This window comes from Rhinichthys klamathensis, unplaced genomic scaffold, assembly GCF_029890125.1.
Source record: "Rhinichthys klamathensis goyatoka isolate OS25496 unplaced genomic scaffold, OSU_Roscu_1.1 h1tg000249l_1, whole genome shotgun sequence".
In the NCBI taxonomy this organism is placed as follows: domain Eukaryota; kingdom Metazoa; phylum Chordata; class Actinopteri; order Cypriniformes; family Leuciscidae; genus Rhinichthys; species Rhinichthys klamathensis.
This window is the reverse complement of record NW_026606771.1, coordinates 1654760-1726533: the sequence shown is the minus strand read 5'-3', so window position 1 is coordinate 1726533 and position 71774 is coordinate 1654760. Positions and strand designations below refer to the sequence as shown.

At 39.8% G+C, this 71774-nt stretch overlaps 5 protein-coding genes across 5 annotated transcripts in view; 3 read left to right on the top strand and 2 right to left on the bottom strand.

Annotated features, from left to right (window-relative positions):
- LOC130100862 (excitatory amino acid transporter 1-like) overlaps positions 1-12652 on the top strand; it is a 13917-nt gene extending 1265 nt beyond the window's left edge. The window contains exons 2-9 of the mRNA XM_056266498.1: positions 6084-6341; positions 6421-6558; positions 7331-7538; positions 7626-7668; positions 7768-8081; positions 9748-9981; positions 12157-12351; positions 12499-12652. Of these exons, the coding sequence (XP_056122473.1) occupies positions 6125-6341; positions 6421-6558; positions 7331-7538; positions 7626-7668; positions 7768-8081; positions 9748-9981; positions 12157-12351; positions 12499-12637 (1488 nt within the window). The 5' untranslated portion in view covers positions 6084-6124 and the 3' untranslated portion in view covers positions 12638-12652. The remainder of the gene's footprint in view (positions 1-6083; positions 6342-6420; positions 6559-7330; positions 7539-7625; positions 7669-7767; positions 8082-9747; positions 9982-12156; positions 12352-12498) is intronic.
- Positions 12653-15852: 3200 nt separating this feature from the next.
- slc1a6 (solute carrier family 1 member 6) lies at positions 15853-31560 on the top strand. The gene is made up of 10 exons (XM_056266495.1): positions 15853-15863; positions 23201-23458; positions 23538-23675; positions 24448-24655; positions 24743-24785; positions 24885-25198; positions 26865-27098; positions 29274-29468; positions 29616-29750; positions 30537-31560. Exons 2-10 carry the CDS (start codon positions 23242-23244, stop codon positions 30733-30735), a joined length of 1683 nt encoding a protein of 560 aa, XP_056122470.1. The 5' UTR covers positions 15853-15863; positions 23201-23241; the 3' UTR covers positions 30736-31560.
- A 3280-nt stretch (positions 31561-34840) lies between these two features.
- Positions 34841-38246, bottom strand: ccl44 (chemokine (C-C motif) ligand 44). The gene is made up of 5 exons (XM_056266505.1): positions 38089-38246; positions 37602-37731; positions 37138-37285; positions 37018-37050; positions 34841-35226 (listed from the first exon to the last, which is right to left on the bottom strand). The coding sequence occupies exons 1-5, from the start codon at positions 38147-38149 to the stop codon at positions 35218-35220; spliced, it is 381 nt and encodes a 126-aa protein (XP_056122480.1). The 5' UTR covers positions 38150-38246; the 3' UTR covers positions 34841-35217.
- Positions 38247-40928: 2682 nt separating this feature from the next.
- pole4 (polymerase (DNA-directed), epsilon 4, accessory subunit) lies at positions 40929-46624 on the bottom strand. The gene is made up of 4 exons (XM_056266507.1): positions 46271-46624; positions 44273-44357; positions 44129-44170; positions 40929-41181 (listed from the first exon to the last, which is right to left on the bottom strand). Exons 1-4 carry the CDS (start codon positions 46505-46507, stop codon positions 41168-41170), a joined length of 378 nt encoding a protein of 125 aa, XP_056122482.1. The 5' UTR covers positions 46508-46624; the 3' UTR covers positions 40929-41167.
- A 3617-nt stretch (positions 46625-50241) lies between these two features.
- Positions 50242-66928, top strand: LOC130100863 (serine/threonine-protein kinase NIM1). Its single transcript, XM_056266499.1, is given in 5 exon segments — positions 50242-50445; positions 52697-52894; positions 52897-52980; positions 64727-64995; positions 66012-66928. Coding segments are annotated over 5 exon segments (1326 nt in total). The 5' UTR covers positions 50242-50423; the 3' UTR covers positions 66765-66928.
- The last annotated feature ends 4846 nt before the right edge of the window (positions 66929-71774 follow it).

Genomic DNA, 71774 nt, shown 5'->3' with positions numbered 1-71774 from the left:
CCAATTAAAGATCCAACTCAAACTCAGACAAAACGTGACACTATGTTTCATTCCGCCTATTTTTGTGTGCATTTTGGGATATCGCCTAAAAACTGCTGGATGCAAACACTAAGATGTGCATAAAAATCTAATGCCGGCTACAGACTGTGATTTTGGCAATCCTATAAGATTATGACCAATTACACTGCACGACATGGATCTAATAAACTTGGGTACGACATGTATGTAGACTGTATGATGATGACACCTATTGAATTGTAGGCTCTGACGCAAGTTAGTAAAGAAGAATAAAATGGCATCAGCATGCGTTAGTGGTAAACACATAGAGCAAGATCAATCAGTAGACGTAGGTCGTAGCAGCAACACACTGGCCCTCATTTATCAAAAGTGCGTACACCAAATTTCCAGCGTACACCTGGCGTACACCCAAAACCACGGTGACTTTGAGATTTATCAATATGGACGTTGGTGTACGGCACGCTCAAATCCTACGCCAGCTCAGGAGGTGGTGTACGCACGTTGGTGCAGAAATGCGCAGAAATGCGCAGAAAAACAATTCCTAACACCACACTGACAAACTAAAAGATATGATATATTATGACCAACAACAACAACATAGTAATTATAAACTTCAGTGTTTATTTTTGTGCAACATGGACTTCAATGTTTAATTTATGTGACTTTACCAAAGCATTTGATTTGAAGCATTTGATATGTATTCCTTCAGTTGCGAGCGCGCTTTACCCTGACGTTTCATGGTTAGGCCCGGCAGGTGCGCACGGACTGGGTTCGGTAATGAAAGGCTTTCAATGACCAAAAAATAATTCAGACTGACAAAATAATAAAAAATACATTCTTCTTCTTTTAAATAATAATAATAATAATACAAATAAATAATAATAACGACGTTCTTCTTCTAAATAACAACAAGCGTCATTAATAATAAAAATCATAATAAGAAGAATATTACAAATTGTCATGCAATTATTAATGTGAATGAATGGTAGCCTACTCCACATCACATCATCATCATCACTATTGTACACCCCAATACATGTGACATGATTCGAAATTGAATGCTAATTGTTTCAAAAGACGTGCTGTAAAATAATGCATTGTGATAGGACATTTCGGCTCCACGTCGGAGAAGTTTCTCTTCTGTGCCGTCTTCCGTGTGTCCATGGCGTAAAATGAGGGCGTGGGGGAAGCGGAGACTTGAATATATAGGGGCGTGCTATTCTAATGACGATCGTTTTCAGCCGCGGGATTTATCAAGGGCAGGTATTGCGTACACCTGGATTTCAAAGGTACGCACAGCTTCATAAATCAGGCGGTGAGAGGAGTGTAAGCATAATCTAACGCCAACATATACGCCCGTTTCTACGCAAGAATGATAAATGAGGGCCACTGTGAGATGATCATACTATTTCTGACACTGTCATAAAATTATCTCAGGCTATCTTTGGTCGCAAGACCGTGACAACGTCCGTCTTTGAAACTCTCTTACTGCATGACGTAGGACCACCGTTTAGGGGCCACGACCATCTTTCGTCATCTTTCGTCTGGGACTGCCCAAAATCGTACAATCTGTACCGAGCATTATGCGCTTAATTGAGGCAGATTTTTTTTATCTGATAAGACATGGGCATAAACTATGATGGACATACATTTTCAAAAATAAGTGTTTTAGAAGTATAGAAGTATAATGTTAACAAGAATTTATTGTGAAAAAAAATCACTGACTAATCTTTTCAATCTAAAGTTATATCTAATTTTACAACTTTATTGCTGTGACAACAGAATGCAATAAGCTCTTAAACTCTAAAATTACTTAAAAAAAATTATGATTTAAACAGCTTTACAGCTAAAATAGTACATTTATTTTAACAGATTAATTAATGTTAGTGCTTTTTAAAAATTGTTTTACATTTCAGCTCAATTTTCAGCTCAATTTTTAAGTCCTTAAAAATTGTCCCCATTCACTTCCATTGTAAGTCTCACCATAACCAACATTGTCACATGTCTTGTGACTGTTCGTGATATAGGTTTAAAGAGGACCTATCGTGCTTTAAAAATATATATATTTTACCTTTCCTTTAGTGTGTAATATAGTTTTTTTTTTTTTACCTGCAATTTGATGCAGGTCAGTGTGTTAACAGAGAAATGTCACAGTTATAACATCACATCTGAAATATAAGAGAGGTATAATTTTAAAATTAAAGGTCGATTCAGGTCGATCAGTTTGTTCTTCTTGACTGTCATAATCGGATTGGGCTCAAACTGACAAAACTATTTTGCGTAGTTACAATATTTACATCACCTCAGGCAGCCTCAAGAGCTGATACCCATTTTGGTAAGTATGGGGAGTTCCTTTTATCCTTTAAACATAAAACAGAGCGTTCATACAGAGGATGAAAAATTTTTTTTTAAACATTAAATTATATAAACCTACTCTAGTATACTCCATAAACAAAAATATGAACCTGTAAGTGAGCATAATAGTAAAAAAGTAAGTGCGTAACAGCTATATGGTCACTATATGCTTTTGTTGCTTGGAAAAGAGCAAGTTCTTCTTTTGTTCCAAAAAACATAAAATCTTCACGTTTGGTAGCTAAAACACTGTAAGTTCATACCTTGTAATTGCCGATTCATATCTCGCCATTTAATCAATTCAAGATGTAGAGTAGCTTACACGTTGGTTGCATGAATATTACATCATGGTTTCATTAATTTAATTCCCTATCTGTCAGTCACTTAAATGTTGTGTCGATGTGATGACACTAGGGGTCGCACTTGGGAGCCCCAAACACCTCTGATACTTCAGAAAAGGCCAATGAGAATTGACGAGTGGAATTTGCATGCCATTGCCCATTGCCCCGGACTTATAGCTATAAAAGGAGGTGGCTTGCATCCATTCATTCAGATTTGTTCTTCGGAGCAAAGTGGTTGCAGGTGCAATCGCTCATTCCATTCACCTCTGTAAAAAGGAGGAAACCTTAATCTGCTGGTGTACATAGCGCATTACAGTGATCTCTCTTCCGAATGCACTGTTAAGTGCAGAGAGCTCCCCGGTCACGACTTTCTTTCTTTTTTTAGACAGGAAGTCACTTCAGTTGCTCAATGTCCTGGTTCTTCTGCTGTCAAGCAAGGCCTCGGCTGCAAGTACTGGCGATCTGGGGTTTCAATGGAAGCCCACGGGACTATCATTCCCCGGCACGCCCGTTTCCCCTGGTTGAGTTCATGAATGAGTTAATTTCTCATTCAGGGCTCGAGAAGAGCTTGTCGATGGCACAGGATAGAGTTGCCAATAGCAGTAGGGTGGGCTATTGCCTTAAGACGGCGAGGACTTGGCTGGCAGATGCCTAGTTAGTGGACATGCTTGCCTGGACCCACCATGAACATTGGGCTCCAGTGGAACCCTCCACCATGCCCTGAGCGTTCGTGGTTGGATGATTGGTTCTTGGGTTCGGAGTGCTGCTCACAGACACGCTCTGCCCTAGTTTATTTCTTCCCGGAAGTGCATGAGGAGCTCACAAAAGTCATGGAAGGCACCTTTCAATGCCATGTTGTGCTTCACAAGCTCTTCCGTCCTCACTACCCTTGATGGTGGGGCGGCCAGGGGGTACAGAGGTACACAAGTTGAATAGGCAATTGCGGTGCATTTATGCCCACAGAGCGCCACCACCTGGTGGAATCATCCTAGAATTCCGTCTAGGGCCTGTTAGTTCACTTCATCAATGAGAGTGAAGAGTGGGGACTCTAGGTGGTCCAGCTGATTTGAAGTCAATTAAGCAAAGCACAGGTAGATCTGATCGCTTCCTAGGAATACTCCCATTGCCCACAGCTGGCCCTGGGGCCTACGCAAGGTCTTCTGCTGTCAAGCAAGGCCTCGGCTGCAAGTGCTGGCGATCTGGGATTTCGCCATCAGGGAGGTGAAGTATTTCTCTTTCCCTGGAGAGCTGCTTATGAGGATGCTTCAAATGCTTGTTCTACCCCTCATCGTCTCCAGCCTTGTCACAGGTGCGCCTACAAAACACATCACTTCAATCTTTGCAGATAATTCGCTAACACTTTAAATTCCTTTACATTAGTTAATGCATTAGGTGTCATGAACTAACAATGAACAACAATTTTAAAGCATTTATTAATTTAGGTTAATTGTTCATTGTTTATTTATGTTCATTCATAATACATTAACTATAATATAGACTGCTGTTCACTATCACTCAAGCCAGGAGGCTGTTCTCCTCCACCTTAATGGTGGGCATTTATATAGTGCTATATATATTATATAGCTCCATGGCCACCAAAGCGCTTTACATATTGCCTTACATTCACCCATTCATACACCGACGGCGGTGTCAGCCATGCAAGGCGCCATCCAGCTCGTCGGGAGCAGCTGGGGTTGTCTTGCTCATGGACACCTCAGCACTTGGTCAGGTGGAACCGGGGATTGAACCACCAACCTTCCGGTTTGTAGACAACCTACATCAGGTTACTTAGAGGTCCCAGGAGGTTAAATCCTCCAAGGTCAACCCATGCAAGCATTCTCTGTGGGTCAGACATGCCTTGAGTTAGGTCCAGCATACTCTCATGTAATCCTGCGACCCCGGCCGAGCTATATGCCCAAAGTTCCCACTACTTCTTTCAGGGATCAGGTGGTGAACTTGCCAAGCGCTCCCTTGTGATGAGGCAGACCCAGCCTTATCATTGCTGTGTCCAGTGCGTGCTCTGCACATTTACCTGGACAGCATGGAGAGCTTCAGACACTCTGATCAGCTCTTTGTCTGTTTTGGGGGACAGCAGAAGGGGAAGGCTGTCCCCAAACAGAGGATTACCCACTGGATTGTGGATGCCATTTCTTTGGCATACCAAATCCAGGGCGTGTCGTGCTCTATGGGAGTGTGAGAACACTCCACAAGGAGTGTTGGATCCTCCTGGGCACTAGGGAATGGTGCCTCTTTAACAGACATCTGTAGAGCAGCAGGCTGGGCTACAGCCAAAACCTTTGCGATATTTTACAATCTCCGGGTTGAGTCAGTGTCTTCCCGAGTGTTATCAGGTACGAATAGGTAAATTTCGGGCAACTGGCAGTGTGTATTGCTTGCATAGAGTGATTTTCTCCTCCTTAAGGTGATAACTTGGGCTTTTTGTCCATGAGAGTTCCCTGTGTCTGGCGAACCCTGGAAGCCCTCCTATTCTCCAGTACTCATCAGTAGCTGAATACGGCCGAGGACTTCGCCGCCAGGCCCATTACTTGTGGTATGTCCCCTTTTAGGTGAGCCCTTGTACTTTGATTGGGTGCTCCATATATGCGCTGATTCCCTGTTGGTAATCCCATATGATGTATTTTCCACTGTTCAGTTTCCCTGTTGGCAAACTCTGTGTCTTCCATTGAGCCTCGTGCTGTCACCAGTCGCTATGGGTGTGAAGTTTCTCCCTTGCCAGGAAGAACCCACCATAGAGACTTCTTTCCACATGTGGTACTTCCTATTGGTAAGTCCATGTGATGTATTCTCTACATGTAAACCTCCCTTCAGGCAGGGTATGGTCTCTGCAGTGCCCTTTTTCCTGCATAGAAAAGTTACAACGTGGCCTGATGCACCTGATATTAGGCACACAGCAGCCTGCCTGCACCGCCAAACCTCATGACACAGTTCAGCTAGTTGCGCCGTTTCTTATAGGGACCCCTAGTGTCATCACATCGACACAACGTTGAAGTGACTGACAGTTAGGGAACATCTTGGTTACTATTTTAACCTTTGTTCCCTGATGAAGGGAACAAGATGTTGTGTCCCTCCTGCCACAACACTGAACTACTGCTTAAATGGCCGGGACACTATCTCGGCTCCTCAGCACACACCTGAATGAATGGATGCAAGACACCTCCTTTTATACCCAAATGTCTTGGGTGTTTGGGGCTCCCAAGTGCAACCCCTAGTGTCGTTAGATTGACCAAACGTCTCGTTCCCACCATCAGGGAACAGACACTCTTTGAGAAAAAGTGAACTTTAAGTCATGAAACATTGCAAGTCACAAAAAATGTTATCCTTGATATAATTCTCCTCAATGTTCTGCCACAGTTTCCCATGAAACACTCTTGGACCATGTATTAGAGCTGATTATGAATGAGAAGCCTCCAAACAGCACCAGCCTGTTTCTGAGTGAAGATTCTGAGAAGCCACAGCGTGCTGAGGAGGGGCTCCACCGTCTGTGTCGAGTATTACAGAAGCAGATGTCAGGAAGTAGGCGAAAGATGGGCTGCATCACACGAGACAGCGTCAAGACATTCCTGCGAAGGAATGCGTTTGTAATCTTCACAGTGGCTGCTGTGGCTTTAGGTAAAAGGTAAAAGGGAGGGAAGTGTGAAGTATGAAAGGGTTAACAGACGTTTCATTTTAAATTTCTAACTGTATGTAGGGGTGGTGCTGGGTTTTGCCTTGAGACCTCATAACCTGTCCATCAGGGAGGTGAAGTATTTCTCTTTCCCTGGAGAGCTGCTTATGAGGATGCTTCAAATGCTTGTTCTACCCCTCATCGTCTCCAGCCTTGTCACAGGTGCGCCTACAAAACACATCACTTCAATCTTTGCAGATAATTCGCTAACACTTTAAATTCCTTTACATTAGTTAATGCATTAGGTGTCATGAACTATCAATGAACAACAATTTTAAAGCATTTATTAATTTAGGTTAATTGTTCATTGTTTATTTGTTCATTCATAATACATTAACTACTGTTAATATATAGGCTACATCTTCAAATGTTTAAAAATATATAATATAGACTGCTGCTGTTCAAAAGTTTGAGATCAAAAAAAAAAAAAAAAAAAAAAAAATCAGAAGTGACAGTTAAGACAATTATAATGTTACTGAATTTTTCTATTTCAAATAAATGCTGTTGGTTGAACTTTCTATTCATCAAAGAATCCTAAATAAACGCTTTCCATAAAAATATTAAGCAGCACAACTGTTTTCAATATTGATAATAATAAGAAATGTTTCTTGAGCAGCAAATCAGCACATTAAAATATAAAACAGTTATTTTGTAATAATTTTTCACAATATTGCTGTTTTTACTGGATTTTTTTTATCAAATAAATACAGCCTTGGAGAGCATAAGAGACTTTTCTTTTTAAAACAAAACAAAACTTTTGAATGGTTAGTGTATATGAAAGCTATATATATTTAATTATCTATACTACATTAAGTATATTTAAAAATGAACATTGACCAGTTCTTGAGCAGAAACATTGGTCTTTTATTGTCATTTCAGTAGAAATGCTCAACTACAGATCCTTTGTGTCTTGGCTCATCATGTTTTTGTGCAGGAATTTCCTCTTTGGACAGCAAGGCTTCTGGGAAGATGGGAATCCGGGCCATTGTCTACTACATGGTGACTACGCTTATAGCAGTTTTCATCGGTATTGTCATGGTGATTATTATCAGGCCGGGTAAAGGCAGCAGGGATAGGCCAGTGGCCTCTAGTGGCAGCATTGAGCCAGTGCAGGCCGCTGATGCGTTTCTGGACCTGATAAGGTGGGGAGAAAGTTTCATTTGACTGTTGAAATCCTTGTTTATTTATTAGATGTTATGGGATCAGATTTTTTCTTGTTGTTTCTACAGAAATATGTTTCCACCAAATTTAGTTGAAGCCTGCTTTAAACAGGTTTGTAAATCCTCTCCTAATGCATTTCTATAAGATTAAAGTGCCTCTACTCATTTGGTACATGTAACAGATATTACTAATCACCCATTTTTCTTGCAGTACAAAACACTATACAAGAAAACTGTGCTGACAAAAAATGTCACCATCATGGTCAATGCGACAGACAGCATCAACTCTACAGATCTCAGCCAAGTATCCAACTTCAGCACAATCCTGCAGACCATCCAGGAGACGGTGGAAGAGGTGGTTCCTGTCTCAGGTTCCTCAAATGGGGTGAATGCCTTGGGGTTGGTGGTCTTCTCCATGTGCTTCGGATTAGTGATTGGAAACATGAAACAGCAGGGCCAGGCTCTCCGGGACTTCTTTGACTGCCTGAACGAAGCTATAATGCGCTTGGTGGCCATCATTATCTGGTTAGTGTCCTGATGTTCTGATAACCTATAACCTATATAAATTATGATGGCCCTGACAACAGAGTTAGTCATTTAAGATTCAATGACATGATGCTATCAATTTGTTTTTTAAACATTAAAAATGCAATTCATAGATATAATGACTGGAATACACCTCTTCAAAGGTTTTATTTTTGAATTTTTTGGGGACCATAAAGTAAAATTTCAGTATTCATTCACAACTATCTTAATATAATAATGAAGAAAAAGCACATAAAAGAATGAAATTCTTGAAAATAAAACCTTTAGGTTATTTGGTATAATCATTTATTATTATTAAAAAAATATATATTTTAACAAATGTTTCACTGCTTTGAGTCATGTGGTGTGACCAACAAAGTGATGTGGCCCAATCAACAAGCAGAAACATAAAAGAGAGGACCCCTGCAGACCCTCATGACTGTGTCAATTTCAATATGTCTTTTAAATTATCAGAGAATTTTACCCTTTTGTGGCATGGCAAGGTGTGTTCAGGTTGTAAAATGTCATGTGGTGTGAACTGATGATTCATAATATTTGTAAAAACAATTTTTTTTTTCAACTTCAAAAATATATTTTGCTTGCAGATAATGATTAAGATGTGTACACTGACACAGTTGTGGCCAAAAGTGATTTTCTGAGGTTATATTTGTTTTGAATGTACCTACAAGTTTGATGAAACTATCAAAATATGAGGAAATTATTTCATATTTTTATAATATATTTTAAATATGAGGTAAGAACTAAACACTTAACTTGGTTAAGGTATTTCTCTGACAAAATTATTTGTCAGGAATACAAAGCATACATTGACTACATATTTAGTTATTAATGTTTATTTTTTGGTTAATGTTTCATTTCTTTATCACAAATTAAACAATTGACTCCAAGCACAACTATGCAATATAATAAGATTTGCATAAGTGAAGATGTCAATTTTCCTAGGCCGGACATCACTTTTGGCCACTACTGTATATTTAAGGAACTTAAAATGGTATACATTTAAAAAAAAAAACCTGACACCTGAATTAAACTTTCTTAGAACTTGGTACAGTATATATATATTTTTTTTTCCAGTTTTTTTCCAGTTTTTCTTTTACTGCCACAGTTAAGTAATTCTGTAAATTAAACAATCTCTCTTCTCATTATTACACACAAGTTATTATTATTATAATGTTTCATTTTATATTGAGAAACTATATCCTTATGAGATTTTTTCTAAATATTATGATGACATATTAACTGATAATAATGTTTATTTTGAAGGTTCATATGAAGTGTCATTTCATAATGAGAAAGGTTCTCATTATTATTAACTTTGTCATTATTATGAGAAATTTCTTCTCAATGTAACAAGATGCTAAGTCATAATTTTGGGACACTTTATTTGTGGCTTACAGATTACTTTTTTTATTATGATTTATAGATTCATATTTTTTACTCAACTGTGGTGGAAATCGGCTTTCAGATAGCGTATTTGTCATTGGCTGGAGTAAGAGCAATTGTTTTAATATAGAAATGAAAATCTTTAATATATTTTTTATTTAAATTTCATCTCAATATCTTGAATTTAAAGGCTCTATTTATGTATGCAGAATTTACTATTATTGCTGTAAAATGTCTGTCACATCTGACCTCTGTTGAGCAGGTACGCTCCGGTGGGTATCCTCTTCCTGATTGCAGGGAAGATTGTAGAGATGAAAGACCTTGCTCAGGTGGGCGGACAATTAGGGATGTACACGGTATCTGTCATTGTCGGGCTACTCATCCACGGCCTGTTCGTTCTGCCTCTGCTCTTCTTTGTGGTGACCAAGAAGAACCCTTTCACCTTTATTGCTGGGCTGCTACAGGCTCTGATCACCGCTCTAGGCACCTCATCCAGGTAATCACCTGTGTAAATAAAATATTTGCTATATCTAATGGTAATCAGATGTTGGTAGTATTTAGGATTTTCTATAGATATAGATAGCATTTTTTTTGTATAGTGCAAGATGTGCCATATTTTCAATATTTTATTATAATAAAATTTGATAATATATACAATATAATTTTAGTTGAGTTAGTATGTGGAAAATACATCCTATAGACTCACCAGTGGGGAGGACTACATAGAGAAGAGTCCCTGTGGTGGGCTCCACCTGACGAGGGGGAGACTAGCTGCTTCACAGCGACTGGTGACAGAGCTAGCTCCGTCCAGGGGAAGACACTGGATTCACCGAAGGGGAAATTGAACAGTGAAAGAATACATCGTATAGGGTCACCATTAGGGAACAACTACATACGGTGCACTAGCCAGATTACAAGGGCTCATCTGAAAAGGGGTTCAGGGTTCACCATTTAAGGGAAACTCAGACTGGACCTAAAAAGTGCACGTTATCACCTCAGGGAGGAGAGAGGTGCTAATGCAAGCACTTCATCCAACCAGTTTGTCCGATTTTTACCTGTTATTACTTAAGACTCAAGACAAAACTGTTTCCATGCGTAGATTATAAAATCTCGCAATAGTGTTGGGTGTAGCCCCGCACAGAGCTCTATATATGACTGCTAATGAAGAACTGTTTGCCAGAGCAGATGTGGTTGCGAGGGAGTGTGCCCTCACTCCTGTACAAATCCTGAGCCTGATAAGCCCAGAGAATGGCATCCACAATCCAGTGGGCCTTTCATTGCTTGAAGACAGCCTTCCCCTTATGATGACTCACGGGGACTGACCCGGCAGCAGCTCTCTCATCGCAGCCCTCAGATCGCCTTCAGGACCAAGACGGGAATCAGCTGAGGATTCGCTGAGTACGACCGCAAAGTCTCAATGGGCATGCTCTCGCAGAGAGGAAGGCCAGAAGAGCACGGTCGGAACGGCATCTTTAAAAAAACACGATCTGCCTAAAGAAATTGCCTCTTTCAGAACGCCGCTGATGCACCCAGGGAAACTCTCTTCACTTATATGTTTATCCCCTTATTCATAGTCGGTGGCCGAACGCTGTTCCTTGCATTACCTCTGGGTCAGGACTACCCTCGTGGATTACCTCTGGGTCAGGACTACCCTGCCCTCCGAACCCAGGAACCAATCATCCACCCGTGTGCACTCAGGACAGGGTGGTGGAGACCACTCAAGCCCGATGCTCACGCCTGCCTGGGAAAGCATGGCTGCCAACTCTGCATTAGCCAGCTGAGTCATCTGCGTCGGAAGGTATAAGCCCGCCCTCAGATGCTGTGATCCTCTCGAGCTCCGAATGAGAAATGAAGCTTTCCTGAGGGTGAGCCACCAAACTCATCCAGAAATTTGACTGAGGAGAATGAGCATGAGATGCTCGCGGGGACTGACCTGGCAGCAGCTCTCTTATTGTAGCCCTCAGATCGCCTTCAGGACCAAGACGGGAATCAGCTGAGGATCTCTGCTTTTTGTTAAAGAACAAGATTCACGACCACAATGTCCCAATGAGCATGATCTAGCAGTGAGAGCATGAAGCATTCACGAAGGACACGGAAGAGAGAAATCACCCGCAACCAGAAGAGCACGGCCGGAACGGCATCTTTAAAAAGACGTGATCCGTCGTGCAGCTCTTTTGAAAGGAATTTGCACTTTTAATAAGGAATTTTTTTTCCGAACAATGCTGATGCATCCAGGGAAGCTCTTTGCACTTATATGTGCACACTGGAGTCCGCTGTTCTATGCTGATGATCCAGCTGGAACCGTTTCTTGCAGAGGTGAATGGAAATTGCTTCTCTTTAGTATCAAGAGTCGCTTAGGTGCCGAAGAACAAAGCTGAAGTGTATGTGCAAGCTGGCCCGCCTTATTTGGCGTGGCCTGGCATGCAAATTCCACACGTCAATTCCATTGGCCTTTTCTGAATATGTCTCTTAAGGGCGACCCCTAGTGTCGGTATTTCGACACAATGTGACATTGTGACAGACAAAAAGGGAAATAAATTTACAATGTTAGCTGTGGAAACGTGTCATCATAGTCTGTGATAACTATACACACCTGAATAGATTTGAATTGACACCTTTAGTTTTAACAGCACATGCCACTATGGTTTTATTATTTTCTTGTCTTTCTCAGCTCTGCCACCCTGCCCATCACTTTCCGTTGTCTTGAAGAAAACAACCATGTGGACAAACGAGTGACACGTTTTGTGCTACCAGTTGGAGCCACAATCAATATGGATGGCACAGCTCTGTATGAGGCAGTGGCGGCCATTTTTATTGCACAGGTCAATGACATGGACCTGAACTTTGGCCAGATCCTCACCATCAGGTTAGTACTGGCAGTGTTTATCTCTCATCCATTTAGCAAAACATTCGTACTTTGCCAATTTTTTTCCTTGCCAACAACTTCTCCTATGAGCTGTTTTCCAAAAAACTCAACTTTTTCCAAATTGAAAAGCTCTCATGTTTCTCTCAGTATTACGGCGACTGCCGCTAGCATCGGAGCAGCAGGCATCCCTCAGGCTGGGCTGGTTACTATGGTGATAGTATTGACATCGGTGGGACTGCCCACAGAGGACATTACACTGATCATCGCAGTGGACTGGTTCCTGTGAGTCTCTCTCAAATGTCACGTTGAAGCATGCGGCTCCAGTAGAGAGCACTCTTTCAAAGGTTATTGATACATAATGCAGAATGCTAATCTGAAGGAGTGTTAGCAGCATTGACACATTCCACTTTCAGATTGTGCTTCCATAATACTTAACACTGAATTGAAAACATTGAATGCTTCTCTTCAGCGACTGATTCGAGTATTAAACTTTGTCGCATAACTAGTCAGGCTCCTGTGCTACAGACATAAATGATGCCACAAATCATGCGGTTTGTTGAAAAGAGGTGTGATTTTACTTTTTTTTTAAGCATTCGATGATTTACAGTTACAAAAAACGAAAAAACAGGCTAAAAAATGCTATGTACTTGCTTTGACAAAGGGACCCAAGACAACTCTGAATGTCCAGAGATTCATAGAGATGTGGACCCGTTTGACTTGAAGCACTACCCTTAATTTCCTTTGTTTTCTCAGAGTAGCCCTCTTCTTTCACCCTAACCCTGTTATTGTTTATTCATGTATGCCGCTTTTTGTGTTTTCCATGTTTTGTTGGTTTTTGTCAGTTTTTGTCAATGTCTCGTTCCGTCTTGTCTTGTGCTTAGTGTCCCTTTGAGGAGCGTCTGGTAGCCGCTCCTTAAAGTGGGGGTTCTGTCATGAGTCTGCCATCATGTTATTGATTATTCCTAGTCTTGTGGCAGGATCACGACAGAACCAATGTTTTGTGTACAAGCGCATGGCCAATTGTTTGGCCATGTGCTTGTGTTGTCTCGTCTCTTAACCCCGCCCCCTTGTTATCCTGATTCAGTCTTTATTGCTTCACCCGTGTCACCTGTTATGTCTTGATTAGTCTCCTTATTTAATCACCTTGTGTTTGCTGTCTTGTGTCGGTTCATTGCCAAACGTTACTTGTGAGTATCTTGTGAAAGTCTTGTCATGGAAAGTCATTGTAGGTCTAGTCATTGTTAGTATCTCTCGAAGTGTTTGTTTTCTAGTATTTTGTCAGTGTCGTTGTCTAGTTAGTCACCAGAGTCCTGTCTTGTTTTGCCCCCTCGTGGGCTTTGTTTTCCCCTTTTTGTCTTCAATAAATTGTGTGAAGAGCATTCAGTCTGCTTTTGGGTTCATCAATCTGCATCCATCGTAACGCCTACAGAATAATTTCAAAAGATGACATCTTAAAAATATTTTCTATTCAATCTGAAAAAAAGAAGCTTGCTCCAACTGTTTGAAAATGATTTTCTTTGGCAAATAAATTACACATTCAACCAAATGTATTTATTTATGGTGACTAAAGTTAAAAATACTTTGTGGGAATTATTAGCACAATTTTCAACGTGAATCAATTTTTCAAATGTTTTCAGTGTACTGTATATGGTATAAGTTGAGACTGCCATACACTCAAAAAAATGAACTAGGAAGGTTGTGCACTTTACATAATATATTTATATTTAGTTTACTTATAATAATTGTGTTTTTTGACTTGAAATGTTTTTTTCTAGTAAGGTCCACGTAATTATGTCTCAACTTAACAGTACAAAATCCTAATGCGTTGCCTAAACACAAACCATTTATGTTAAGTGAAAAATTCTTACATCCAGAGGGTGGCAGTATAGTGCGAGCCAACTGCCATTTTGCCCGAACTTAATTTGATTGTGTTCAATCTGCTTAAATATATGTAACATTTAAGTTTACTTAATCCACTTGTGTTGGATTACATGATTGATTTGTGTTGCATTAACTAAAACTGGGCGGTGCTTGTTAGTGCCCAGCATGCTTTGCATATGGTTGAATTAAGAGAGAATAAATGTTAAAATTAAGTGTTAATGTTTTTTTGTTGAGAAAATGACAAAAGGGGAAGACTTGATAGTGTGTAATTGTGTTTAATGTTCAATTACATTTGAATTATTAGCACCATTTAAATTACAGTGGGTTACCATTGTGGAGAAGAGTGGAGCATTTTGTTTGTCTGTGGACTGATTTATTTATTTCAACTGTTTGGTTGAGCATGTTAATCTTAGCATTTAAGATGCTAATATGTGCTCCTGCTAGCAAATAGCTAGCTATAGTCTAACAATTTAATTATGTGTTACTAAAATAAATGAAATATTAATGAATGAATGAATATAAAAAATACCCGAATCATGTCAGGAAGCCTTTAAAAAATCACTTTGAGACTACTTTAATAGGGTTGCTTAAAATGACTTAATTCCATGATGTTGAAGTTACATGAACAAATTATGTTGAAGTTAAATGAACAAATTATGTTGAAGTTACATAACAAATTATGTTTGTTTAACATAACCTAGTTATGTGGAACCTGTTGACGAAATAAAATTAAGTAAAGCCAACATATCATTTTTTTGAGTGTACATTTCCATGGTGTCTTTAGTTTGTGCTTAGCTCCTAAAAATGTGTATTCTGTACGCAAACAAGTTTTCACAGAATTAAAACAAAATGCCTTTTATCTGACATTCCTGGACAACTGGGTTTCACTCTGTGCCATATCACAAAATAATTTATCATGAAAGTATACGGATGCAAAAATACAACAATAAAGTTAATATAACCCCTATTAATGCGTGTGCTGTATGAAATGGCAGATTCCTTAGAGGTTCCTTGGGGAAAGCAAGGAAAAGAGCGAGATGAGTTTATACAGTACAACAGACCTAAGACGCTGTGTAGGTGGTGAGTGGGTAGTCGGAGCAGAAGGTCACACACACAGATCTGAAGGCTGGACCTGAACAAGCGCGAGCAATCACGTTGTCATGGCAATGAGATACGCTGAATATTTGTCTCTTTCTCATACAGTACTACTGTACAACAAAACATTGTCATTTAAAATACAACTTTATTTATCATTTAATGAAGATTATATTTCGCATACAATACCTTTAGATACTATTATTGACAAAGTCTCACTGAAAAGTCACAGCCATTAAACGAATCTATCAGTATAAACACACAGTGGGTGTTGTCGCTGCATACACTCAGTAGTAAACGCCTCCCCCAATGAGACTTTATTAACGTGTTGATTCTTCGCGCTATCGGGCAGTGGGTCGATTTTTTTTTTCTCACAGGAAAAAATCGCAACTTCTCTTCCCACGCAAAAATCTCAAGGCGTTTTCAATTCTTTAAACAGTTGTGAGGGCAGAATATCACCGAGTCTCCAGCTTCTGCTGCACGCGACGTAACCACGGGCTACAGAGATAACACTCGGGAAGAGCTACAGAGAAATGGTAAGTCGTGTTGTTTTAAAATGCAATGTGTCTAAATATAGGCTAATACAAAATGCAAACATTTAATTTAGCTGAGCTAGGATGAGGCATCAAATAGTATCTTTCTTTCTTTTTTTTTTTTTTTTGTTATAAAAAAAACCTATCATAAGTTCACAAATAGCCTACAACATCAGTTCTCTGTTTTCTCCTGAGTTTGTGGTGTTCTGGTGTGATCACCAGTTGCTGATCTGTTAGTTTACTATTGGACGGTGGAAAGGACAGGAGCGAGATTATGGTGTGGGTCAGCTTTGTAGTGCTCACCTGGGGTGTTTGGATTTATGCTGATTTAAGATCAGTGATCAGACCACCAAGTAGGGATCAATGGAGTAAAAACTGGCCCTAGATCAGGCCAAAAGGTATGTTTTGTACCTCTAGTGTCTCTCAGTATGGGGTCACAAAGAGGGTGAGAGAGTCAGGCTGTATTATAAGCTGTTTCATGTGTGTTTGGCACAAGTTGAGCTTTACCTGTGGCCACTTCAGTCCAGTATCTCCAGCACTAGCCCACTGCAGAGCAACCATGAGTGGTGAGTGAACCCATCTCAAGGTTTTATACTGTAGATTAGTTAGGAAAATATTCTTAAGTAATTGAAGTGGAATTGCTGGGTGATTGTTTACTTACTAAATCAATTTACTAAAAATTTAAAATGGATCTTGTTCTAAAGTTTTTCTTCTTGATGTGCTATGAGGTGTTCTTATTTTTCTTGATGTGCTATGAGGTGTTCTTTTGACATTAGACAAGCAGTCATTTGGTCAGTTGTCTGTATGATGCTTGATTTCTTTTTGTTAGCCAGTCCATAATTTCTGGATATTTTTCTAGTTTTAAAGCAATAATGCACTGCCAAAATGAAAATTCTTTCATTGTTTACTCATTGTTCTTTCATTTATTTTTCCCTTGGAACAAAAAGGATTTTCAGATTTAGAAGTCTTGGAATATAGAGCACAAGTCATATTACTTTTATTATACTTTTTTTTTTTTTTTTTTTTTTTTTTTTGGAGCTTGACAGCCACAATATCCATGCATTGTATGGAAAAGAGCAACATGGACATTCTTATAAATGATAATCTTAAATAAATATTACAAAAAAAAAAAACTGTTACACTGTTAACAAAGGGAAGAAACGAGAAACAGGTGGATCACATTAATCAAACAATGAATAACCATAGTAACTATGCAAACAAAAGGGAAAGAACAGGAAACAATAATACAATGAAAAACCAATTAAAGATCCAACTCAAACTCAGACAAAACGTGACACTATGTTTCATTCCGCCTATTTTTGTGTGCATTTTGGGATATCGCCTAAAAACTGCTGGATGCAAACACTAAGATGTGCATAAAAATCTAATGCCGGCTACAGACTGTGATTTTGGCAATCCTATAAGATTATGACCAATTACACTGCACGACATGGATCTAATAAACTTGGGTACGACATGTATGTAGACTGTATGATGATGACACCTATTGAATTGTAGGCTCTGACGCAAGTTAGTAAAGAAGAATAAAATGGCATCAGCATGCGTTAGTGGTAAACACATAGAGCAAGATCAATCAGTAGACGTAGGTCGTAGCAGCAACACACTGGCCCTCATTTATCAAAAGTGCGTACACCAAATTTCCAGCGTACACCTGGCGTACACCCAAAACCACGGTGACTTTGAGATTTATCAATATGGACGTTGGTGTACGGCACGCTCAAATCCTACGCCAGCTCAGGAGGTGGTGTACGCACGTTGGTGCAGAAATGCGCAGAAATGCGCAGAAAAACAATTCCTAACACCACACTGACAAACTAAAAGATATGATATATTATGACCAACAACAACAACATAGTAATTATAAACTTCAGTGTTTATTTTTGTGCAACATGGACTTCAATGTTTAATTTATGTGACTTTACCAAAGCATTTGATTTGAAGCATTTGATATGTATTCCTTCAGTTGCGAGCGCGCTTTACCCTGACGTTTCATGGTTAGGCCCGGCAGGTGCGCACGGACTGGGTTCGGTAATGAAAGGCTTTCAATGACCAAAAAATAATTCAGACTGACAAAATAATAAAAAATACATTCTTCTTCTTTTAAATAATAATAATAATAATACAAATAAATAATAATAACGACGTTCTTCTTCTAAATAACAACAAGCGTCATTAATAATAAAAATCATAATAAGAAGAATATTACAAATTGTCATGCAATTATTAATGTGAATGAATGGTAGCCTACTCCACATCACATCATCATCATCACTATTGTACACCCCAATACATGTGACATGATTCGAAATTGAATGCTAATTGTTTCAAAAGACGTGCTGTAAAATAATGCATTGTGATAGGACATTTCGGCTCCACGTCGGAGAAGTTTCTCTTCTGTGCCGTCTTCCGTGTGTCCATGGCGTAAAATGAGGGCGTGGGGGAAGCGGAGACTTGAATATATAGGGGCGTGCTATTCTAATGACGATCGTTTTCAGCCGCGGGATTTATCAAGGGCAGGTATTGCGTACACCTGGATTTCAAAGGTACGCACAGCTTCATAAATCAGGCGGTGAGAGGAGTGTAAGCATAATCTAACGCCAACATATACGCCCGTTTCTACGCAAGAATGATAAATGAGGGCCACTGTGAGATGATCATACTATTTCTGACACTGTCATAAAATTATCTCAGGCTATCTTTGGTCGCAAGACCGTGACAACGTCCGTCTTTGAAACTCTCTTACTGCATGACGTAGGACCACCGTTTAGGGGCCACGACCATCTTTCGTCATCTTTCGTCTGGGACTGCCCAAAATCGTACAATCTGTACCGAGCATTATGCGCTTAATTGAGGCAGATTTTTTTTATCTGATAAGACATGGGCATAAACTATGATGGACATACATTTTCAAAAATAAGTGTTTTAGAAGTATAGAAGTATAATGTTAACAAGAATTTATTGTGAAAAAAAATCACTGACTAATCTTTTCAATCTAAAGTTATATCTAATTTTACAACTTTATTGCTGTGACAACAGAATGCAATAAGCTCTTAAACTCTAAAATTACTTAAAAAAAATTATGATTTAAACAGCTTTACAGCTAAAATAGTACATTTATTTTAACAGATTAATTAATGTTAGTGCTTTTTAAAAATTGTTTTACATTTCAGCTCAATTTTCAGCTCAATTTTTAAGTCCTTAAAAATTGTCCCCATTCACTTCCATTGTAAGTCTCACCATAACCAACATTGTCACATGTCTTGTGACTGTTCGTGATATAGGTTTAAAGAGGACCTATCGTGCTTTAAAAATATATATATTTTACCTTTCCTTTAGTGTGTAATATAGTTTTTTTTTTTTTACCTGCAATTTGATGCAGGTCAGTGTGTTAACAGAGAAATGTCACAGTTATAACATCACATCTGAAATATAAGAGAGGTATAATTTTAAAATTAAAGGTCGATTCAGGTCGATCAGTTTGTTCTTCTTGACTGTCATAATCGGATTGGGCTCAAACTGACAAAACTATTTTGCGTAGTTACAATATTTACATCACCTCAGGCAGCCTCAAGAGCTGATACCCATTTTGGTAAGTATGGGGAGTTCCTTTTATCCTTTAAACATAAAACAGAGCGTTCATACAGAGGATGAAAAATTTTTTTTTAAACATTAAATTATATAAACCTACTCTAGTATACTCCATAAACAAAAATATGAACCTGTAAGTGAGCATAATAGTAAAAAAGTAAGTGCGTAACAGCTATATGGTCACTATATGCTTTTGTTGCTTGGAAAAGAGCAAGTTCTTCTTTTGTTCCAAAAAACATAAAATCTTCACGTTTGGTAGCTAAAACACTGTAAGTTCATACCTTGTAATTGCCGATTCATATCTCGCCATTTAATCAATTCAAGATGTAGAGTAGCTTACACGTTGGTTGCATGAATATTACATCATGGTTTCATTAATTTAATTCCCTATCTGTCAGTCACTTAAATGTTGTGTCGATGTGATGACACTAGGGGTCGCACTTGGGAGCCCCAAACACCTCTGATACTTCAGAAAAGGCCAATGAGAATTGACGAGTGGAATTTGCATGCCATTGCCCATTGCCCCGGACTTATAGCTATAAAAGGAGGTGGCTTGCATCCATTCATTCAGATTTGTTCTTCGGAGCAAAGTGGTTGCAGGTGCAATCGCTCATTCCATTCACCTCTGTAAAAAGGAGGAAACCTTAATCTGCTGGTGTACATAGCGCATTACAGTGATCTCTCTTCCGAATGCACTGTTAAGTGCAGAGAGCTCCCCGGTCACGACTTTCTTTCTTTTTTTAGACAGGAAGTCACTTCAGTTGCTCAATGTCCTGGTTCTTCTGCTGTCAAGCAAGGCCTCGGCTGCAAGTACTGGCGATCTGGGGTTTCAATGGAAGCCCACGGGACTATCATTCCCCGGCACGCCCGTTTCCCCTGGTTGAGTTCATGAATGAGTTAATTTCTCATTCAGGGCTCGAGAAGAGCTTGTCGATGGCACAGGATAGAGTTGCCAATAGCAGTAGGGTGGGCTATTGCCTTAAGACGGCGAGGACTTGGCTGGCAGATGCCTAGTTAGTGGACATGCTTGCCTGGACCCACCATGAACATTGGGCTCCAGTGGAACCCTCCACCATGCCCTGAGCGTTCGTGGTTGGATGATTGGTTCTTGGGTTCGGAGTGCTGCTCACAGACACGCTCTGCCCTAGTTTATTTCTTCCCGGAAGTGCATGAGGAGCTCACAAAAGTCATGGAAGGCACCTTTCAATGCCATGTTGTGCTTCACAAGCTCTTCCGTCCTCACTACCCTTGATGGTGGGGCGGCCAGGGGGTACAGAGGTACACAAGTTGAATAGGCAATTGCGGTGCATTTATGCCCACAGAGCGCCACCACCTGGTGGAATCATCCTAGAATTCCGTCTAGGGCCTGTTAGTTCACTTCATCAATGAGAGTGAAGAGTGGGGACTCTAGGTGGTCCAGCTGATTTGAAGTCAATTAAGCAAAGCACAGGTAGATCTGATCGCTTCCTAGGAATACTCCCATTGCCCACAGCTGGCCCTGGGGCCTACGCAAGGTCTTCTGCTGTCAAGCAAGGCCTCGGCTGCAAGTGCTGGCGATCTGGGATTTCGCCATCAGGGAGGTGAAGTATTTCTCTTTCCCTGGAGAGCTGCTTATGAGGATGCTTCAAATGCTTGTTCTACCCCTCATCGTCTCCAGCCTTGTCACAGGTGCGCCTACAAAACACATCACTTCAATCTTTGCAGATAATTCGCTAACACTTTAAATTCCTTTACATTAGTTAATGCATTAGGTGTCATGAACTAACAATGAACAACAATTTTAAAGCATTTATTAATTTAGGTTAATTGTTCATTGTTTATTTATGTTCATTCATAATACATTAACTATAATATAGACTGCTGTTCACTATCACTCAAGCCAGGAGGCTGTTCTCCTCCACCTTAATGGTGGGCATTTATATAGTGCTATATATATTATATAGCTCCATGGCCACCAAAGCGCTTTACATATTGCCTTACATTCACCCATTCATACACCGACGGCGGTGTCAGCCATGCAAGGCGCCATCCAGCTCGTCGGGAGCAGCTGGGGTTGTCTTGCTCATGGACACCTCAGCACTTGGTCAGGTGGAACCGGGGATTGAACCACCAACCTTCCGGTTTGTAGACAACCTACATCAGGTTACTTAGAGGTCCCAGGAGGTTAAATCCTCCAAGGTCAACCCATGCAAGCATTCTCTGTGGGTCAGACATGCCTTGAGTTAGGTCCAGCATACTCTCATGTAATCCTGCGACCCCGGCCGAGCTATATGCCCAAAGTTCCCACTACTTCTTTCAGGGATCAGGTGGTGAACTTGCCAAGCGCTCCCTTGTGATGAGGCAGACCCAGCCTTATCATTGCTGTGTCCAGTGCGTGCTCTGCACATTTACCTGGACAGCATGGAGAGCTTCAGACACTCTGATCAGCTCTTTGTCTGTTTTGGGGGACAGCAGAAGGGGAAGGCTGTCCCCAAACAGAGGATTACCCACTGGATTGTGGATGCCATTTCTTTGGCATACCAAATCCAGGGCGTGTCGTGCTCTATGGGAGTGTGAGAACACTCCACAAGGAGTGTTGGATCCTCCTGGGCACTAGGGAATGGTGCCTCTTTAACAGACATCTGTAGAGCAGCAGGCTGGGCTACAGCCAAAACCTTTGCGATATTTTACAATCTCCGGGTTGAGTCAGTGTCTTCCCGAGTGTTATCAGGTACGAATAGGTAAATTTCGGGCAACTGGCAGTGTGTATTGCTTGCATAGAGTGATTTTCTCCTCCTTAAGGTGATAACTTGGGCTTTTTGTCCATGAGAGTTCCCTGTGTCTGGCGAACCCTGGAAGCCCTCCTATTCTCCAGTACTCATCAGTAGCTGAATACGGCCGAGGACTTCGCCGCCAGGCCCATTACTTGTGGTATGTCCCCTTTTAGGTGAGCCCTTGTACTTTGATTGGGTGCTCCATATATGCGCTGATTCCCTGTTGGTAATCCCATATGATGTATTTTCCACTGTTCAGTTTCCCTGTTGGCAAACTCTGTGTCTTCCATTGAGCCTCGTGCTGTCACCAGTCGCTATGGGTGTGAAGTTTCTCCCTTGCCAGGAAGAACCCACCATAGAGACTTCTTTCCACATGTGGTACTTCCTATTGGTAAGTCCATGTGATGTATTCTCTACATGTAAACCTCCCTTCAGGCAGGGTATGGTCTCTGCAGTGCCCTTTTTCCTGCATAGAAAAGTTACAACGTGGCCTGATGCACCTGATATTAGGCACACAGCAGCCTGCCTGCACCGCCAAACCTCATGACACAGTTCAGCTAGTTGCGCCGTTTCTTATAGGGACCCCTAGTGTCATCACATCGACACAACGTTGAAGTGACTGACAGTTAGGGAACATCTTGGTTACTATTTTAACCTTTGTTCCCTGATGAAGGGAACAAGATGTTGTGTCCCTCCTGCCACAACACTGAACTACTGCTTAAATGGCCGGGACACTATCTCGGCTCCTCAGCACACACCTGAATGAATGGATGCAAGACACCTCCTTTTATACCCAAATGTCTTGGGTGTTTGGGGCTCCCAAGTGCAACCCCTAGTGTCGTTAGATTGACCAAACGTCTCGTTCCCACCATCAGGGAACAGACACTCTTTGAGAAAAAGTGAACTTTAAGTCATGAAACATTGCAAGTCACAAAAAATGTTATCCTTGATATAATTCTCCTCAATGTTCTGCCACAGTTTCCCATGAAACACTCTTGGACCATGTATTAGAGCTGATTATGAATGAGAAGCCTCCAAACAGCACCAGCCTGTTTCTGAGTGAAGATTCTGAGAAGCCACAGCGTGCTGAGGAGGGGCTCCACCGTCTGTGTCGAGTATTACAGAAGCAGATGTCAGGAAGTAGGCGAAAGATGGGCTGCATCACACGAGACAGCGTCAAGACATTCCTGCGAAGGAATGCGTTTGTAATCTTCACAGTGGCTGCTGTGGCTTTAGGTAAAAGGTAAAAGGGAGGGAAGTGTGAAGTATGAAAGGGTTAACAGACGTTTCATTTTAAATTTCTAACTGTATGTAGGGGTGGTGCTGGGTTTTGCCTTGAGACCTCATAACCTGTCCATCAGGGAGGTGAAGTATTTCTCTTTCCCTGGAGAGCTGCTTATGAGGATGCTTCAAATGCTTGTTCTACCCCTCATCGTCTCCAGCCTTGTCACAGGTGCGCCTACAAAACACATCACTTCAATCTTTGCAGATAATTCGCTAACACTTTAAATTCCTTTACATTAGTTAATGCATTAGGTGTCATGAACTATCAATGAACAACAATTTTAAAGCATTTATTAATTTAGGTTAATTGTTCATTGTTTATTTGTTCATTCATAATACATTAACTACTGTTAATATATAGGCTACATCTTCAAATGTTTAAAAATATATAATATAGACTGCTGCTGTTCAAAAGTTTGAGATCAAAAAAAAAAAAAAAAAAAAAAAAATCAGAAGTGACAGTTAAGACAATTATAATGTTACTGAATTTTTCTATTTCAAATAAATGCTGTTGGTTGAACTTTCTATTCATCAAAGAATCCTAAATAAACGCTTTCCATAAAAATATTAAGCAGCACAACTGTTTTCAATATTGATAATAATAAGAAATGTTTCTTGAGCAGCAAATCAGCACATTAAAATATAAAACAGTTATTTTGTAATAATTTTTCACAATATTGCTGTTTTTACTGGATTTTTTTTATCAAATAAATACAGCCTTGGAGAGCATAAGAGACTTTTCTTTTTAAAACAAAACAAAACTTTTGAATGGTTAGTGTATATGAAAGCTATATATATTTAATTATCTATACTACATTAAGTATATTTAAAAATGAACATTGACCAGTTCTTGAGCAGAAACATTGGTCTTTTATTGTCATTTCAGTAGAAATGCTCAACTACAGATCCTTTGTGTCTTGGCTCATCATGTTTTTGTGCAGGAATTTCCTCTTTGGACAGCAAGGCTTCTGGGAAGATGGGAATCCGGGCCATTGTCTACTACATGGTGACTACGCTTATAGCAGTTTTCATCGGTATTGTCATGGTGATTATTATCAGGCCGGGTAAAGGCAGCAGGGATAGGCCAGTGGCCTCTAGTGGCAGCATTGAGCCAGTGCAGGCCGCTGATGCGTTTCTGGACCTGATAAGGTGGGGAGAAAGTTTCATTTGACTGTTGAAATCCTTGTTTATTTATTAGATGTTATGGGATCAGATTTTTTCTTGTTGTTTCTACAGAAATATGTTTCCACCAAATTTAGTTGAAGCCTGCTTTAAACAGGTTTGTAAATCCTCTCCTAATGCATTTCTATAAGATTAAAGTGCCTCTACTCATTTGGTACATGTAACAGATATTACTAATCACCCATTTTTCTTGCAGTACAAAACACTATACAAGAAAACTGTGCTGACAAAAAATGTCACCATCATGGTCAATGCGACAGACAGCATCAACTCTACAGATCTCAGCCAAGTATCCAACTTCAGCACAATCCTGCAGACCATCCAGGAGACGGTGGAAGAGGTGGTTCCTGTCTCAGGTTCCTCAAATGGGGTGAATGCCTTGGGGTTGGTGGTCTTCTCCATGTGCTTCGGATTAGTGATTGGAAACATGAAACAGCAGGGCCAGGCTCTCCGGGACTTCTTTGACTGCCTGAACGAAGCTATAATGCGCTTGGTGGCCATCATTATCTGGTTAGTGTCCTGATGTTCTGATAACCTATAACCTATATAAATTATGATGGCCCTGACAACAGAGTTAGTCATTTAAGATTCAATGACATGATGCTATCAATTTGTTTTTTAAACATTAAAAATGCAATTCATAGATATAATGACTGGAATACACCTCTTCAAAGGTTTTATTTTTGAATTTTTTGGGGACCATAAAGTAAAATTTCAGTATTCATTCACAACTATCTTAATATAATAATGAAGAAAAAGCACATAAAAGAATGAAATTCTTGAAAATAAAACCTTTAGGTTATTTGGTATAATCATTTATTATTATTAAAAAAATATATATTTTAACAAATGTTTCACTGCTTTGAGTCATGTGGTGTGACCAACAAAGTGATGTGGCCCAATCAACAAGCAGAAACATAAAAGAGAGGACCCCTGCAGACCCTCATGACTGTGTCAATTTCAATATGTCTTTTAAATTATCAGAGAATTTTACCCTTTTGTGGCATGGCAAGGTGTGTTCAGGTTGTAAAATGTCATGTGGTGTGAACTGATGATTCATAATATTTGTAAAAACAATTTTTTTTTTCAACTTCAAAAATATATTTTGCTTGCAGATAATGATTAAGATGTGTACACTGACACAGTTGTGGCCAAAAGTGATTTTCTGAGGTTATATTTGTTTTGAATGTACCTACAAGTTTGATGAAACTATCAAAATATGAGGAAATTATTTCATATTTTTATAATATATTTTAAATATGAGGTAAGAACTAAACACTTAACTTGGTTAAGGTATTTCTCTGACAAAATTATTTGTCAGGAATACAAAGCATACATTGACTACATATTTAGTTATTAATGTTTATTTTTTGGTTAATGTTTCATTTCTTTATCACAAATTAAACAATTGACTCCAAGCACAACTATGCAATATAATAAGATTTGCATAAGTGAAGATGTCAATTTTCCTAGGCCGGACATCACTTTTGGCCACTACTGTATATTTAAGGAACTTAAAATGGTATACATTTAAAAAAAAAAACCTGACACCTGAATTAAACTTTCTTAGAACTTGGTACAGTATATATATATTTTTTTTTCCAGTTTTTTTCCAGTTTTTCTTTTACTGCCACAGTTAAGTAATTCTGTAAATTAAACAATCTCTCTTCTCATTATTACACACAAGTTATTATTATTATAATGTTTCATTTTATATTGAGAAACTATATCCTTATGAGATTTTTTCTAAATATTATGATGACATATTAACTGATAATAATGTTTATTTTGAAGGTTCATATGAAGTGTCATTTCATAATGAGAAAGGTTCTCATTATTATTAACTTTGTCATTATTATGAGAAATTTCTTCTCAATGTAACAAGATGCTAAGTCATAATTTTGGGACACTTTATTTGTGGCTTACAGATTACTTTTTTTATTATGATTTATAGATTCATATTTTTTACTCAACTGTGGTGGAAATCGGCTTTCAGATAGCGTATTTGTCATTGGCTGGAGTAAGAGCAATTGTTTTAATATAGAAATGAAAATCTTTAATATATTTTTTATTTAAATTTCATCTCAATATCTTGAATTTAAAGGCTCTATTTATGTATGCAGAATTTACTATTATTGCTGTAAAATGTCTGTCACATCTGACCTCTGTTGAGCAGGTACGCTCCGGTGGGTATCCTCTTCCTGATTGCAGGGAAGATTGTAGAGATGAAAGACCTTGCTCAGGTGGGCGGACAATTAGGGATGTACACGGTATCTGTCATTGTCGGGCTACTCATCCACGGCCTGTTCGTTCTGCCTCTGCTCTTCTTTGTGGTGACCAAGAAGAACCCTTTCACCTTTATTGCTGGGCTGCTACAGGCTCTGATCACCGCTCTAGGCACCTCATCCAGGTAATCACCTGTGTAAATAAAATATTTGCTATATCTAATGGTAATCAGATGTTGGTAGTATTTAGGATTTTCTATAGATATAGATAGCATTTTTTTTGTATAGTGCAAGATGTGCCATATTTTCAATATTTTATTATAATAAAATTTGATAATATATACAATATAATTTTAGTTGAGTTAGTATGTGGAAAATACATCCTATAGACTCACCAGTGGGGAGGACTACATAGAGAAGAGTCCCTGTGGTGGGCTCCACCTGACGAGGGGGAGACTAGCTGCTTCACAGCGACTGGTGACAGAGCTAGCTCCGTCCAGGGGAAGACACTGGATTCACCGAAGGGGAAATTGAACAGTGAAAGAATACATCGTATAGGGTCACCATTAGGGAACAACTACATACGGTGCACTAGCCAGATTACAAGGGCTCATCTGAAAAGGGGTTCAGGGTTCACCATTTAAGGGAAACTCAGACTGGACCTAAAAAGTGCACGTTATCACCTCAGGGAGGAGAGAGGTGCTAATGCAAGCACTTCATCCAACCAGTTTGTCCGATTTTTACCTGTTATTACTTAAGACTCAAGACAAAACTGTTTCCATGCGTAGATTATAAAATCTCGCAATAGTGTTGGGTGTAGCCCCGCACAGAGCTCTATATATGACTGCTAATGAAGAACTGTTTGCCAGAGCAGATGTGGTTGCGAGGGAGTGTGCCCTCACTCCTGTACAAATCCTGAGCCTGATAAGCCCAGAGAATGGCATCCACAATCCAGTGGGCCTTTCATTGCTTGAAGACAGCCTTCCCCTTATGATGACTCACGGGGACTGACCCGGCAGCAGCTCTCTCATCGCAGCCCTCAGATCGCCTTCAGGACCAAGACGGGAATCAGCTGAGGATTCGCTGAGTACGACCGCAAAGTCTCAATGGGCATGCTCTCGCAGAGAGGAAGGCCAGAAGAGCACGGTCGGAACGGCATCTTTAAAAAAACACGATCTGCCTAAAGAAATTGCCTCTTTCAGAACGCCGCTGATGCACCCAGGGAAACTCTCTTCACTTATATGTTTATCCCCTTATTCATAGTCGGTGGCCGAACGCTGTTCCTTGCATTACCTCTGGGTCAGGACTACCCTCGTGGATTACCTCTGGGTCAGGACTACCCTGCCCTCCGAACCCAGGAACCAATCATCCACCCGTGTGCACTCAGGACAGGGTGGTGGAGACCACTCAAGCCCGATGCTCACGCCTGCCTGGGAAAGCATGGCTGCCAACTCTGCATTAGCCAGCTGAGTCATCTGCGTCGGAAGGTATAAGCCCGCCCTCAGATGCTGTGATCCTCTCGAGCTCCGAATGAGAAATGAAGCTTTCCTGAGGGTGAGCCACCAAACTCATCCAGAAATTTGACTGAGGAGAATGAGCATGAGATGCTCGCGGGGACTGACCTGGCAGCAGCTCTCTTATTGTAGCCCTCAGATCGCCTTCAGGACCAAGACGGGAATCAGCTGAGGATCTCTGCTTTTTGTTAAAGAACAAGATTCACGACCACAATGTCCCAATGAGCATGATCTAGCAGTGAGAGCATGAAGCATTCACGAAGGACACGGAAGAGAGAAATCACCCGCAACCAGAAGAGCACGGCCGGAACGGCATCTTTAAAAAGACGTGATCCGTCGTGCAGCTCTTTTGAAAGGAATTTGCACTTTTAATAAGGAATTTTTTTTCCGAACAATGCTGATGCATCCAGGGAAGCTCTTTGCACTTATATGTGCACACTGGAGTCCGCTGTTCTATGCTGATGATCCAGCTGGAACCGTTTCTTGCAGAGGTGAATGGAAATTGCTTCTCTTTAGTATCAAGAGTCGCTTAGGTGCCGAAGAACAAAGCTGAAGTGTATGTGCAAGCTGGCCCGCCTTATTTGGCGTGGCCTGGCATGCAAATTCCACACGTCAATTCCATTGGCCTTTTCTGAATATGTCTCTTAAGGGCGACCCCTAGTGTCGGTATTTCGACACAATGTGACATTGTGACAGACAAAAAGGGAAATAAATTTACAATGTTAGCTGTGGAAACGTGTCATCATAGTCTGTGATAACTATACACACCTGAATAGATTTGAATTGACACCTTTAGTTTTAACAGCACATGCCACTATGGTTTTATTATTTTCTTGTCTTTCTCAGCTCTGCCACCCTGCCCATCACTTTCCGTTGTCTTGAAGAAAACAACCATGTGGACAAACGAGTGACACGTTTTGTGCTACCAGTTGGAGCCACAATCAATATGGATGGCACAGCTCTGTATGAGGCAGTGGCGGCCATTTTTATTGCACAGGTCAATGACATGGACCTGAACTTTGGCCAGATCCTCACCATCAGGTTAGTACTGGCAGTGTTTATCTCTCATCCATTTAGCAAAACATTCGTACTTTGCCAATTTTTTTCCTTGCCAACAACTTCTCCTATGAGCTGTTTTCCAAAAAACTCAACTTTTTCCAAATTGAAAAGCTCTCATGTTTCTCTCAGTATTACGGCGACTGCCGCTAGCATCGGAGCAGCAGGCATCCCTCAGGCTGGGCTGGTTACTATGGTGATAGTATTGACATCGGTGGGACTGCCCACAGAGGACATTACACTGATCATCGCAGTGGACTGGTTCCTGTGAGTCTCTCTCAAATGTCACGTTGAAGCATGCGGCTCCAGTAGAGAGCACTCTTTCAAAGGTTATTGATACATAATGCAGAATGCTAATCTGAAGGAGTGTTAGCAGCATTGACACATTCCACTTTCAGATTGTGCTTCCATAATACTTAACACTGAATTGAAAACATTGAATGCTTCTCTTCAGCGACTGATTCGAGTATTAAACTTTGTCGCATAACTAGTCAGGCTCCTGTGCTACAGACATAAATGATGCCACAAATCATGCGGTTTGTTGAAAAGAGGTGTGATTTTACTTTTTTTTTAAGCATTCGATGATTTACAGTTACAAAAAACGAAAAAACAGGCTAAAAAATGCTATGTACTTGCTTTGACAAAGGGACCCAAGACAACTCTGAATGTCCAGAGATTCATAGAGATGTGGACCCGTTTGACTTGAAGCACTACCCTTAATTTCCTTTGTTTTCTCAGAGTAGCCCTCTCTTCCAGTTCCAGTTTCTCCAGTCTTACACCACCTAGTAACGCCTTAGCAATCACCCACTACACCCTAGGAACTGCATTATGAAACATTATGAAACACAACAACATTATGAAAATCACTCAGAACACTTGCATTGCAGCACCCTAAAAATAACATGGGTACACCCTAGCAACACTGTGACAACCATTGCAACACTCCAGCATTGTGTTGACGAGTTTTACACAGCAAGCACCACTCACGGTTTTTAGAAAATATAAAAAGGTGTAAAAAAGGGTTTAATATAAATATTTGGTGTGGTTTTTCAGGGATCGACTCAGGACCACCACCAATGTGCTGGGAGATTCATTTGGTGCTGGGATTGTTGAGCATCTGTCACGACAGGAACTTCAGAACCAAGATGTAGAAATCAACAACTCTGTGATCGAGGAGAATGAAAAGCCATATCAGCTGATTTGTCAAGAGAACGACTCTCTCAAGCATCGCAACAGTGAAACCCCCATGTAATCATTCTCATATGGTTAAAGGTCACAACCTAAGCACTGTTATAGAGAACATTTTCTTCTGAAAATCAGAACTGGCAGAAAAAAATGTTGGAAAGAAGACAGCCATATAAGTATGTGGAGAATGTAACATGCCAATCCAACGTTTTATCCCTCAGTACTTTTATTTATTTTGAAAAAAATTACATCCCAAGGCAAAGTAGCACCCGATTAAAGAACACTATGCTAGTTTTATGATGCTAATTTGAGACTGTTGTTTTAGAGTTGATGTCATTAAACCAGCATGATTCACAATGTCTTTCAGACGTTTAAGCTATATTACCTCATATACACAAACACAATGCCAAACTCATAGATGTATGTAGAGACAAAGGGGACCTTTTTGAGTTACTTTGTTGTTATTACTGTTATCTAACTTATAAATGATGTCATTTTTGTAGATGTTTATATGGTATTGTAATCAATTATTTATATAATGTAATGTTTCTTTAATGGATTTAGCATTTGCTTTCCTCACTGTGACGTGATAAACTGTGAAGTAAATAATTTCCCCCTTAAGAATGGCTTTTAGTAACATCAGTTCTTGATAGCTTAAGCAGGTGAATGATGGATGGTTTATAAAGAATTAGATTTTAGTTTTGTGGTGGAATGTGGCTGTTAATCTATGATTATTTAGTGTGTTCTGGTTCTTTAGCCAGTTTGTGTTGAGCTGCGCCGTTTGTTTTATTTATATTTGAAGTCTGTTTGCCTGCTTTATAAAAATGCCCAGATTGTGCTGCCCATATTGCAGCTGTGTCTGTGTGAAATAATTGAATCTTTACCACAGTCCCCAAAGGTTTCATAGTTTACTATAGGTCAGTATTGGTATTACGGATTCACTTCAAAATCCTCACTGGGTTTTGATAAACAGTATATTTATACTTTTAGTAGTGTTACGTCCAAAGACGTATATTTTTGTGAGGACTGCATGGTGTGGTATGTGATTGCTTTCTTTTGTGGTTGTATTGTGTCTCCTGCTCTCCTTTGGCTCCTCCCACTCCTTCACTCTGGCAGGTACTGTCGCTGATTGCGTGTCCAGCTGCACCTGCTTGCCGACCAGGAGGGAAGCAGCATAAAGCAAGCAGAACTCTCAATCGTGGAGAACCTTTCTCCAGAGCATGATCTGTGTCCTGGCTGGTCCATTTTTTGGGAGCTGTTGTGCTCCTTTTTGTGGATCTGGGTGACTCTTTTTGCATTTTCTTTTGTTTTGGCTTAGAGTATTGTTGCTGCTTCATTGTGAGACGTCCCTGCAGTCTAACCTTTGCTTTACCATTTAAGCTGTTATTCTCCTGATTTTGTTTTTATTTGATTTTTATTGCTTGGGAACTGTAGGGAGGTGGGTGCCATTTGTATTTTGCAATCCCCTGTTTTCTCCTGGTTTGTGGTCAGGTAGGGAGTGAGTGTACATTTCTGTTATGCGTTTGTTATATTCTTTGAGAGGCTTAGTCCACCCCCCCCCCAGGTAGACTAAACTTTAGTTTATTTTGGCATTGTCCCCTTCTGAAGTCTTTGTTTCCTCCCCAAGCTTTACTCTTAAGTAAATTGTGATATGTTAAGAACTTTTGAATAAAACTGTTAAAAAGAGTCCTGTCGTTGTGGTGCTGTGGCAGGGCCCAGACAAATGCTCTTTAAAATCTTAGTTTTATTACGTTCTGAACCCTAGACACTCATAGGACGTAACAGTAGAGATTATTAAATGCAAACTACATGTGAAAATGGTGTTATGTTGTTAATATTTCTTAAGTATTTATATAACAATATGGTACAATTTTGTTTGTATTTATTAAGTTATTTTGAGGTAATGGTACAATGTGGGCATATTTTTGGCTTTTTTTTTTTTTTTTGGTATTTTGAATTCTGGAAAGTGTTAAGATGAATAAATGTCTCAGGAATAAAAATTCTCGTTTTACAGCGGTTGTCTTGTCACAACAAACCACACACATTTGCTAACTCTAGTTAGCAAATACCATAGACTGTAAAAAATACCAGTGTATATAACACTCTCAAAACAGCATCCTCTAGTGGTGTGTAATAGTAGGATTCAGGAATTTTGAAAACTTCTTTCACATTTATATCATGTTAATAGAAATGAATAAATAGTCACTTTGAGAATAGAGGGCCGGTTGCATAAACCTAGCCATTGTGGAAGACAGTGTCTTAAGTTCTAGTATGACCCACTCGCAGTCAGTCTGTCTTTTCGGTATAAAATTAGGCTAATCTACAGGTAAAAAAAGCTATGGTAAGTCTTTAAGAAAACAATTTGTCTAATTAAAAGTCTAACTTGTAAGACTAGTCTTAGCGGTTTATGCAACCGAACAGGTGTCTTCTATAGTCTGAGAATGATGTGTGACTTCTCCCCTTCCTTGATGTTTTTTTTTTACCCTTTTGATCACATTGTTCAAACAGAAGTTCCCTTAAATTCACAATATGTAAGATTTTTGGATTAAAATATCCAAAAACCACTAGAACAATGTTATATATTTTGTTAACTTGTGTACTTCCATGATCCCAAATGATTCCGACAATGCTTAAATCCAGAGAAATCAGCTATTTTAATCAGTGTAACGCCCCGTGTCATTGCGTCGCCTGACAATGACGTCTTATCCGCGTTACCCTCGATTTCCGGTTTTACTTCCGTAGAAACCATGGAAACACCAAAGACGCTTTAATATACGTGTTTTATTAGACAGATTAGCAACTGTTTGGATAGCAGCCGACTGCAGCATATAAGCTTTTTTTTTTCTTCATTTATAGCGCTTTTAACAATATAGATTGTTTCAAAGCAGCTTTACAGTGATAATAGGAAATTAAAGTAACAGAGATTGTTTGGCTTTACAGCAGCTCTCTAGAATAAAGTTAATGTCCAGCTAAAGTTAGTTTTGATTGATTCACTTCCGTTGCAAAGATCATCAGTTATTAACTTAGGGCCCGCTAACACGACACCGTTCTAACAGAAAACCCTTAACGCGCTCCGGCCCGCTCATCCGGACAACAACAGTGCCTGGTGGCTCGAGAACGCAAACCTTGAAATAGGTTCCAAGGTGCAAGTCTTAAAAAAAAAAAAAAAAAAGGTTATCTCTGCGCAAACTTCAAAAATGCAAACCTGTGAAAACGCTGACGGCGTGCACATGCGTATTACGTGTTTAGTCTATAGGCATGCGTATTTGAATATATATGCGCAGACGTGTAGTCTTTCTTTACAAATTGACCTCAACAAATTACTTGTCTGGCCTTAAAAATGTATAATACAGAATTATTTATCGCTTCCGCATAGCCATGTGAACTGGAATTATTTTGACAAAGTTTTATCTGTACAGAGGTAAAGGGAAGGAGAAGGGGACCTTCACATGGGAGAGACTAGTTGACACTTCAGGACTGCGGCCTGGATCCAGCGGACTGCGGTAAACCTCGGGATAAACAGAGAGACTAATATTAGCGTAGACGCCATCCTTCTTATGATGTAACGAGTACATCAGGATGTACAAGTACATGTGTCTGCTTCCCGGACAATGTTAGGAAGACTGTTCCAAAGTTTTGGTGCTAAATAGGAAAAGGATCTACCTAAAGGATCTCATTAAAACATAATCGTAAAATGTCCCAGCCCTGCTTCATTCAACAGTAACGTTAATAAAATTTGAACACATTAGCCTATCCATGAACATGAGTTCTGTCAGATTTCTTTCCATCGGCTGTGGACGACAACTTCCATGATTCCACCATCATTCATGGCATCATCATCATGCTACGCCTTTGTAATGGTTTTGAATAAGCGACCTCGAGCAGCGAAACTTACATACTGTGCCTTAAAAAGACACAATTATTTAGATCTTTTTTAAAATTTCTTGTTGATAGTGTAATCCATCCATCAATTTTCCAAGCTTCTTGTCCTTTGTAAAGTCCCAGGGATGCTGGAGCCTATCCCAGTTACGCCACGCAGAGATAATAGCATAATATCTTTTCTATATCAAAATGTAAAATGTGTGAAAATGTATAAAAGTGTAGATTTCCAGAAAGAACAAAGACATCCAAAAGGCAAAAATGGTGCAGACCTATATCCAATAAAAACAAAATGATTTTCAATATTTTTCATTTATTTTTATATATAAAAATCAGTTGTGTTTAACATACACAAGATATTCTGTAATTGCACTATAAATTGTTCGAGAACAGTCATACCAGCTTAATGGACTCTATAGAAGAGCTTGTATAAGTTATAGAGACTATACATAGCTGCAGAGATTATAAACAACCTTCAACAAGTCTCAGAGAAGAATACTTTGGCATATAGATTAACAGTCATTTGAGAGGACATCTAAATATCACAATATATCTGGATAACATACTGTTTGGTAGTGAATGTTATGAGTCTACATATATTTTCTTATACATATATAAGAAAACAGTGAGAAGGCTGGATTTTCATCAATCACCTGTCTTCCCTCAAATTTCACTTGGTCTGAAAGAAAACAACAACAACAACAACTCTGATTACTTTAATATTAGAGTTTACCAAGGTAAGTATCTTTAAATTGAAGACTAATGCAAACAACACCAACAACAACAACAACAATAGCGATATTTTCCCCATTTATTTTCTCCATTGCCATTTAAAAAAAAAAATCTTCAAAGAAAATTCTTAGCCATGAATCAAACCGGATAGCATCTAGATTAATCATACATTTTAAAATAAAAAAAGAACAGTGGTACAGAAAAAAACTATTAATTTTTTTGAATGAGTGAACAATTTATCTCATGAAGCTTTATAAATTGCGTAATTGAATCAGAAACTATGATGATGGAAATTAATGGATGTATAACTATTGACTAGTCATTAATTATTATTATGAAATACCATATATTTGAGGTTTATAGCAAAGTATATGAAATTTATACAAATATATGTTATTTAAAAGTGTAGACTCGATTAAGTCATTCACTACAATATGCACAACAATACCAAATTGGTTATCTTCCGATAGTAGAGTTTATTTTATTTTATTTTAACAGTATCGGATGATATGGAAAATTATGAAAGCTTGTTTCCACCACCGAATAAAAAATAACAAAGGTAATTGTGACTTTTTATCTCACAATTCTGACATTTTTTCTCAGAATTGTGCGATATAAACTTGTTAAAGTTATAAAGTCAGAATTGTGTGATATAAAGACACAACCGCAAGTTATAAAGTCAGAATTGTTAGATATAAACTTGCAATTCTGAGGAAAAAAAGTATTTTTCCCCTCAGAATTGGACGATAATCACAATGCTGACTTTTTTTCTCAGAATTGCGAGAAATAAACTCACATTTGCAAGTTATAAAGTCAGAATTCCGGAATAAATGTGACCTTTTTGTAATTGTGACCTTTTTTCTTGCAATTGCGAGTTTATATTCCGGAATTCTGTCTTTATAACTTGCAAATGTGATTTTATTTCTGCAATTCTAAGAAAAAAGTCAGCATTGTGAGATAAAAAGTCGCAATAATCTTTAAAAAATGTTATTCCGTGGCGGAAACAAGCTTCCATAGAAAATACATATTGGCCATAACCAACGCATTCTCATCCCAAAGCGTAATATATTGACTCTTTTGACAAAGCGTCTATCCAACGCACATGGCACCCTTTAGCGTCAATATAACACGCTTCGGTTTTGGGTAGGTTTAGGTCTGGGGTAGTGTTAGGGTTAGACCACTAGGAGGCGCCATATATCTGCGTCTCATATGACGCTAAAGGGTGCCATGTGCGTTGGATATAGACGCTTTGTCAAAAGAGTCAATATATTACGCTTTGGGATGAGAACGGGCTGCCATAACATGAAAATAATGATTGGCTTATTGATATCGTCCAGAACTTTCAATATATCTGTGCATTCTTATTCACATCGTCCAGAACTTTCAATATATCTGTGCATTCTTATTCACAACTCTTCATGGGAGTAGTCGGTCGCTGCTGAACCTTTATGCACCAATTTCCATTTCCATGGTAACAGCAACATCTCTAATTGGTGGATCTCTCTTCAGGGTTATTGGTAATGTAGTTCTTTTGCTGGGAATTTACCAATGAAATGCAGTTTTGTTTCAGATAAAGCTGAAATAACACTGACTTGTGCCTTCTACAAAATCATATACCACCCCTATACCTCTGAGCTCATGGTAGGTCCATCATGAAAGGTTGATATCAGAAATCAATATATTGATGCAAAAAATGAATGGGATTTTTTACTTCTTGCACTCCAGATCTTTTTTTTACCTTGTTCATCTTTTGGGAGTTAACAACAGCGACCTGTCAATAAAGAGAAAATGGTTCTTCAATACTCAATTAAGTTTTATTTGGACAGCAATACTGCCATTACTTCCATGGAGGTGTTACCTCCGACATGACGGGCAGATTCATATGCCGATGTGGCCACAAGGTCCTGTGGGCTTTGGCTCCCTGCCTCTGGTTCAGTTTCCGTAGTAACCTCTTCACCTTCCTGTCCCTTGGATCAGCGCACTTCACCGCCTTTTTGGTGTACAATCTGTCATGATTCAAACAATCGAGAACATGAGTGCCAAGATTTCAAGAGCTCCCTCCAAAACCTCTCTCTTTACATACAGCAAATCCCAAATCTCTTAATCTGCTACGCTTCAAGTTAGCGCAGGCCAAATTGGCCCCGGTGAAGAAACAGTTTGGGTATTGTCCACCCAGCCTGAGTGCATTCTTTTGCTCTACTTGCCTGACAATTACTGCTCTCAGTAATAAAAATCTGACCTGCTTAGACGGCAATGCCTGTGAGCTTTAATAGGGCATATTTTCCATGTCTGTGATTGTTCCAGGATGCCTGGAATACTTGCATGATGGCTCTTATGCTGCAATCCGGCCCCTCCGTCTGCCTCTCATACCTCAGGACGTCTTTGGTCCGGACTTTGCCGTGAGAGTACTGCATGCAGCACTGAACATCTCGCTGCATTTGCACACCTTTCCCTGGCATAGAGAGAAGTCACAAACCAGCAGCAGAATTCAAGAAAGATTCACACCTGGAACCCATCGTCAAGTATCATAACTGATGAAATTATGCATTGAAACTGGCATGTTCAACAGTTTGCAGAGGAAATCGAGTGTCATCATCCTTTTCGTTCTTTTTGGAGCTTCCTGTGGCAGGCACAGCCTCCCATCATGCTTTAACCTCCTATTCTCAGACATGCGTGAAACTCCAGCATCCGAAGCTTCTGAACCAGTCTGGCTATCATAGCATTATGCCTCTTTCCCTCCCACCGAGATCTGGTCCCAACCGCCCCATTCCGACATCACAATCAGATGCGAGAGAGAGTTTCACCTTACCTTCCAGGCAGCCGAAGAGGACGGCCGAGAGGAAGAGGATGGAGACAGTCTGCAGGAACATGGTGGAACCTCAGAGGGATTTTTTCCTCCGTTCTGTCTGCTGTCCTCTTGTGCTGTTTTTATTTCTCTCCTCTCTCCCTCCCTTCCCCTATTTTTTCTCTCACGCGCTAACACACCCACAATCTCCCTCGCTCCCCCCCTCGTGTGCTGTTTTCACAGTCGTAGCATCTCCCCTCACTGTTGAGAAACGCACAACTCTCTTCAATTAACACATTGAGCTGTGCAAGCGATGGTGCAATGCATGGCATTATTACTGCAGTTTTAAGCCCATCATCCCTGTTTGCTATAGAATACAATAAATCAATAAAAAAGTCTTCCAAACATTTGAAGAAACACGATTAAAAACAGCCGTCTTCAATGAAATATGGGCCTGAAGTTGAATGATGAAGGGAAGGAAACACCTTACAAATGCCTAACTTTTTTTTGGAAACTTATGATTTATTGCAGTCAAAAATGTTAGAGCTAGAAAAAATACAGTCCTGGGGTCTGCAGGGAGGAGTGTGAGAAAACACTCGAATAAACAAAACATCAGGAATCAATATGGATACTCGCAGACATTTAGAGCCTGTCCTCATGTCAGGTTCTTGAGTCATGTGGAGAAACTGTTTTGGGACTTTATGGTCTTGGCATACCTGGGATCATTAGATTAAAAATATGCCCTCTGCGTGTCCAAGGTGGGTGTGGAAGGCATGCGAAAACATACCCTGCCCATGACCTCATGGAGTCCATGGGCCAATCGTCTTTCCCGCATATCTCTTTGGCAATTAAAGTATCGCTGTACAGCATTCTGAACAAAACATGCCAGCCTCTGCTCAAAGAAACCTCTGTTCTTCTGTGAATGAAGAACAACTTCATGGGCCTTTGACAAATGAGCACAGCTTTTACATTACTAAAAAACTGCATCATCTGCTTGAGTATCTGGAAAAACAAAACAAACAAAATGATTTGTTTCGTTTACTTGAGTAGTGGAAAAAATCGAGGATAGTCACTGAGAGGTGGCACGTTTGAACCCAATACCCATTGTGACTTGAGCCTGATTAGCAGTCCTTGTCAGTTAACAAACCAACTGCATCATCCCAGGGAATGGAGTTACAAAAGATACAAATTCTATTAATTACTTAACATGTCAAAGTCATCTTCAAAATCAATTGTGAGTGGCCTTTGCTCATGCTTAACTCATGACAATGCCTATGCAAAGTGTTTCATCATGTTTCTGTGTGGATACAAAGGTGTTCCGGCCCTAAAAAAAAAACAGCATTCCTACTTTAAAAGTAAATATTTTTTTGAGTAAATCCCCCCTAATTGTAGAAATGATAGCACACCATTTTTCAAAAGCGGCACAATTTGAGATGTAGATTTTGTTGGTGATGGGTTCAGTCCATTGCAGTAAGACATCTTAGGCATCTTCTGTTAACTTGTCATTGAAGCATGTTACAATAGCCCATCCACATGAAGACAACTATGCGAAGAATTCTCAGCATGCATTCTTCATCATGGTCTTAAATTGCTCATGTAATGACTCACATACTTGCGTGCCTTCATCTAAACTTAATTAATTTTATGTCCTGGATCAAGATATAAAGCCAACTTAACTAACGTAAAATATTGGTTTTCAATTTTTTTGGCAATGTTTTTATTTCTGCTGGATCGACAGCATCGCTCACACTGCGAGACCACTAGGACTGTCCATTCAAGGCAGACTGCTTTTCCCTCGGGACACGCTTTAGTTAAATCTCTGGAAAGACGCATTCTATGGTGAGATGAAAATGCACATTCTGCTCAGTTCCTCCTGATCTGGTGATTCATAAAAATCTTGGGATTGGTTGCCATGTAAAATTTGGTCTTTAAGCTCTGTGCCTGAAGACAAAGTCCCAGATATTAAGAGAGTAACAGTAATGCCTATCTCATCCTGGATATTGAGGTAGACAGGTAGTCTGATTATGCAGATGGGACACTGCTCATAGTTCTCTCACTGACCTTCTGACGCATTTTGAACAATAAAACGGGAAAGCACTTTTGAAAAGTCGCAAGCTTCAATCAGATTTGATTTTACACAATTACTGGAACCACTGCACAGGCCAAAAAGAAACATTGTTTCTAAAGGCCTGTTCATTGTTTCTTTTTTCTCGATGGTCTGTCCACAAGACTGTAGGGGGCCCATGTGTCATTTTAGGTTTCAGAAGGTGACCCACAAGCACCCCCTTGATGAGTGCACCCTTTGACCCCTGAGGCTAACTCCACAGTGGACTCCCTCAAAACAGCGAAGCTCTTGAAACCAGTAGTTTTTGCAGTAAGGGCCTTTGAGCACTTTCAAGGAAGAACTGATCGCTGCCAAAATTTGCCATATTAGTGCCATTAAATCTTAATCTAAAGCACAGCAGTATTTTTTGGTATATTTTCTGCCTGTGAAATAATCAGTACCTATTCATTTTGGCCCATCATAAATTCATGTCTACATGCATTTTCTTGCATGTACTTTTTATACAATTATTCACAGAAATGCCATAATTTGAGTTTTTCCATTTCTAGTCACTGTAATACATTTCAGATTTATGGCATATAAAAACAAAAACTGTTGCTGGTTCCTCACAGGTTGGTAATAAGGCCTCTTCTGGTTTTAATGAGCAGAATAACTCATGGCCAGAATAATCTGCAGACCAGACTTTCTACTGATAATCCAAAGTCTAGCAATACAAGAAAAAAAGAAAGAAAAAAAAGCATAAATTCACGCATATAATTGTATCCCACTTGCACAAGAAACACACAACACCCAGAACAGATAAAAGAGCTTCACTTTATTTAAACACTATACATGGTTATAAGAATTGGACAACAGAGAAAAATACAATTGGCATTTTACAACTTTGACAACTATACAATATTTTCAAACTGCCCAAGCATACCAACATCACAATAATAATAAAAAACATGTTCAGCCAGTTTGCCTCTCTTTTGATTTCTCGAATATGAGAGGGAACTTGTTGACAGTCTTTATATTCATATGTATGCACCTTTTCAGTCAGTCCAGGGTACCTACACAAGAGTGATACAGAAAACAGAGTTGAGTTTAAAGTTTAAATTCAATTTCCCTCCACAGGTCTTTTGTTCCGAACCATAGTAAGTTTGCATCATTGACCTAAGTGTCTCTGTAAGTACTAGGTGCAACTGTTTACCATTTGGGGCTTAGTTCTAGGAACTAGCCACCTGGGAGGTCCTCCAAGAACAAAATTTTCTCTTAGGGCCATTTTCCAGGTTGCAATCGCACCGCCAGTAGGAACTCTGAAATTACGCAAGCCAGCCAACAGCAAAGTCTTTTAATTGCAGCATTCAACAACTGGAGGATGGAGAATGCCGCGATCAGAGCTGCGTTTTAGTTGTGTGCTGTGGGTTCAGTGAAAATGGAGATGGAATGTAGACACACAAGTAATGCGAAAGTAATGAAAGACCAAGTTGGAGATTTCTCTTAGCCCTCCTATTTGCTAAGACTGGAAAACTGGTTATAGGGAACGACCACTTCTTGAGAAGACAAAGAACCCACTGCATAGTAGCATTTGGGCTCGCTCTTGTGAAGGCCCCATCCGAGACTAGAGGTCTCAGCTCTGAATCATCCTAATCTACATTTCTTCCCCTCATCCCCCACTCCATCCCCTTCATGCAGATCACCTGAAACTCACATAAGAATATATGTATGGTTTGATATGAATGATTATCATTGAGTATTATGTTTGGTATCATTTGAAATGTCTCAAGAATGAGTGGTACAAATGTCTCATTCCCAAACTATAAAACAAAAGGAAATAAGGTTTTTAAGAGTTTAGGAATAACTGGCACACAAAGGAATGTGGTCTCTAGGCACTCCCAAAGGTGTAAATTCATGAATGCTAATTTCCACTGTTCTTCGCAGATGGTCAAACTTCTACCCCCAGTAATGGTGGGGGAATACAGTAAATTTCCACTAAACTCTAGTTTTACATATCAAATATGTAAAACTACATCGAGAGCTCAGGGCTCTTTCTGTATCTCAGATCAGCCCGTGGATACTGAGTCACCGAGACTCAGCATTCATGTATTTCATGTCGGGTAAAAGATTTTCCTCTTTGTTCTAGAACATTTGATGATTTGCATTGATTATCTTTCAATTGACTATGGAATTGTTATAATACATTTACCTGACATAATAAATTGTTATATTTGATTATTCTAACAGACTTTGACTTTATTTTCATTGGAGTTAAAAGGAATAGTCAAACATTAACGTATACTTAATGATGCACAGATATCATTGAAAAACACTTTCATTTTATGGAGTCAGATGAAACGAGTTAATACATAAGATAAAATGTATTCTATTTAATTAAAAATCCCTTTGCCATCATGGGAAAAGACGGAACACGCGTTGAGACCTTCACCGCTAATTTGAATGCCGCCATTGGATCAAATTAGACGGACTTAGTGCTACATATCGAGGCTGAGAAAAGGTCCCAAAACCGCAGACAAAGGCAACATACAAATGACATCAATATTAGCTTTCTGTATGTTATGTCTTATTGCTGTCTTCCATGTACGTAAAATATGTATTGTAAACGTTTACACTGCTTTTTAAAAATGGCAGGTGCCAGTGTTTCGTATGGCATGTGTTCGACCAATCAACGTACACTTACATCACTGGTAGTTGCTATTGTGCTGGAATAGACCCTACTCTGAGGTAGGAGCTAATTTAGTCCCCCTAAATGGCGGTCCTATAGCTAAAATCGTTCCCAGTTCCTGCGGTGCGAACACGCCAAAAAGCGCCAATAGTTATATGCATAGGCATAATGTGCGGGTGGGATGAGTGGGTGGGACATGTCCCAACCACTTTTTACCAGGGTCGATATTGTCCCTACCACTTTTTAAAAAATATCGCGGCACGGATGTAGGCCTACCTAACACAAAAACAAAACATCTCTAGTTAACTAGCAGAGCATTCATTTCATTTGTTAAATAAGAGGATTGGAGGAAATAAGAGGATTCAGAGTTCTAGCGCTGAAATGTGTTGTTTTTTAAATTAAGCAGCTGGTGCGGATACAGTGTTCTCTTGTGGCTCGCGCACAGTCTTCACACGGACGCACGCTTTAAGCTATCGCTTAACGCCGTTGCGGAAACTCTATTCGTTCCGGTGAAATCACAAAACAAAATGCACATATTCGCGTTTGATAAAAAAAAAAAAAAACTATATGAGTGCGGATTAGAACCCGGAACCTCTGACACGCTTGGCAAAAGTTCTACCACTTGATCATGAAAGTACACAAGCAAAATTTGCGGATCTATGGATTTATTCACGTGAAAATTCTCGACACTAACAATATTAGTAGCTCTCATTAAACGACAAATTAAACCCATTATTTAAATTGATTGGACATCGTAATGTTATTGTACATATATCTGACCACCCCACCCCACTTTTTAAAACAAAGTTACGTCACTGGTTATATGATGAACTATGGAAACGTTTCTCGGGTACGAAAGCCCCTATTGTAACTAATGATTAAGGACAAAAACTGGGATTTAGGACAGACTGCATTTCACACTTAAAAATAATCACATAGAGTAAAGAGTATGCGTTTGGCGTGCTGTCCAAGGATAGGGCTCCGAGCTCAGTATTTTGGCCCGAACACAGAGTACTCCTCCCCGTATTCCTGGCTGTGATAGGAAATCAGCCAAGAGTAAGGAGTCGGGGTGGTGGAGGGATCCTGAAAACTGCCGAGGAACATAGGCGAGTCGACTGCGTATACATGTATATATGCCACCTCAAAGGTCTGCACAGTCACATATAATCTGAAACCAAGGCACCAAGATTGTTTGGTTTTAGTTCTGCCGTTCTTGGAAAATGAGGTTTGAAGGTAGGAAAGAAATATAGGCAATCAGAATGATCCATAAAACTCTCCCTCACTCCTTTAAACCATTGCCAGCAGGAAATAACATTAAATTATGTCTCCCTTACCTTCCAAAAATGCAAATTCATCTATTGCTTCAATAGCATTATCTGCCAAGAGAAAAAGCACCAACCGTTACTTCATCAATACCACTGATGTTTATAGTTAAAATTTCTATTTAAACCATTTTAAAATGTAACGTTTTAACTTACCCAAGTCTTTGCGTTGAAGAGTTTTTCTCTTTCCCTGTTGGGCATAAACAAGAGCGTCCTTTGCAATCATTTCAACAAAAAGCTCCTGCAGGCAGAAAAACAATTTTGTTAACTCTTAGCTAAGATTTGAGATATGTCTTTACCCAACCAAGTGTATAGGTGGGAGCCATCCATAAAAGTTGTCCTGGGCCTTTGTTAGGCACAGGTCTATCAAGAAGATTTACAACATATCAAATAATCTACCCTGGTTTGAATTCAGAATATCCAGACAGACAAGCATTGTATCCGTGAATGTAATGTTATAATGATGACAGGCCCATAGACGAACTAGTATTAAAATATTTTTAACAGATCATCTCTCCTCTTTCATACATTTTATCAGCTGCTATGTCATAGGAACAGTCACACGGCAGGACTGTGAACCTTTTTTTGACACTATGAGAACTTCATCTTCAACATTTCTGCCATGTAAGACAATTACAGTAATGGGCTTTCACTGCGCATAAACGGCCACACTTTATAAAGCAGTTAGTTCGAACTGATTGTCCGAGCGGCATTAGTGCTTAGTTATTAGTATTTAGTTATATTACACTTGCTCATGGGATAATGCTTAAATGTGATCTGAGACCGTCTTACGCATAAAACTTTACACAAAATCTGCAACAAACTACAGACAAGAAAAGAAAACCCTGGAAAAACATATAGTGTGCACTAGGCAGATAGATGTGAAATTGACAGATACATTGATTGTCCTATAAGACAAGAATGGGTATTGTTCAAAATTCATGTATAACTTTGATGAAAGGTTTTGATCCACTTCAAATGTTGACTACTGTGTGTGTGTGTGTGTGTAATATATATATATATATATATATATATATTACATATTACAGACACACACATGCATATATATGGCCTAAATATGCGCGGCCAGGTGGCCAATCTTCAATGATTTTACATTCCAAAAGTAAGTGCAGAGTGTGAAGGTTGAATTAGCAGAACAAAATCACAGCTGTTCATAAAATAGGCCTATTGCAATCCACACAACATAATGGGAGACATATCAGAGTTCTAAAGAGGACAAATTGTTGGTGCACGTCTCGCTGGCTCTTCTGTAACAAGGACAGCAAGTCTTTGAGGTGTATCGATAGCTATGGTATTCAGGGTAATGTCGGCGTACCACCACGCAGGATGAACCGCATCAAGGATGTATTGATAAAATTGATAAAAACTGATAATAAAGATTTATATTGTTAGAAAAGATTTCTATTTTAAACAAATGCTGTTCTTTTTAACTTTTTATTCATCAATGAATCCTGGAAAAAGTATCACAGGTTCCAAAAAAATATTAAGCAAGTTAAGCAACACAACTGTTTCCAACATTGAGAATCAAATCAACATATTAGATTGATTTCTGAAGGATCATGTGACACTGAAGACTGGAGAAATGGCTGATGATAAATTTTATTTTAAAGTGTATTAAAATAAAAAATAAATAAAAACATTATTTTAAATTGCAATAATATTTCACAATATTACTTTTTCTGTATTTTTGAAAAAATAAATGCAGGCTTGATGAGAGTAAGAGACTTCTTTCAAAAGCATTACAAATAGTAATGTTTTCAAACTTTTGACCAGTACTGTATATGTAAGCGTATAGAACGAAGGCCAGTGAAAATGTTGGCAGGGCCAATAAAAGCATGACATACTGGCCCGACTGGGCTGGCAGAAAATAAATTCTTACAGTTAAACTCTGAGACGAATAGAACTTAAATGCAACATAGACAGGCAGAAATAAAGACTGTCTGGCTGAAGATAGATAGATAGATAGATAGCAGACAGGCAGGCAGGCAGGCAGGCAGAGAGACACACAGAACATAAAGTGACATCACAGACATACAAATTAAGCTAATTAACATGTTAGACAGATAGATAGAGAGCCAGAAGAAAGGAGTGGGATATTAATTCAGACAGTATGGGTGTGGGTGCGTGTCTCACCGTGGCTTTAGCTATGATGAACACGGACTCTTGACTCGCCAGACTCACATCCGGATCTGCTTTCATCAGTGTTTTGATGCGGGACAGCGGTAACTTGGCGAGGCGGTTCTGCTGCGCGCCCGCGGTGGGCCCAGTTTGCCCATTCCCTCCGTCCTCCTCTGGCTCGGTGCCCCGGGGCTCGTCTTCAGCTCGGTCCAAATCCGACTCCACGGGAGCTGCTGACACAGTCGCCGCCATTGACGCACGCGGCGCTTAATAGAACGCGCCGTAAACCGAAAGCGGATAGTCTAATCTTCTCCCGCCAAATCTGTCTGTAAACACAACCTCGAGGCGGACGGCGGAACAGACGTCACAGCGCAACGTCACTAGAGGATCAACTAATTCCATCCAGTAAAGGTAAGTTAAAGTCCATTAACGAGCGGCATTGCACTTTATTTTAAGGAAGGTTGATTTTTAATTAATCACAGATGACATGTTATTTCCTCAGTTCATGATGAGTCATTACTCTTAAAATTTACTCTTTACATTACTCTTTTTTTCTATTGTTTATTTTTTATTTTTTTTATTTTACAGTTGGAAATTTTATGTGTTGCTGTCTTTTTATTTTATTATCTTCTTTTTCTTTTTTAAATTGTTCGAAATAAAGATTACATTACATAGTACAGAACATTTTGTAAACTCCACTAACGTTACATCCATTCATACCTCAGCTGCTGCGCGTAGAAGAAAAAATAGGGAAAAATTGGGATTTGGTGAGGAACTTTCTATATAAAATTTAAATCTCTGAGTAAATAATTGGTTTAATGCTTAAATTAAATGTTTAAAAAAATAGGCTATACAATCATTTCATACATTTAATCTCATGCCTCAGTACGTCAGAATTGATTTTAATTGCTTTGTCATCATATATAGGCTACCATGCATGGTAGGCTACCATGAACGAATACTGTGGTATTCTTTTAATTATTTTTTATTTGATTAATATATGGTAACTATTCAGTACCATGGTAAATGGAAGATAGGCCAGTGAATGTTTCGTTTGGTACAGTGGGTTTATTTTTGAAAGTCAGTGTGTGCATACTAGACACATCTTGGCTAACCCAAAAGACCTACTGAAATAGGGGGTCAAAATAAACTGTATTGGTTTTAATGATTTTCTTTAGAAAGAAAAAAGAAAAAAAAGGGTGTCATATAATGACATCATTAAAATAATACACAGATATTTTAATCAAATGTTTATTTGTCCACTTTTCTTAATAATAATGGGTCAGTTGTATCCCCTTATATGCATTCTTAGGGTATACAAAAATTATTTTGTTTTCCATATGACCAAGAAACAAGTTTTTTGAGGAATTTATGTATAAATAATAATAATAAAAAAATAATTTCATTGATAAAATAACTGGTCCGAAAACCAGTCAGTATCTGGTGTGACCACCATTTGCCTCACGCAGTGCAACACATCTCCTTCGCATGGAGTTGATCAGGTTGTTGATTGTGGCCTGTGGAATGTTGGTCCACTCCTCTTCGAAGTTGCTGGATATTGGCAGGAACTGGAACACGCTGTCGTATACGCCGATCCAGAGCATCCCGAACATGCTCAATGGGTGACATGTCCGGTGAGTATGCTGGCCATGCAAGAACTGGGATGTTTTCAGCTTCCAGGAATAGGCTCTATGCACGATCGCTTCCGCGTTTTGTCTCAGCCCGCCCAGTTACATCCGGTGCTGCGTCAGAAGCCGTTTTTTTGCATTATTGGAGATAATGGCAAATTACACTCGCTGTTTACAAAAACGTCCCGCGGTTAACGTAAATGATGTTTACAATATTGTTAGGCAGTTAGCTGTCACACATAAGAGTAAGAAAGAGAAGGGTTAAAAATGATATTTTTCGAGCTACATCGACAACTTTGAGGGTGAGTATTCTCTCATATCATGTGAAATCCGACTAGCGAATCAGTTTCTAAAATCGTTGTCTCTTTTCTGAGAAAATGAATTTTATTAAAGTTTTGCAGCTATACACTTAACGCTATGCGGAAGTAAGGACGCGGGCTGAGATTCTACCGGAAATACGTCAGCAGCGTTCGTGCATAGAGCCTATTGTGTACAGATCTTTGCAACATGGGGTCGTGCATTATCATGCTGCAACATGAGGTCGTGGATGAATGGCACAACAATGGGCCTCAGGATCTTGTCACGGTATCTCTATGCATTCAAAATGCCATCAATAAAATGTACATGTGTTTGTTGTCCATAACATACGCCTGCCCATACCATAACCCCACCGCCACCATGGGCCACTCGATCCACAACGTTGACATCAGCAAAACGCTCTCCCACACGACGCCATACACGCTGTCTGCCATCTGCCCTGTACAGTGAAAACCATCGAATGTGAGCAGTTGCCCACTCAAGTCGGTTACGACGACGAACTGCAGTCAGGTCGAGACCCCGATGAGGACGACGAGCATGCAGATGAGCTTCCCTGAGACGGTTTCTGACAGTTTGTGCAGAAATTCTTTGGTTATGCAAACCGATTGTTGCAGCAGCTGTCCGGGTGGAAGATGCTGGATGTGGAGGTCCTGGGCTGGTGTGGTTACACGTGGTCTGAGGCCCCATCCACACTACTGCGTTTTAGTTTAGAAACGGAGAATTAAAACGAATACGATCTCCGTCCACACCAGCGTTTTATCTGCGTATTAGAATTGATCTCCGTCCACATTAAAACGACTGAAAACGCGGATCACGTGACCATTCACCAACACTGGGCATGCGCGTGCCGGTGTAAACACAACTTCATTGATAAAATTATCCCACCATGCTCTGGGTTAACCCCAAACCGACGCTCCATTTACGGTCAACGCCGCCGCTGCACACAGGAATTGTCACAGATCGCTCGAATAATAGCTTGACTCCGGCGCATGTAGGCAGTTATAGCGTTGTAAAATGCAGAATTTACTTGTACAACAGCTGCTAGCAAAGATATACGCCATGACTGATAACACCCAATCATAGAGCCGAGCGTGAGCCTCTACTACGTCATCGTTTCTAAAGTCCTCCGTTTTGACCCGTCTACACTAAAACGCCCTCCGGAGATTCAAAACGAAAAACGGATTGGCAGCGTTTCTAAACTTCTCCGTTTTGGTTCTCCGTTTTTGCCGTTTTAGTGTGGACGGGAGGTGCAAACGTAGCAAAAGGTCTCCGTTTTTAAACGAAAACGCAGTAGTGTGGACGGGGCCCTGAGGTTGTGAGGCCGGTTGGATGTACTGCCAAATTCTCTGAAACGCCTTTGGAGACGGCTTATGGTAGAGAAATGAACATTCAATTCACTGGCAACAGCTCTGGGGGGCATTCCTGCAGTCAGCATGCCAATTGCACGCTCCCTCAAAACTTGCAACATCTGTGCCATTGTGCTGTGTGATAAAACTGCACATTTTAGAGTGGCCTTTTATTGTGGCCAGCCTAAGGCACACCTGTGCAATAATCATGCTGTCTAATCGGCATCTTGATATGCCACACTTGTGAGGTGGATGGATTATCTCGGCAAAGGAGAAGTGCTCACTAACACAGATTTAGACAGATTTGTGAACAATATTTGAGAGAAATAGGCCTTTAGTGCGCACAGAAAAAGTCTTAGATCTTTGAGTTCAGCTCATGAAAAATGGGGGCAAAAACAAAAGTGTTGCGTTTACAATTTTGTTCAGTGTATATATCTATATATATGTATAATACAAGTGGTCACAATCACATACATAAAATAAATAAGACCATTGTTTTGGCCAACAAAAATTATTATTAGTAAAGTGTAATTCAACATATAATACAATGCATGACTTTCTCCAAGTGACAACCTGCCCCAACCAGACATTTATATGATGATATTGGAATATTATTTTATTTTTATTTTATATTTACTGGTTCCCTATATCAAGTATGTGTTATTATTATTACCATCTGTTACCATCACAATTATTGCTTTTTGTATGAGTAGGATATTTGCATGCAGCATTTGCACAGCTTCATTGAGGTGTGTTGCAGGTTGGATTATTACATTATTCTAATTGGATTGAGCACAGGCGATCGGTGGAGGATTAAAGACTGTAGAGTGAGAGGTTATAGAGCTGTTCTCTACATTCACTCATACAGACACCAGCATGAAGGATCCACAGCTACCAGGTAAAGTTTTTTTCTCATGGAATAGAGTATGGAGAGTTTTCAATCAAACAGTAAGGGAGTGCAAATATAAGATCTTATTCACTGAATCATATTGACCATTTTTAAGTGTTCTTTTGAAAGGCACTTTATCTTATAGGGCAACACTGTTTTAATTATTCTCTGCCATGTTAGACATGTTTTATGTGCAATAGTACACATGTCAGGACAGGTTGCATGGATTATGAACAATATAACAACCGAAAAAAAAGAAAAAGAAAATGAAAGTTTTTTTTGCTTACAAGACAAATGTGATCCTCTGTTATTTGCATACAGTGCATGTGCTTGAGATGTAATGTTGTTGAAGTATAACATGTTGTTAAGTATAATTTCAACAATAAACACAGTTTTGATCTGCAGGCATTGGTTTTTAAAGATGATGAAGGGTCTTACAGTACAGTGAGTCCAATAATAAACATTAAGATGTAATATTATTTGATGGCCAAGAAGAATTTTTTTTGTAGTTTTGTTTAAATTCAATTTATTACACTGATTTAGATTTTTATTTTGTTATTCCAATGTAATAACATTATATTAAAAACGGCACTTTATTTCAATGTGTCCTTGTTACACATTACTTGTATAATACGGTAACTACAAATTAGGCACAATTACATGCAACTAACCCTAAACCAAACCCTAATCTTACCCTAACCCTATAGTGAGTACATGTAGTTCATTAATATTTCTCTGTAATCTTTAATGTATAATAACATTGTAACAGGTACACATTCAAATAAAGTGTAACAATGAAAAGTAGTATCATTCGATTAAGTCTTATTTATTCCCAACTGTTTATTTTCTTCTTGTAGTTTTGGTATTACTGATGTTGAAAGTTCAGTGGATATTCCGTGTATTTTTAGAAGCATGTCGAGTCTGCAACCTGTGATGCGTGGTCTTAAAGACTCCTAATCCACCCTACTTAAGGACTTTCCTATTCAGACGTACAAGGCTGATCTTGCCTCCAGCGCAGACACACAGGACATTTGAACTAAAATAGAAAGGACATGCAGTCATGGATTAGGATTATACAAGAACGTATAGAGAGATGTGACTCAAAATATGTCAAATTAAATTTGTGATCAGAACAATTTCTCTTCAAAAATAACATTTACATTTTGTGATATTTCAAAAGGGTGTTCAACATGTAATTTCAATATGGTGGTGTCATGCACGTCTCATTTTAAGTTTAGGTCTTTAAGTATATAGGGTTATGCCGTACTATAGTTTAATTTCAGTCATTTTTAAACTTTAACCTCTCGTAGAGTAGTGGCCAAAATTGTATTATTGGTATGTTTCATTGCATTATCACAGATACATTTATAATCATTTTTGAATGAAGGATGGAGATGTCAATTATCACTTTTTTGGATACTTATCACTTGTATGTCTCAAAGATAATAGAAATACTCAATCTTTTTTTTAAAGAATATATAATGAGACTTTGCAGCTATAATTGCAGCTATAATAAGAGTTTTTGTATAGCATAAAAATGACTATATTGTATTGGCCTCGATGTTCGATTCTCTAGTAGACTATTACGAGCAGATTTCCTATACTGTCATGATCCCTGTTCACCCTATCTTTGTAAGGTTAAGCCTCTGTAAACCTTTCTTCCAACATGGAAGGTCATCAAGAGGAAGTGTCCCAGTCTGTGGAGACTGACTTATACTTTTGGCCATTGCTTTTACATTTCAAGACTTTTACAAACTTTAGGAGACAATTGATTTATATTTCTCATGACATATCTTGATTTAAAGACTTGATCAAATTATTTTTTAAACAGTTACTACATTAAAAGGAAGGCTCCTGCAACTCTAAATAATTTTTAGAATGTAAAATCATGTAATTGTTACCCTTTTTTACCTGGTTTAACTCATACAAAGTAGTTTTGAATTTTTAGGTTGATTCTGTGAATCTCTTTAAGAATTTAAGTTGATTCTTGTTATGGATAGTCTGTGTTTATTTCTGTGTAGGTTGGGTTTTGTCACATGTTTTAGTTGGTTTCTTCATCGTTTAATTAATTTGCATACCTGTTGTTCTTTCATTGATTGGTTTGTTCTGTGTATTTAAGCCCTGTTTCTTGTTCAGTTCAATAAAGAGAAGACTGCTGTGTTTAAATCCTGCTTTTATCCACCCTTTTTTTATTATTAATTTGAGTAATTTGACTTTGCTGCCATTTTCAATCATCCTGAATCTTTTTGTCCCATTCAAGGTACCAAAATACTAAATGTCTTGAAGCGACATGGGAAAAAAGGAAAGAATGAGCCAGTGGCCCAACCTGCACAGACAGAACCAGAAAAACGCAAGGTTCCGTTACTAACACCTGAACAACGAGCGAAGCAGACAGCCTTCGAGAGGGTCCTCTATGACATGTCCCACAATGACCGGATCATCGATGACGTTATGCTGGGCCGATTGCTTTCTATGAACTCAGAGGGGAAATAGGGACAGGAAATTTCTCCCAGGTCAAACTGGCTGTTCACGCTTTGACTAAAGGTGAGACAATCAGTGATCGATTTCAGTGTGTTAATTACTTAAAGTGTCCCTATTATGCTATTTGAAAGGTTCCTATTAGGGGTGGAACGGTACACAGAAGTCACGGTTCGGTTCATACCTCGGTTCAGACATCACGGTTCGGTACGATTTCGGTACAATGGAGGGAAAAGCAAAACAAAAATGCAGAAGGCATTGTATTTTTTAAATAAGTTTTATTAATAAAAGGCATAGAACCAGTTTATTTGTAGTGCACTGACAATAGTTTTATATAATTAGTTTATTAATTAACTTAATGAAAAGACAAAAAGACCTTGCAATATGTTTGGTAATTGTACCTGAATTAATTTAAAATTAATTTGCAATATTTCAGATCAATATATTTGTTTTCCTTAATTTTAATTAACATTATTAATTAACAATGTAACATTATTCTCATCTGAATTATAAATAATTGATTTCTGTATAAAATAATACTACCATTAATAACGCATTCGATTTTCTTTTTTAATCAATGTAGAATGTTTAAGATTAGTGCTCCAAGGACGAGAAATGAAAACCAATGCGATGAATGTCCAAACGAGTTGGATAAATATGTTTTGCTTTTAAAACAGTGTGTGTGTGTGTGTGTGTGTGTGTGTGTGTGTGTGTGTGTGTGTGTGAGAGAGAGAGAGAGAGAGATTTTGGTTGGGTGACAGTTGTAGGTTACAGTTTGACAAGAGTTTACAGTGTGACAAAAGCACAATGTTGTGTTTTATTGCGAGTGTACACAAATATAAGTAAACACTTTGCAGGTTTAATGATCTGTATGAACAAAATGACGGAGTATGTTTTTTATGTTTCCACTGTTCGATCGCGGCCGCGCCTCTCTCTCACACACACACACACACATAAACACACACATTGCAATCTTGACATCGCAGCCTGTTCATTATGTGGTCACACCAAACGCGAATAGAGCGTTAAATTCGCGTCTAGTTCGACGCTAGTCCAAAGCGAATAGGACGCGCGTATAAACCAACGTTTGAAGTGAACGCGCGTTCAGAGCTAAGCCGATGGTACAGATTATGTGTCCCTAAAGAACCCGCGTATCTAACAGTAGTTCCGCATTACATTAATTAATTTCCACGCGAGTTTTATTTATTTTTATACCGTGTATTCTCCGTGTAAATTCGTGCACCGAACCGTGACGCCCGTACCGTTTCGGTTCGGTACGAATACATGTACCGTTCCACCCCTAGTTCCTATAGTTTTGTTTTGGAGGTCTCCTACAATAGGTTTACATGCATCCAAAGTAAAAAAAACAACAACACATTTTCTCATAATATGCATTGCACCTCCCGTGTTTTCTCACATTGTCTGAAATGATTCAAAGGATTCAGTTTCTCTGAACCCCTCGTTTCCGCAAGCCTACTCTGCTCTGATTGGTCAGATGGCCCAGTCTGTTGTGATTGGTCAAACAATAACAGCGCATGTCGAAATTAAACACTCATTACCATATCTGAATTTCAGCTCCAGAGGCTTCCTCAGCACTTGATACACAGTGATACGTAGGTTTGCAGGAAGTAAGACTGGAATTACCGACGACTCGTTTCAGGCAGTTCAGAATCAGTTCTTCTTTTGGGAGACAATAACTCCACTGCATGGAACGGTACGGTTCGGTACGGTACGGCACGCTTTTGGCGCTTTTCCACTGCTTGGTACAGTACGGCTCGGTTCGGTACGGCTCACTTATGGCGCATTTCCACTGCATGGTACGGTACGGTACGGCTCGCTTCGGCTCGCTTTAAATGGTACCTGGTCTGTTGAGGTTCCAAGCGTACCGTACCGATACTAAAATGTGACGTGAAAACACTACAGATCACTGATTGGTCAGACAGACAGAATCGTCACTATCAGCGTCATTGTATTTGCGACACGAGACACTAAACCCACTAGATTTAAATAGCCAGTAGACAACAGCCACCGCTGTAGCACCTGTTTTAAAACTACTTGCTTGACTTGCTTGAAGAAAAAAGAAAGAAAGAAAACTTCCATAAAAAAGAAATGGCTGAATCGTGGTCAGTGGACGAAGTGCAGACGTTCGTCTCGTTGGTTGCCGAGGAGCGGATAAACTATAACGGTCCGACTATAATCCCACCCACTTTGAAGCGGTACTAACTGCAGTGGAAAAGCAAACCGAGCTAAAGCGAGCCGAGCCGTACCAAGCAGTGGAAAAGCGAAGCAAGCCGAACCGTGTCGCGCCGAGCCGAGCCGTACTGAGCCGTACCGAGCCGTACCAGCAGTGGAAAAGCGCCAATATTGTGCACTTTAAAGTTTGCATACTTTTTACATTCACAAACAGCTATATTACACACTACATGAAAGGTAATATTTGAAGCATAAATAGGGGTACTTTGAGTTTAATAAGGCTTTGGAGAACTGTACATAGAGTGGCCCCCAAAAAATATTTGGACACTTATGCCACATTGTCTGAATGTGAATGGAAATATTATAAATCAAATAGAAACAAGTTACCTGTTCGTTCTCAGGCTAAAAACATTTAGGGAAAAGTTATACTTAAACTATATTTCCTAAAGTTTTGTCTGATACCGATTACTTAATAATTATATTAATACATATATGATGCCCTATATAAGACTAATATATTATCATTATTATTATTATCACCAATTAATATAAATAATTAATAATTTATATATGCTACAAGTGAATTTAGGCATCACAACATTATAATTTACAGTATGAAAAGTAAGATATCAATTTTGATATTTGCTAAAAATGTGTTTTTTTTTTATTTATAAATATATATTTTTAAAGGATTAATTTTAAGTGTGAATTATTGAATTATTTATAAATTATATAATACCGACCTATATTGTGCATCTCTAATTTTAAGGATATTTTTAATGTCAAAATGCTTTATGGGGCCACTGCATGTGCAAGTTAGGTTTTTATTTAATAATATGGCCAAATTTGCCCAGTGGCCTCTGTCCATCATGGCCTCCTAATCATCCCCATATATATATATACTATATATATATATACACTGATTGGCTTCATCACTCTGTCTCCTCTCCACCAGTAAGCTGGTGTGCGGTGAGCGTTCTGGCGCACTATGGCTGCCGTCGCATCATCCAAGTGGATGCTGCACATTGGTGGTGGTTGAGGAGATTCCCCCTTCCATGTGAAGCGCTTTGAGTGCCTAGAAAAGCGCTATATAAATGTAATGAATTATTATGAATTATTATTATATGTGGGTTTTTTTTATATTTTTTTTAACATTTCTTAAAATATAAAATATTTCAAAGTAGACATTTAAAGTCAGCATGAAATGAAAACTCCTACTTAATCTCATGAGAAAACATAACTATTTTACGAGGTACCGATTACGTATGAATTTGTGTGATTTGATTCACACAAAAACATGTGATTTTTAGAATAAAAGTAAGCATGAAGCAGATTAAGCAAAAACGTAAGAATGAGATTGTACAAATTTATACGAATTAGCCACTAATTTGCCAAAACAAAATAGTTACAAATTGGCTTGAGACTGTGCAGGTCAATTCACCTTTTCTATTTTCGAAATATGTTATTGATCTTATTGCGAATTATTCATCTGCATATGTTTTTCTTTTTGACCTCTTAATTTTTAAACTCAATCTTCTCTCTCGTGACGTTTTCCTGACTTCTCCAACCATTGAGTCTGTTTAAACGCAAGCGCGCATAAATTTGCCTCTTTTTGAGTGCAACGCCCACATCTCGAAATCCAACTACAACCAATGAATAGAACCAAGTTTTCTTTTGCGAGAATCTGTTGCACTCTAATGTACACAGTATTGAAGAAAAGGCAGCACAGTTTAACAGGGTCTGTTCATGTCAGTGACCACGAGTTGATCTGCTCATGTAATCTCATCAGATTTACAGCACCCCCTCTGTGAATCTCTTTAATATTTTTGAGAGGATTGGTGAGATACCTCTTGAAATTAACACAGCAGGGAGGCTTCTCAAAAATTTCCACATCTAAAAAAAAAAAAAAACTTTAATAAGATTTTAAGCCTGATATATGCTCATTTATTATGATATAGTCAAATATGGTGCTCATAAACTGCAGGATGACGTTATATTTGATACTCACATTTTAAAGGTAGGGTAGCCTATGTCTCGGGTGGTTGCTGGCAGACAGATGAGGAAGACGTGTACGATTCAATTCAAAAGGTTTATTCTCTGAGGCCCCGTTTAAACGTGGTTATTTTGAAAAACGGAGACATTTCCCTTCGTTTACATGCAGAGAATTCGCCTCTGAAACCGATTCTTTCTAAAAACTCCGGCCAGAGTGGAGATTTTGGAAAACTTCGTTTGCACGTTTGCATGTAAACTGAGAAAACTGAGTTTTAGGCAGCCGTATTTAGCTGTATAAACGCAGCCTAAAGATTCAACAGGAAGGCAAACGGATAGCAACACACACTGAACTTAGGCTACGTTTACACATAGCTGGGTATTTAGAGAAACGAATATTTTCCCCCTCTCCGTTTTCAAAAATAACATCGTGCACACACCCGCATAAATACGCCGTCGAGCGCCATCATAACTATGCCAAACCTATGGGCGGCAGTGTAGGGAGAAGGATAAAGCCATGCAAGCCAATCAAAATCCTCAGAATCGACAAGAGAGAACCCTAAAACCCCGTTTCTCCCAGTTTACACGGCAACACATAACCGGCGTTTTCAGAAATCTCCACTTTGGCCGGAGTTTTTAGAAATAATCGTTTTCTGTGATAAAAACGGCGTTTTCGTGTAAATGAGAGGGCAAAACGCAGAGAAATATCTGCGTTTTCCCATCATGTAAACGGGGCCTTAGACAATACCGGACACTGGACTGAAACAGAACTGAACATATACAGGTGTTAATGATGGTGACTGATGAGTGCCAAAGTCCTTTTAGGCAAGTCATGCCACTCGGCCGCCATCTTGGCAACGCCTCCGGGCAGCTATTTCGGACTAACAAGACCAGGCTCCTATCTAAATGAATGGGCATAGACCCAGAACTGCACTTTCACTGGTCACCGGGACATAAAAACTGCATGTATACAAACACTAATAAAATATGATAAAAATCGCTGAAAAAGTGTGATGACTTTGCCCCAAAATAAGGTTTAAAACGCCTTTTTCCCCACAGGTTATACTTTTACTGCGCATGCGCAAGGGTTCTCTCGCTCTCTGTCGTGCGCGCGCTACTGCTCGCTCGCTCTAGATTCCGGGAGATTTGAACTAATTTGCGGTCATCAGGGAGCCGCTATCAATCTGCGGGAGACTCCCGGAACTTCCGGGAGACTTGGGATGTCTGATATTTACACAACTAACACATCAAATCTGCCGCCTTTTCAAACAGTAACATATTTTCCGCTGTCGCAAACCTCAACTGTGCGCATGCGTCAGTGGAACCAGACGATAGGCTTAAATGTTTTCTGGCTTGACTGTTAAAAGCAGACGATTGGATTTCCAGCGGGAGGGGCGGGGCATGTGCATACAACCGCCATCTTTGGCGTTACGGGTTTTCCCTATATAGTTGTATTAAGGATTGGGGAAGTGGCATGTCTCTATATAAATAGTCTCTGTGAGTGCATAGCTGAACGTGATTAGTGTCCGTGACAACAAATGAGTGACGTAGGCTGGTGATGACAAAACATAACGAGCAAGTTAGCTTTGAAAGCATGAGATCCCACCCTCCCTTCAGAGCATCTCCAAAGCCACGCCTCCTTCAAAACACATGAACACACACAGCAGAGTTTGCAAAGCGTCACGAGACGAGACGAGAGGTTAAACTACCCAAGGTCTTAAAGCACATAACATTACAATAATAATGAACAACAACAAGAGCACTGACCTGTACCACCTGACTCATGCAGATTCATTCGGCATTGATACTGTTGCCATTGAAAACGCATAAAGTCGAGTCACAAACCGCTCCGAATATAACGTCACAGGTTTTCATCTCTTACAAATTACAGTAGTTCTCGTTGTTTTGGTTCAGTTTCGGTTGCGCTGCTCTGTGACTGACTTCTGTCTAAGGCTGATTTATACTTCTGCGTCGGACCTACGCCGGAGCCTCTACGCTGTAGACTACGCGTTGGTTTTAATTTATACTTCTGCGTCGTTGTCCGCGTCGATGCACGCAGAGGGAACATGAGAAACCCGAGGGAGCGGTTCTAGCAGACCAATCACAGCGCTTGCGTCCGCGTAGAATTGACGCGTTGTTACATTTTTGGAGAGGTGCACGTCAGGGTACGCCGAAGGGTACGCGCGCTACACACCGCCTACGACGGAGCTACGGCGGGAGGTCGACGCAGAAGTATAAATTGGGCTCTGCATATGAAACACACTGATGATGACGTGTGACGTCTGCTCGAGCAGGTGCGTGGAGGTATGGAAATACATACGTTGACAAGCAGGTTGGACAGGTTTTATTTTTACTTTATACAAATCATTATAGATTATTATAGATAATATAGCATTATAGATAAGCATGTGTCACGACCTGAAATGGGTTTTAGAATTACACTAAAAGGTATTTTACTTCATAAAATAGTTTAAATGATGTTTTATTAACAAAGTTCGGGAGGAGCACGTTCAAATAATTGATCCAATTATCACATCATTCCAACCAGCTGTCGACCATCAGTAATCGACATGTCTATCCAATCAGCTCGAGTTGGAGACCTATTTATATACACACATTTGACTCACCAATGTTCTTCGACAGTTTTTCAGCATCTTGGCTCGCCGTTTTGCTACCATGTCACACCAAAGTTCTTCATCTGACGAGGAAACAAACATCCCCAGGGATCCGCCGTTGCTTTTTCGCCGGTGTTCTGACGATTTGTGCTGCCTTGTCGGAAATGCTACCCAAGCGCGAATCGATCACAGAAAATGTCGATTCATTCTCTATTGTTTCCATAATGGTGTAAATCTCACAATATTATGACTTCGTTTTTTCATTTAAAACAGGGTAAGTGTACGGGGGAGCATATTTGATATTTTAAATGAACTAGCAATTATCACATTTGATAACAAGTAAAAATGACATTATTGTATATTAAATGAAATACAATTATAGTAAAATTTTAAAGGTATGAGTACTGTATACTGTACTGTTTTTATTTTTAAACGGTATGAAAAATTATAATAAAATAGTCATCTTTGACCTGTCAAAGTACACCTTTTCTACAAGTCTCCACAGCAAGGATGCATAGATTTATGGTCGTGGTAACGCAGAAGAAAACTGAGTCTGCACATGCGCATAACCAGTAAGTAGCACATCTTGATGGGTAGCATGAATCCGAATCATCAGAACACCGGCCCCAGGACTATTCCTCCAACGCCAGACATCGCACCTGAGCCCCAGGCTTCTTCACGCGGCCGCACACCTGCCAGAACAGCCCTGCGCATGCCAAGATGTCAAGGCCAGTCTTCGCCCATCGAGCTGCAGCAACAGGCCTTCAGCGAGCCTGGGCCGCGCCCCAGATTTTGCCGCGGCAGATCCACTCCCACCTTTTGACGAGGCCCAGCCCTTCACCGCGGCTTCTACGGCCACAGCGCCGCTTGCAGCTGGACCCAGCGGCCTCCCCACAGCTCTCAGTTTTATACTCCCGCTGTTCATAACCCTTTTTCTTTTCAGTTGCTTCCAGCTCCCGTTGCAGACACTAGCGCGAGGCTATCGCTGCTAGCAGCACAGGCCCAACCATTTCAACAGTTTTATCCAACAGGTTATAACCCCGCCCACTTCACGTGGCCTGCAGCTCCAGTAGCTCAAATAAGCGTGAGCCCGCTTCGGCTTGCAGCACAAGCGCACACTTCATTCTATCATCCTTCCTTTCCTTTTCTATCCTCCAACTAATTTCCCTTTCCAAGCCACACATGGTAATCTAAGTGTGAGGCTGCCGCCGACATTCACAGCCATGGCTTATACCCTTCCCAGCTCTCTCATTCAAACTAAACCACAACATTCTCTCTTCACAGCAACACCGATGCTCGTTCCGTCCAACGCCGTCGCCATGGAACCACCACCAGCGTCTCAAAGCATCCGCGCTCAGATCCTCTCAGAAATCCAGGACACTGGCTCCAGAGATGGACCAATTCCCAACTCCAATTCCCCGCTATTTAGAACTGATATTCCCATAACCCACCCGTTAAAACCCCTCCTCGACGCATCACTCAACACCATCCTCCAAGCAGTTTCTCCCAGGACCCTCCAATCCTACCTGACCGCTTGGAGATGTTTTAAAGCATTCCATGTCTCTTATAACATGCCGTTCCCCGATTTTTCTCTTCTTTCGATCACCTCATTTATTTCCTAGCTTAATAGCGTTAAGGGCCTACAAGTCGGGTCCATCAAGGTTACTTGAGCGGCATTCAGTTTTTCCATAAATTGATGTATGGCGCTCCCTCCTCTGAGATAAACAATTCACAAACCTCCCTCCTGATCAAAGGGATTCAAAGATCCCAGCCCACCCGTCCCGACGCCAGACAACCCATAACGCTAGACATTCTCACCAAATGTATTCATGTCCTCCGCACAGGCTACCAGCCCCTCAATACTGCCCGCACACTCTACGCTATGTTTATCCTAGCCTTTGGTTTTCTTAGATGCTCGGAACTCGCCATCACTTCCAAATTCGACCCAAAAATCCACCCCACCATCTCAGACTCAGTCAGTACTAGATGGTGAAACAGTCTTATTTTTGATTAAGCAAGTAAGACCGACCAAACCAAAAAGGTCATTTCATCTACATTTTTAACCTCTCATCACCAATCCAACCATACCAGTCCATTCTGGCATATCTGCAACGGAGAAGTTCTCTGGCTAAATGTCCTCTGGAACCCCTGTTCATAGACGAATCCAATAAACCCGTGACACGCTTTTGGTTCCAGAAACACCTCAAATCCGTTCTACATCAGTCAGGAATTCCAGCAAAGAATTTCTCAAGTCACTCCTTCCGTATCGGGGCAGCAACTTCAGCAGCTTCAGCGGACGTAGCGAGAACTTTTCCGGTAGAGTACTTACGTTTCTTTTCCGTCCAGCGAGCATGGATCTCCCAGCGGACGTACTGTGTACTTTTCTCTACTCTCTCCCGTCCAGTGAGCATTTGTCTCCCAGCTGACGTACTGTGTACTTATCTCTACTCTCTCCCGTCCAGTGAGCATGGACGCAACAGCGATGCCCATCCCTCCAAACGCTACAGCCTTGGAACCAACCCCAGTAGCCAACAACATCAGAACACAGATCCTCTCAGGTGCAGACATTGATTTATCTTCCCTGCTATCTTTACTTCCTCAATCCGCTTCAGATCGCCAAATAGAAGTAGGCGATTTTTTCAGTTACTTTCCGCAACATCTCTTGTGCAGTATACAGATCACTCGCTCACTCCACCATTAACTGTCCTCCGGTTAACCCTTCATCCCCCCATTGCCCAGTTGCATCCCAGGGAAAATCTACCAGTTACATCCCACGACCAGTACTTTTCGACTCACCATCCAAAGATTTTAAATCCACCTCCAAATCTCGTGATCAAGTCTGCCATAATTTTAACTCCCGGGGATGACAACGTTAAGACAACGTTATCATTACCTGCACATCTACAACTACTGCGGCAAGTTTGGTTCCAACACCGCAACAGTATCATCTCTTCCTTTTCATCAGGAGCTCGTTCTCCAGCCAAATGGCTCATTGGATAATTTGAAAGAAAGTCAGAACCAAGTCTTTCCACTACAGCATAATCTACTCCGCTCCCGCAGGAGTTCCATTTTTTCCATCCAAACTTGATCCTCCGCCGCAGCAGCATTATCTTTTCTGCTCCCGAAGGAGCCCAGTTCCATGTCCAACTTACCTTTTGGACAGTTGAATTCAGAAAACAAGTTTGACCCACTGCCGCAGCAGTGTCGTCATCTCCACTCCCGCAGGAGTTCTGTTTCTTACTCCAACTCGCTCCATTCCCGCGGAACCATTATCTCTTCTGCTCCAGCAGGTGCTCAATTCTCCATTCACCTCACCATAGGATACTTGGAAGCAACTCGGAAGCAAGTTTTCAACTGTCGCAACAGTGTCATCTACTCCGCTCCCGCAGGAGCTCCGTTACTCCGTCCAAACTTGCACCATTGCCACAGCAGCGTTATCTTTTCTGCTCCCGCAGGAGCCCAGTTCTTAGTCCAACTTACTTTGGACAGTTGAGTTCAGGAAACAAGTTTGGTCCACTGCCGCAGCAGTGTCATCTACTTCGCTCCCGCAGGAGCTCCGTTTCTCCGTCCAAACTTGCTCCACTGCCGCAGCAGCATTCTCTTCCGTTCCCGCAGGAGCTTCAGATCTCTGTCCAAAGGATAGTCGGAAAGCAAATCGAAAGCAAGTTTGGTCCACTGGCGCAGCAGTGTCATCTACTCCGCTCCCGCAGGAGCTCCGTTTCTCCGTCCAAACTTGCTCCACTGCCGCAGCAGCATTCTCTTCCACTCCCGCAGGAGCTCAGATCTCTGTCCAAAGGATAGTCGGAAAGCAAGTTTGGTCCACTGCCGCAGCAGTGACATCTACTCCGCTCCCGCAGGAGCTCCGTTTCTCCGTCCAAACTTGCTCCACTGCCGCAGCAGCATTCTCTTCCGCTCCCGCAGGAGCTCAGTTCTCTGTCCAAAGGATTGTTGGAAAGCAAATCGAAAGCAAGTTTTGTCCACTGCCGCAGCAGTGTCATCTACTCCGCTCCCTCAGGAGCTCCATTTCTCCATCCAACTCGCCTTCACTGCCGCAGCAGTGTTTCCTCCTCCGTCCCCACGACTATTCAATTCTCCATCCAATTCGTCATCAGCGAGGCCACCCATCCGATGCCACGACAATCAACTCCCTTCCGACGATGCAAGAAGACCTCCCCATCCAGCGACAAAATTCCCTCCCTACGATTGGCACCATAAGCTTACACTCTGCAAGTTTTTGGGGGGTCATCAACATCATTCTGGCGGCTGTCCCACATTTATTGCAACTTTTGGGGGAGTACTTTGGGTTCGGGCCAAATATCCGAGCCCGGAGCCCTCTCCCCGGACAGCACGCCAAATATGCATACCATTTATTCTATCTAACTTATTTGTAAGTGTGAACTAGTGAAATGATGTTTTATTAACAAAGTTCGGGAGGAGCACGTTCAAATAATTGATCCAATTATCACATCATTCCAACCAGCTGTCGACCATCAGTAATCAACATGTCTATCCAATCAGCTCGAGTTGGAGACCTATATATATACACACATTTGACTCACCAATGTTCTTCGACAGTTTTTCAGCATCCCTCCACCACCCCGTCTCCTCACACTCACCTGGTTACTACTTAAACCAGCAATACGGGGGGAGTACTTTGGGTTCGGGCCAAATATTCGAGCCCGGAGCCCTCTCCCCGGACAGCACGCCAAATATGCATACCATTTATTCTATCTAACTTATTTGTAAGTGTGAACTAGTGAAATATCAATCAGACGACAAAAGGCATGTACTGTACAGAGGAGATTGTCTACAACAGGTTTCTCAGAGTCGTTTTGAATTTAGGGGCCTTAGAAATGTGCGCATTAAATATGATACGGTATAGGCTTTATAGGGTTAAGATTACTTGCAAGGTTACTTGAATATTTTACTTGCACCCCCACTAAGTTTGTATAACATGGATTTTCCAAAATATAACTCACTTTGATTTAACACAAATCTCTCTTTCTCACACACAGAGCGTGTAGCAGTCAAGATTCTAAACAAGGCCCGTCTCGACAAGAAGTCACAGAATGTATTTGCCTCAGAGATCATCTGTATGGAAAAACTCAGCCATCCAAACATTGTGCGTCTGTACGAGGTGCTTGAGACCAGTAAGCATTTGTACATCGCTATGGAGTATGGCAGTGGAGGAGACCTGTTCTCACGGATCTCCACCAGAGGGCGCCTGTCAGACCTGGAAAGCAAGCTCATATTTGCCCAGATCGTCTCAGCCATCAAATACATGGTGAGAGCAGCAGGACTGTGTCCTCATCTGACCACCTGACAACAGCAAGAATCACTCTTTATATTGCTCATACTTAGAGTTAGGAATTGTATCAACACTCTAATCTTAAAGGGATAGTTCACAGAAGAAAAAAAGTTGTTCACCAGGTTTGTTTCAAACCTGTATGAATTTCTTTCTTCTGCTGAACACAAAAGAAGATATTTTGAAGAATATGGTTAACCAAACCCATTGACCCATTGATGGGACCCATTGACTTCCATAGTATGGGAAAAAAAATGCTATTTTTATTTAAAAATATTTATATTATTTTGGTGAAATTTATTTAATTCCAATATTATTGGTCAGAGTTTTATTTTTTTGTTGAATTGTTACTTTATTTTTAACTGAAATTTAACTAAAAATACACAACCGTTCAAAAGTATGGGGTCAGTAAGATTTATTTTGAAAATGATTTTATGCATTATATCGACAGTAAAGACATTTACAATGCTTTTCAAATAAATGCTGTTCTTGTGAAATATCTATTCGTCAAAGAATCCTAAAAAAAAAAAAGTTTCCTCAAAAATATTAAGCAGCACAACCGTTTTAAACACTGATTATAAGAAATGTTTCTTGTTTCTTGATCTCGGTAAAAATAAGAAAGATTTCTGAAGGTTCATGCGACACTGAGGACTGGAGTAATGATGATGCTGAAAATTCAGCTTTGCCATCACAGGAATAAAAAAAACATTTTCAAATATATATTAAAACTTAAAATGTATGTATACAGAAAAATATAACTGAATTTCTACTGACAGATCGAAACCCCTTGTGACCAATGTTATTAATTAATACTGACCAGCGATATTCGCTGTGAATTATGTGAATTGGTTGAGAGATAATATATTTTTTGTCAGTGGTAATTTAGTAGTTTGTTAGTTTCATTTTATTTATAACATTTATCATTTATATCAACTTTTTTATTTGAATTTGGTGTGACTCAGTATAACGGATCTATGTATTCCTTCATTTTTCAGCATGAAAACAACATTATCCATCGCGACCTGAAAGCAGAAAACATTTTTTACACCACATGCTACTGCATCAAAGTGGGCGACTTCGGCTTCAGCACCGTCAGTGAGCCGCCGGAAACTCTGACCACGTTTTGCGGCTCTCCGCCGTATGCGGCGCCCGAGCTCTTCAGAGACAAAAGCTACGTGGGCCGTTATGTGGACATCTGGGCGCTGGGTGTCCTGCTCTACTTCATGGTGACCGCCACCATGCCTTTCTACGCCGACAACTTAGGCCGACTGAAACGCTGCGTCCTGCAGGGGGCGTACAGCATCCCACCATACGTCCCTGACCCCTGCCAACTGGCTATCAAAGGCATGCTGAGACCCGTACCAGTGGACCGCACCACGGTGTCACAGCTGATGATATGCTCCTGGATGAAGGGCATCGAATACCCCAAACCCTATCCCGCTTTCAGCATGACGCCCAATTCCCTAGCTGACCCTGCGAAGAGCCTGTGCGTGGAGGAACGGGAAGTAAAGTCAGCCCTGAGTGAGCTGGGTATCAGTGCCACACATCTGCAGAATAACACCTGCACTGACTGTCGCAGCCCAATAACAGGAACTTACCGTATCCTGCTACACCGCATCCAGAAGAGGAGATCCGTGGAGGCGGTGGGATATTCCGCCCTGTACCAGGAGGATTTTGGCACCAAGAAATACTGGGCCAACAGCGCAACTGCTAAGCACAATGCCTCTGCAGTTTGTACTGTCGCATGAAGACAATTGAAATCATATTTGAATGGTCCAGGTGTGGAGAATACGTCTGATGCCATGTTTCAGGAAGTAATACAGTTACATGTATGAAATTCATCACAAACCTAGCAACGCAGCATTGATCCCAAGATTAAGCTTATACTTTTATTCATATTTTCGTAACATACCAAGTTAGAAGGTTCCCTTTATCAGTGTTTTGCTACTCACCTGCTGCTAAATCTGTGACGATTTAATGATTCGTGAAAGATTCAATGTTTTGCAAACAAATGAGTAAATTCTTTTTAGTGGATCAATAACATGGAGCGTGACCAGCGTAGATCGATTCCCAAAACGAAGTACTCTTCAGTCACGTGACGCTGGCTCTGAACGAAAACGCGCTGTGGAAACGCGTTGGCCTGGTACTTTTTGTCCCTCTCTGCTATTATAGTTTTTCAAGATGGCGGAACTACATGGAAGCCTCCGTGGACCTACCCCTCCCATGTATTTAAAGATAATAAATTCTTCGTTTACGATAAGTCAAATAATTGGCAGAGGTATTTGTACACCATTGAGGACACTATTTATGAATAAAAATATTGATTTTAAATAATAAAATACATGAAAAAGTACACATTGTCCCTTTAAGAGTCGGTTCTTTAAAGTTTTTGCGAATCAAAATCATACAGTGCGATTGGTGTAGCCTGTTTGATGAAACGAATGACTCTTACGAACCATTTCTAGTGAATCAAAAATATACAGCGCGACAAAAGTTGCCTGATTCTTCAAACGAATGACTGTTATGAGCTGGGTTTGTTTAGCACAAAAATAACACAGTGCAAGCAGCATAGCTCGATTCTCAAAACGAATGACGAATCTTTTATTGAATAGTTTAAAAACGGGATTGAATCATTATAATGGAATATACTCAAATTAATCAGAATGAATCAGTTGTAGTGCAGAGTTTTTTTTATTTTTTTATTCTATTTTATAAAATCTATGGGGTCCAACGGTTTGAGACTATAGTGAAAATGCTTCAGTTTAACATTCTTTAATTTTTTTTTTATATTTCTTGTTCATGTTTTATGCCACTTGTTTAACAACAATATACTCCTTTCAAAGAGGTCTCAGACTTTTAGGCCTCATTGACTTATGTTAATAAGTGCTTTACATTTAACAACTTTTCACACACGTATAAGCAGAACAATTAGTATGCACAACTGGATTCATCATATACATGTAATTCTAATGGAGGACGTTTATGTTTGTACTTTGTACTGAAACATTGTTTTGCAATCGAAACATAAGTGGTTATTTTGCCAATTTGAATCTGGAAACGTGGCCAATACTGAGTGGTTTGGCAAACATTTGATACATTTTTGTATCACTGAATGGTTGAATGTTTGAGAATGTTGTTTTATAGGCACAGCTTTAGGCTGAGTGTCACACAGTAAATGTTTGCAATAAACTGGTTACTGGCTGTTTTGGCCTTATGTAACAAAGTTCATGTTTTTGTAGCTTTACAAAAGCCTGATAGATTTGACGGACTCGACTGCTATCTGTCTCGTAAATAGCTGAATTGCTACTCAGACAGGGTTTACACCGAAAGTATGACATAAAGGATTAATAGCTGATCAGCTGTTAATTCAAATTAGAGTGGTGCTTTATAAAAAGCTTGTGGTATCAGCGATTACATTGTATTCTATAGAATTAATCACCTTCATTTTCCCTTATAAGGGAAACAAGCCTTGGCACATTCATATCAGGAATGGAAGAGATCTGCCAAGACGCTGTTTTTACAGGCATAATTTTGTAGTTGAACACATATGCCTTTGAGCTTTTAAATAATATTTAGAGATACTTTTCATATTGTAAAATTGCTTATATTACTCATTGGCATGACATAGATGTGAAATTGTTATTCTGCATCATTTGCAGCTTTAATTATCGACTTACAGTCAAGCATTGCATGGTTTTTTGTTACATGATTGCATGTTAATATTAACAGCTTTGTGTTGTAGCTCATATCCATGACAAATAAATTGTATTTTGCTAATATGATTCATAACATTTCATGTAATGTTATGTCACACGAATTATGCTATACATGAAAAATACATTGTATTGTATTTTTGTATATTTTCATGAAAATTAAGTCAATTTTCCTCCCAAATTCTCATTACTGTAATGCAAAAAAGGACATTCTCATACTAAAAATAATATATTATGAAGTAATTATACATCAGTGTATTATTTGTTATGTAGGAATATAGAAATATAGGATTACAACTGAGAATAGCAGAGACAAATAAAATAAAATGTTGCATAGGATAATGAGAATTTAGGGAATTGTGTGTATTATTGGCATAAATATAATGGGACAAATGTAAAAAAAAAGAAAAGTTTTATTCATCTCCTCTCGATTGGACTATTGTAATGCCCTCTATGCTGGTGTCAGCAAGGCATCTCTCTCACGTCTGCAGTTGGTGCAGAATGCTGCAGCTAGACTATTAAAAGGGATTTGTAAGTGTGACCCCATTTCTCCTGGCCTCCCTTCACTGGCTTCCAGTACGTTTTAGGATTGATTTTAAAATTTTAGTGTTTGCTTATAAATCCTTAAATGGTCTAGCCCCGACCTACCTTTCTGACCTTATACAACATGTCCCATCGAGATAGGTCGGCAGATTGCATGCTCTTGACTGTCCTTAGAGTAATAAGGCTGAAAGGGGCCTTTCAGTTACGGCCCCTAAACTATGGAATAGTGTACCATTGTCTGTGAGGCTGGACCCAACACTCTCCGCTTTTAAATCTAATCTTTAAACATATTTATATTATTTGGCTTTTACTTCAGTTTGAGAGCTGTGTGTTTTTGTCTTCTTGTTGTTGTTTTATTTTTGTTGTCGTTTATTTATGATTTTGGATGTATCTGTTGTTTTAAATGTGCTCTTGAAATAAACTTGACTTTGACTTATGCTGTACATACCAGTATATATTTTTTTAATTTGAATTCTGATGTGAAATGTGACCTGGATTTTTGAAGAGTATAAGCTTTAAAGGTTCTCTAAGCGATCCTGGGTGACGTCACTTCTTGTTGACGTTCGAACTATTGTCAAACAAAACAGAGGCTAGCTAGACCCTCCCTCCTCCTCATCCGCACACTAACCCCCCAAACCACACCCCCAAACCCTTCTTGTCGGTCATTGGCTGGAATAGTTTATTATGTTTCAGGGAGCGGGTCGCTGCAGTTTGCTTTTGTTGCTGTTTGTGGAGCCTGGGCTGTCTACAGAGATCGCGTTTCTTTACAGTGTGTTCAGGGGACAGGCAGCCAGCGGTTAGTGAGGAGATGTTTGCTGTATGTGACAAAAAATGTTTTGCCCTAAAAAACGCGTGACATCGCTTAGAGCACCTTTAATAAAAGAAGCTACACATTGTTCATCTTTATAATGCATGCAAAAACAGATATGATAAAAATCAATGTGCTTTAGAATAAATGCTGTGAAGATTACAAAACCACATGAAGACCCATGTGATTTTTTAAAATTTATTTCATTGAGCAACATCTGATCAAAAAAAGTCATTTATTTTCTTATGTAATCCAGTATCTTGTTCTGATAAATTGTGAAATCAGACAAAATGAATAAAAAATATGTACATTAGTGATTCATTTGACAAAGGAGAATCCAGTTAAATGACCGATTAAAGAAGTTTGTTTTTTTCTACTGGAGCCCGAGAATTTCTCAATTTGAATAAGATATCCAGTGTAAACAAGTGTTGGACGGCATTAACTGCTCTAAGATTTATCAAATATTGACATAGTCAACCAATACAGACATTCTGTATTTTCTTTTAATTTTCCTGCTATTGCTAAACATCTCTTATAACAGCCTATCTTCCCGAATTTTCAACAACATAACCCTTGAGAAAACATGCTTTCAAATCCTTCTTAGACGTGCAAAACATGGCAGAGATTTACTGTCCTCAAAACAAACTGTTTCTTTTCATCCCCTTGTTAATTCACTTGGCCACAATTTCACAATACTTGTGCTCACAATACTTGTGCGCTACTAGTTTGTGCTTGCAGAGTTTATGGTTTCTTCAAGGTGACTGGCAGTTTACAAACTGATATGGATTTTGCAATACTCTACTTGGCCCCATAATTCCAGACTTGTTCACACATGCTTCAGCACCAAAATGTGCAATTGATGACTTGTGAAGATCACACAAGATCACTGATGTACTTTGATACCAAATGCTACCTGTATATTTCACAATATTAACAGCCAAACTGTCTTTTATCTCCCATTTAGATATACAGTAGTTACATTAAAGTATTTGGGTTTTCAGTGTGCAACCTACTTATATGTGGTACTACTGTAGATATTTATACTGTTAAGATGCTTTTCTAGGATACCTCAAGACTTAAAATAAGATTCAGAACCTGCAGTTCCACCACCTCAATGACAAAGGGCGACCTATCTAGAATTTAACGGTGGACAAAACCCTAGAGGACCCTGAATCCATTCTCTCATTAGAAATTGCAATAAGTTCTATCCAGTGAGCCCTAGACAATAAGATCGGTAAGGCTGCCACCACTGAGCCTGCTCTGCCTGATTGCCCAGTTGGGCGGACTTATGTACCCACCCCCCAAAGAGTCCCACTTATGGAGTCAACTTATTGTTCATTGGGCACTGGTCACCCAGGAATCAATCTAATCCTCTAGGAATGATTCTGGTGGCCCCAGATGACCAACAATGTCAGAAGGTTTGTCTTAGGATGTCAGGAATGTGTAATGGCTAAAACATCTCGACAAACTTCCATCCAGCAAACTCCTCCTGCTGTTTGTTCCATGTTGCCCTTGGTCACATCTAGGAGTTGACTTCATCAGAGACCTTCCCTCCTCGTCAGCTTCACCTGTGTTCAACTCGTAGTAGTGGACTCCAAGGCCTGTTGTCTGGTCCCACTCAAAGGTATCTCAATGGCCATGGAGATGGCAGTATTACTTTTAAACCATGTGTTCAGTAACTTTAGACTACTTGA

What these genes read in the sequence shown, in the direction of transcription:
- slc1a6 (XM_056266495.1), top strand. Translation starts at nt 23,242, where the DNA reads ATGAATGAGAAGCCTCCAAACAGCACCAGCCTGTTTCTGAGTGAAGAT. An exon ending in CGTCTCCAGCCTTGTCACAG is followed by an intron (nt 23,676 to 24,447) that starts GTGCGCCTACAA and finishes GTTTTTGTGCAG; the next exon opens with GAATTTCCTCTTTGGACAGC. An exon ending in GGCCAGATCCTCACCATCAG is followed by an intron (nt 29,469 to 29,615) that starts GTTAGTACTGGC and finishes TGTTTCTCTCAG; the next exon opens with TATTACGGCGACTGCCGCTA.
- ccl44 (XM_056266505.1), bottom strand. Translation starts at nt 38,149, where the DNA reads ATGTTCCTGCAGACTGTCTCCATCCTCTTCCTCTCGGCCGTCCTCTTC. An exon ending in TGCAGCATAAGAGCCATCAT is followed by an intron (nt 37,286 to 37,601) that starts GCAAGTATTCCA and finishes GAATCATGACAG; the next exon opens with ATTGTACACCAAAAAGGCGG. An exon ending in ATCTGCCCGTCATGTCGGAG is followed by an intron (nt 37,051 to 37,137) that starts GTAACACCTCCA and finishes CTTTATTGACAG; the next exon opens with GTCGCTGTTGTTAACTCCCA.
- pole4 (XM_056266507.1), bottom strand. Translation starts at nt 46,507, where the DNA reads ATGGCGGCGACTGTGTCAGCAGCTCCCGTGGAGTCGGATTTGGACCGA. An exon ending in TCATCATAGCTAAAGCCACG is followed by an intron (nt 44,358 to 46,270) that starts GTGAGACACGCA and finishes TTCTGCCTGCAG; the next exon opens with GAGCTTTTTGTTGAAATGAT. An exon ending in TCTTCAACGCAAAGACTTGG is followed by an intron (nt 44,171 to 44,272) that starts GTAAGTTAAAAC and finishes TTCTCTTGGCAG; the next exon opens with ATAATGCTATTGAAGCAATA.